The sequence below is a fragment of the Crotalus tigris genome, unplaced genomic scaffold, assembly GCF_016545835.1.
Source record: "Crotalus tigris isolate CLP2741 ecotype Arizona unplaced genomic scaffold, ASM1654583v1 scf7180000024508.2633422, whole genome shotgun sequence".
Taxonomy (NCBI): Eukaryota; Metazoa; Chordata; class Lepidosauria; order Squamata; family Viperidae; genus Crotalus; species Crotalus tigris.
The window spans coordinates 760238-832326 of NW_024100680.1; the positions used below are offsets into that span (position 1 = coordinate 760238).

General features: G+C 37.2%; 3 protein-coding genes across 6 annotated transcripts in view; 1 reads left to right on the forward strand and 2 right to left on the reverse strand.

The window, feature by feature from the left end:
- The window catches only part of ACP6 (acid phosphatase 6, lysophosphatidic), a 10457-nt gene extending 4086 nt beyond the window's left edge, over positions 1-6371 (reverse strand). Inside the window, exons 1-6 of the mRNA XM_039333802.1 lie at positions 5911-6371; positions 4240-4368; positions 4034-4164; positions 3679-3758; positions 2262-2349; positions 186-318 (exon numbers count right to left, since the gene is read on the reverse strand). Coding sequence (XP_039189736.1) covers positions 186-318; positions 2262-2349; positions 3679-3758; positions 4034-4164; positions 4240-4368; positions 5911-6108 — 759 coding nt within the window. The 5' untranslated portion in view covers positions 6109-6371. The remainder of the gene's footprint in view (positions 1-185; positions 319-2261; positions 2350-3678; positions 3759-4033; positions 4165-4239; positions 4369-5910) is intronic.
- Positions 6372-17760: 11389 nt separating this feature from the next.
- Positions 17761-34275, reverse strand: GJA5 (gap junction protein alpha 5). Of its 4 annotated transcripts, none has more exons than XM_039333800.1 (3): positions 34022-34275; positions 23054-23091; positions 17761-22102 (listed from the first exon to the last, which is right to left on the reverse strand). In XM_039333800.1, the coding sequence occupies exon 3, from the start codon at positions 22075-22077 to the stop codon at positions 20974-20976; it is 1104 nt and encodes a 367-aa protein (XP_039189734.1). In that variant the 5' UTR covers positions 22078-22102; positions 23054-23091; positions 34022-34275; the 3' UTR covers positions 17761-20973. The 4 variants fall into 4 exon arrangements, with proteins under 4 accessions (XP_039189734.1, XP_039189732.1, XP_039189733.1 ...); XM_039333798.1 differs by lacking the exon at positions 34022-34275 and adding an exon at positions 27025-28368; XM_039333799.1 differs by lacking the exon at positions 23054-23091 and having other exon boundaries at positions 34022-34274.
- Positions 34276-70793: 36518 nt separating this feature from the next.
- GJA8 (gap junction protein alpha 8) lies at positions 70794-72067 on the forward strand. The gene has a single exon (XM_039333788.1). It carries the CDS (start codon positions 70794-70796, stop codon positions 72030-72032), a length of 1239 nt encoding a protein of 412 aa, XP_039189722.1. The 3' UTR covers positions 72033-72067.
- Positions 72068-72089: the final 22 nt, after the last annotated feature.

Sequence of the window (72089 nt, forward strand, 5' to 3'; positions counted from 1 at the left end):
CAGACTTGAAAAAGAATGCATTTTGTGTTGTTTAAAGGAAGATGTGCAATTGCCTCACTATACTTACCCGTCTTCCTCCTTCAGCATTGAGGAATCTTGCATGCCTGATTACGATTTCTTGAGTGTGGCTTTTCCCACAGAACTGCATACATCACTTTAACAGTTGAAGAAAACAGGAAGTTTACCTGTTCTGCAAAAATGTTGTCAAGGAGGAGGAGGAAGTCTACTTTTTGCTCATTACTAATGCCCAACTTGTCTTTAATGTTTTTCAGATCTTCTAAGATGCCTTGGTGCAAATTCACACTAGCCCATCCATCTCTGTCAAGGAAAACAAAGTGCTTCAGGTGCTTCTTAAATGTTGCTTTGTAGGTCAGAAAAATCAATAGTAATGTAGTGGGTTTTTAGGCTTATACCTCTCAAAAATGAAGGCTATAGCAATGTGAAATTCACAGGCTGAAGGTATAGTTCTGCATGTTTCAGAATCTGTGTAAGTATAAACGTATTTATACTTCAGTGAGGGTTTTTTGTTTTTTGGGATTTTTTTTTTGTCTTTCTACAGTAGCCCTTAAAAGATGCAACTGCTTTAAAGCTTATCAGACAAGTTCTGAACCACTCTTTCTGCATCATTTTCAAAACATACAGTTATAGAAGATACTAAATTCAAAATCAATTTCAAATAGCAAGGGCTCATTTAAGCAGATGTTTAAAGTTCTACCTATATTCATTTAGAAGATTGAAATAAAAAAGTTTTTAAAAATGTTTGCAATATTTTAAGAAAATACCAGAATCTTCAAGGTCTATCCATACCACTATAGGTAGCCCTTGAATTACAAAGGCAATTGGGACTGGAATTTCCATTGCAAAGTGATGTAATTCTAAAGTGTGATATCACATGACAGCATCAATCAGTAATGGCAATTCCTACAGTCCTCATTGCCACTGTTAAGTGAGGATTGTTGAGCACCTCTTTGCAATTTCATGTTGGTTTCCAACAACCAAAGTCAATAGGGAAGTGGCAAGTCCCAGGTGACTGCTGTCAGTTGAAATGTGTGCGTGTGTAGGTGGTCAGTGAGACTTGGGATTAGCTGCTGCTACCTGTATATCGGCTACAATCACTATGTGGGCTTCATCCAGAATGGCAGAACTGAAGCCTACACTATACTCCTTTCCTTTTTACTGCAACCAGATCAGTAACTATCAGTTTTCTTAAGCATAGATTTTAAATGTAGATTATGGCACTCATAACAAAATGGCCATGGGATAAGAATACAACTGTTTTATTAGAAGATATATGGGTGAGACTTTTTACAGCTGTGCAAGATGCTCATTACCACCCTATTTCACTTTTGCTTTTATATAGGGACACTTTAAAATTTATCATTGGGCAGCAGCCTTCTGTATTTTGTTCTCCCCAAGAAATTCCCTGGGGTAAGTACAGAGGCCAGAGACATTCCTGAAATTAGGGTTGTATGCTAGTTCCCATTTGTTTTGAATTCTATGTACATGGAAAAAATAGATCTTGTGACACATGGAACCTAACAGCTACCATTGAAGGACTTAGGAACTAAACACCATTGGCTTTCTTTGAACATCAGGATAGCATATGATTGAGTAGGCATTGTTAGATACCATATTGTTACTTTTTTTTTTCATTTCAACTTCAGGAAACCTTCTGAAAGAATTTTATTCATTTTATAAACTGCAAATGGAATGTGTGTTAGATTATTTATAACAGTTTCCTGGGAGGTCTAGTTATTAATTCATGTAATACAACTGCGATCTAAACAGCTAATGAGCCTTTTTCTATTTTGCATTAGTATTTTGCAGTTGTTCTTACTACATTAGTCTGAGACTCTAGCAATAATGATTACAACCATTTGCTGAAGGCTTTTGTAGTTATCTACACTTATCTATAATGATAGTGAAAGAGGCAAGGTAGAACTTGCTCCATGCATAAACCTGGAACATGGCCACTCTTTGAAGATCAACTGTGCACAACAAGCTAAATTTAATTACCCATTCCTAAAAGCATAACCAATGAATTTAGGATAATGCATGTTGCTTTTGATAATGAAGCTGTCTTACATCAGTTGTCATCAACCTGGAGCCCTCTACATACATTAAAATTATTCTGTTCAGAAATCCAAATTAGAACCCATGGCTGCTTTGGGCAAGGCTAAGCTGCTTTTTGGGCCATCACAGGGTATTCTATACATATTAAATATTCAATAACATCAATCAAAAATATACTGGCAACTCACCTATACATACGTTTAAGTTGTTGGCAATTCCCTGTATTGGGATAAAGGATTTCAGATTCTGCATCATCTGTGACAATGGTAATAGCTCCTGGGTAATTAAGAAAAATTGCTCTTTCACAAATTGTAATATCAAAGATATAAAGGATTCATACTAAGATTTCTTGCATTCTGAAATAATATAAAACTATGTGAACTACATTTTGGATTTTAAATATTTGTGGTATCCTTTCCATTTTATTTCTATTTGATCAATAAAGAACTTTTTCTACTCTTGAAAGTCTACAAGCCTCTATTCCTAAGTACATTACTTTGCAAGTTAATGATATATCATGGCTGCAAACTAAAAGATAAAGTAAACAAGTAAAATGCAGTACTTGTTGACATATGTCATCAGATATTTGCCAGAGGTATATTTAACTCTTGCATTTAACAGCTCATACTGTAAGATTTTTGTAAATTAATTTACATCACATATGCTTTGATGTCTTAAATCAAAACCTTTAATAATTATAAATGCTGGGGATACCAAATCAAATCTAAGCTCAGAGGATACTATCTCTCCCTATAATTTCATGACTAACATCTTTCAAGCTTTAAGCCAAAATAACATCATTCTGGGTAACCTATAACTCCTCTAAATCTTGGATCCCAGAACTTTTATCTATTCCATCCAGAATCTGGAATTTATTGGGCTGCCTTTTTAGTGAGGTTTTGGATAATGGATTTTGGCACTTTTATACCTCATTTTATGGTAGAATTTTAACTATTTATGGGGTTATCCACCTAGACGAAGTGACAAAATGGGTGAGAATCCATGATGGCAGACATGATATGAAGCAGGACAGAAAACCTCCGGTGTTTCCCTGAAAGTAAGGCCTACCCTGAAAATAAGCCCTAGCTTGATTTTTGGCGTTGGGTCTGATATAAGCCCTACCCCAAAAATAAGCCCTAGTTTTGGGGCGAGGCACACATTTAAAAATCAAGCTAGGGTGGGGGTGGGGGTAGAGATGCCCCACACGCCCCACACCCACTTATTTTGCAGCTTGGCCTCTCCTCGCCAGCCCACTTCTTCTGCGGCATCTTCTGCAGCCAGGCCTGCATTTCTCAGTCACAGGCCTTTCCAGAAGGCCACTGCAGCTAAGAACTGAGCTACGGATTCAATCCATAGGTACTCGGCTACAGTGGCCTTCTGGAAAGGCCTGACTGTGAAATGCAGGCCGGAATGCAGCTGCAGAATGAAGCTGCTCCTTCAGCCGCAGAAGAAGTGGGCCGGCTAGGCAGGCTGTCGGTGCTGAGGTGAATATAAAAAACACCCCCAGAAAATAAGACCTGGTGCCTCCTTTGGAGGCAAAAAAAATTAAGACCCGGTCTTATTTTTGGGGAAATCTGGTAGTAGTGAAAAGTTTTCACTGCTAACCTTCTTTCTGTTGTTGGAACAGCCCAGCTAACAAACATCGTGTGGACTCCAGATTCCGATCAATATTAGTGGAGCGGACTCTGAAAGAAAGTAACCAATGAAATTAAGCAAAGGTGGCCACTGCTTCCAACACACTCCTACAAACATTGTAGATGAGTATTACAAGACTTGTGAAATTAAATGTGGTATAAAGGTTAAGATGCTGAATTATGAGGGAGAGAGATACAACCATGGAAACTCATTGGGTGGCTGAACTAGCCCACCTCACAGAGATATTTTTGGGAAAAATACGTTTTGCATTTTTCTTCAATATTAGTACATACTACATAAAATATACTACTGAATACTAACTTACAAGACCTCAGAAGGTTTGTAGGATGATGACAGGAAATTAGTCTCCTCAATGTAACATTTCCTTAGCCGTTCCCCCAGGGCAAACATTTGCTGCATGCCAACTTTTGTCAACTGTCCCACAATTACACCTCCCTAGAAAGAAAAAAACAAACACTTAAAGCTGCTCACCAGCAGACAGGAAAATACAATGCTTTGGAAACAAAATACCTTCAGCACTGTTTTTTTGTAATTTTCTTCATAAGGAGAAAATGGTCTTGGTCCACCGGTGAGATTAGTTACTATGTAGGGAAACTTTGTTTGAGCAGGGATCTCCAGAAGAGTAGGATCCCACTCTACCTGTTTCAAAAACATGTCAAAGGTTTGATTAAAAAAATCATGAGTTCTAAACCACTTACATAATACTTCAACTCAATCATCAATGATGGGATAATAGGAATTAGAACTAACTAGATTGGAAAAATTTCTACATCTAAGCAAAATTTAACAATCAGTGGAAACAATGTATTTATGGACCTTAAGACTGAATATATAATACAGTAAAGAATGTTAAATATCAGGTCTATCTATTACCCTTCAGATACCTCCAATCTTGGCTGTCCTCAACATATTAAAAGCTGCTGGTGGGAAGGGTTCCTTCAGAGCGTTATGTTGTACCCAAAATTAAGAATACAGATGTACCAGTCATTAGCATTCAATGTAAGCAAGTGCTTTTCCAAGAAATTTCCTTTGCTCACACAGCACCAGTGGTTCATGTCCCATGAAATAGATGCACTATACAATGCTCGTCTTTGAACCTATAAATACTGTAACATGTTTAACTGTCATTGTGGGTCAGGCCTTAGGATGCCATTTTTTTTCTTTCTCTCAGATTCAGCAGCAAAAATCATTACATCAGGAAATTTGAAAAAAATTGTTTCCAATTCTATAGGAAATAGAATTCTCTTTATATTTTATTAGACTTCCTTTGGAAGATGTGTTACTTTTCCTAACTTGATCTGTGAAACAGAAATACACTGTAAATTTGATCTTGTACAGTAAAAAATTCTGCTTAATCATAACTTGAGCTGTGCAAACATGTAAAATGCACGTTGCCACTTGAGTACAACAGCCCTCTGTCTTAATTGTGCTGCAATCAAGATTATGACTGGGCCGCTTCCAGAAAAGGCAACTCCTACTGTGGCTCAACTGAAAAAAAGGCAACATTCTTGAACGCAGCAGTTCCTTCTCTGTTTCTAAGAGGAAATCATCCAGGAATCCTCTGATGGATTCCAATGAACATGAATTTGGGCAAAGTCAGGGGGACAACGGAGGACGGGGGTGCTATGGTCCATGGAATCATGAAGAGTCAGACATGACTTAGTGACTGAACAACAACTACACACTGATCTCTAACCAACACCCAGGCTATATGTGCACCATATATCTAGCTAAACCGTCATTGACAACCAAAGTTCTGAAGAAGTGCATTAGGAAACACAATTACCAGTCTCTTTTATAGCAGTGTTTCCCAAACTTGACAATTTTAAGGCATGTGGACTTCAACTCCCAGAATTCCACAGCCAGCGTTGCTGGCTGTGGAATTCTGGGAGTTGAAGTCCTCATGCCTTAAAATTGTCAAGTTTGGCAAACACTGTTTTACAGGATGGTTACTACATTTAGATAAATTTAGAACTTTGGGTGTCAATCACGGTTTAATTAGCTAGATATGTAGTGCATACATAGAATTACTGGAGGTTTTTTTTTTTTTTTTAAATCGCTCCCACCCTCGATACCACCAGCGCTTTTTCTATCGACCGTATCAGCCGCTGATATTCCACTTGGGTGCGGGAGAAAGAAAGGCGACGCTTACTTCGCCGACTGCGGCGCTCTCCTGCTCACCTGGTCGACGCCCGGGATTGGCCGGAGGGGCGTACGAGCACCGTGCCGAAAGAGAACTTGCACCAATTTCAGCTCTGGCCGGCCGCGGTTGCTGCCGCTCTCTCCGTTGCTCTTTCCAGCTTCGGCCAGGACGCTCTTCTTGCGGTGCACGTAACAAGACAGAGCGCCAACCATGCCTGCCCGAGCCCACAGATCCATGCTAATGTAAAGTCTAAAAAATCCAGAGGAAGTAGAAGCTCAACTGAAAAGAAACCGCCTGCAGCTTTCCCTGCCTTTGCCTGGGAACGCACTGTGAATCATCGAATAGAAACACTTGCCCCCACTTTTCTCCTCTGATTTACAAATAACGCAACTGCTAAGACTTCCTGAAACAAATTCCCAACTCATTAAAGATGGAGGCGGGTCATAAGAAATGAGGTTTTCCTTTCTGTTCCTTCCTCCCTCTGCAAACAGCGGCTCAAAAACTACGACTCCCAGAGGACATCAGGACATTTAAATCTCAAGGCGGGAGCTGCGGGTCCTTTTTATTTGGCGATGGTGGCTGGTGCGGCGTTGGGAAAAGGAGTGGAAGTGGGATCTGGAAGAGTTTGACTTTGATTTTAACTTAGTTATAGCTTGGCATGTTGCAGGATAGTAAAAAAAAAATAACACAAGTCGGTTGTGTATTAATTGAATGGTATTAATCAGTGATAATGCAAAAAGTGCCAATTTAAAATATTCTAATAAGCTAAAATTCTGGTAGTGATTTGTGATTAGTATAGTATTCTCATTTTCATATTTTTATTTAATAAATAAAAAAATAAAATATTCTTACTTTATACTTGCACATATACTATACTATATGTGCAAGAACATATCCACAGGAATTACTTTCTTTCTGAAAGATAATCACAAACTTAATGCTCTTGCGATAATTCTCCAATAGTGAGAAAATCCATTATTCCCCATGGAATCTGTTCACACCTGGACTTATTAAATGATGGCAGTTGGGTAATTGCTTCAGCACTTGGAGTGTGTATCGCCTAAATCAGTGGTTCTCAACCTGTGGGTCGGGACCCCATTTGGGGTTGAACGACCATTTCACGGCGGTCGCCAAACAACGCAGTCCACCATTTTTTCCCCCTTTTCCTTAGCTGTGCTATTCCCTTTTATTCTATTGGCTTTTGAAAGCCAATAGAATAGACTCTCTTGAATAGAGTCTAATTCTATTGGCTTTCAAAAGCCAATAGGAATTGTCCAGGTTGTCTCTGCCCTGCTGAGCCCGCCAAAAGTCCCATTCTGCGAATGGTGCTGCACCAGTTGAGTAGTCCTTGACTTAACCACCGGTTGAGTAGTCCTCGACTTACGATCGGTTGGGGGTCACGTCATTAAAAAGGTTGAGAACCACTGGCCTAAATATTATTTATCAGTATTTTCTAAGTAATTTTTATTTCATGTCACTGAGTCAGTTAAAAATAATACTGGAACTTAATGAGCCTTTCAGGTTTCCCTCATGCTTTCAGTTAGTAGACTACTGACTTTCCAGTGGAGAAAAATCAATTATCAAAAAGTCCATTAATGTGAGATATTACAATGAAAGAATGGGGCGGCAGGGAGTGATGCTCAGATAGGCATGAAGCCTTGGATTTTTAAATAGGCCCTAGTTCACAATTCAGCTAAGTCACACACTAATTAAGACAGGAAAATATCAAGCAATTAATTTATACATGTGAATTGTCCCGGTAGTTAACAGCTGCTAGCTGATCATGGCTGATTTTGAAAAAGCCAGACAGGGCTGAATTTAGTTAGTATTTGGATGGAAGATCATTTGGAAAAATTGGGGCTGCAGGCTACACTAGGAAGTAACCACAAAATTCCAGAAAAAGGTAATATTTGTGGCATTTTGCTGCAGACCCCCCCCCACATATTTATGTCATCAATAACAGTTAAAGTGGACTTGAAAGACTTTAAAAATTTTTTAAAAAATTCCAACAAAAACTATCCAACTATCTAGTTTCAGCTATCAAAATTCAGAGTCTTTTTGGCTAATGGTGCAGTGGTGATGCTTCGTTAAAATATTATTTTCCCCAGGCAAGAATACCCAGAGGAGTCTTCTAGAATAGAGCCTGACATTAGGAATTCAGGGATTTGCATCCCAACCTGTCTGAAAGGTGGCAAGCTGAGGGAGAGCATCCCAGAACATTTTTAGAGTCTGTGTAAATCAGCGGTTCTCAACCTTTGTGTGATGGTGACCCCGTCACACGGACGTGGCGTGCATGCGGGCGTGCATGCGCGGCACCGCCCCATGCGCGGCACGCATGCGTGGTGTCGCCCCCTGAGGGGGAAAAATGGCAGATTGCGTTGTTTGGCGACCCCCGTAAAATGGTCGTTCGACCCCAAATGGGGTCGCGACCCATAGGTTGAGAACCGCTGGTGTAAATACTGATAAACCTGTGAGGTTCTGCTGAGTAATATGGAAAAATCACGCATATATGAAAGTTTGTTTGCTCTTGCCTTATGTGAAGATGTCAACACTATTCCTTTAAATTAAAGTTAAAAGATGCCATGCTTTACATCTGTTGAAAATGTGGCAAATAAGATGAAGCAAGCCTTTAATTCTTTGTTGTAGCTTTTCTCAGCACTTTCCAGATATGTTGACTACTGTCCCACCCCCCCTATACTTTGCTAGTCAGTAAGCAAATGAGTATACAGACCAGAAATATAGTTTTAACAATGTATAAACTGCAAAAGGCTCCTACTGCACAGTATACTGAAATGAGAAAATTAATGCATACTATAATGGGAATATGCTCCATCACTAATTTTTTTCATTTTGTAAATTATAACCTTTTAAAAGTCCTAAATGACAGAAATAGCCTTCTCGCATGGGATTTCTTATACAGATAATTAGCCTATGGGATTAATTATATGTGTAACAGTGCTTCAGTGGATATGGTTGGGCAAACATAATTTGGAAGGTAAAATTAAGGTCTGAGGATTTAGCTATGTCTCATGTTTCCTAATTACCCAAGCTTTTCCACACATCTTGGGGAAGGAGAGGGTCAGTCAATATATTGGACACAGAAATTTCATACTGATGTAGTGTTGTGGGAAATAAATGGGTAAGCTATTAGAGGTTTTTTAGGTACAGCATTCCAAAAAGGACTTTGCAGTAATGTGAAGAGGGGATATCCTGTCCTAAATTTTTATTTGAAGAATGGAGGTCCTATCAAGCTGGATTTTTCTATCAAGTTTATAAGACAGTTGCAGCCTGGTAGAAAAGATCACCCAGGGATACGTGTGTGTTATTCATGCTACTTCTGTATCTGTTGTCTCCTTTTTCTTAAGCAAAAATTAAGAGAAATTAGTGGCATGGACATTGATGAGAGATCCCTTTTGTGTTTTATTCCATTTATCAGATAATGATTGCCCATTAACATTTAACATGATTTCAAATTGTAAATTTTGATGAGAAGTTTGCATTAAATTTTATACACCACTAGAGGGCAATAGAAAGATTTACAAAGTCAGATAAATTTCCCTTCAGCTGAAAAAAGAAAAAAGGGCCCTAGTATATAGTGTACTATCTTGTATATGTCTAAGCTAAGATATTCATGAACAATATCCATGAGTTTAAGAAACTCATAAGGTTACATTGAGCACTCTAAAACCAGGGATAAGGTAAAGATGGAGAATCGCTTACAGAATATAGTTTTTCTCCCTGTCAACAAACAAGAAACAGATTTACAGTAATCTTTTTGTAATATAAAACAGAATTGCAGTATTTCTAAGTTCTTTTCAAAATTTTAGGAATAAGTATAATTTTTCCTCATGGAGATCTAAAAATCACATAAGCATTCCTCTTCACTAATCTTTTTTGCAATAATGGAAAATAAAACAAAACAACCCTTCCCCCTTTCATTTACTATCAGCCACTAAACTGAGAAAAAAAAATAAGCAGAAAAGACTTCATCGTTTTCATCCTTGATTGGATAAATACAAGATGAAACTGTACAAACAATTTATTTATCACAATCTCTATTTGCTCTTCAAGCAGGATCTGTGAGTCCAGGAAGACACAGATTTTGGGTAGAATTGTTCATTGTTAAACTGTCAAAGGTACATATGAAATGAAAAAAGCCTGTGTGTGTGAGAGAGAGGGGGGGGAGCACTCTATCATTTTAGAAGGGATATTTAATTTTATAACATTTAAGAAATTAAGATGGAAGCAAAAAATATTTTACAGTCTTGTACTATTATAAAAACAAGAGCTGGTTTCTCATCACATTAGGGTAAAATTTGTTTGGCTTATTTAGGTCTCAGAATATTGTGTGAACCCAGCTATTGTGATTAATTTGTTTTGAACATTTTGGGATGTGTCTTATAGATTTTTGGCTGCTAAACACAAAAATAGTCTGTAATTTAACCTATCATATACCATTTTATTGAAATCATTTGTTTTTGCATTGTATATCCTTCATACCATTTGGCTACATTGCACACATAAAAGCAAACAGAAATATGGAACTGTTATTAAAGCACACCCAGTACACCAAATACAGCTGGAATATCTGTGGAGATCAAAATGTAATGTTTCTGCTGCTTGAAATGCAGCGGGGATATACCAAGTACTGTTGTTACATATGTAAATGGGACAGCTGTGCAAGAAAGTCACATTATATTAAAAAGAAATGGCCACTCAGAAAGAATTTGTTTCCAGGACAGACACGGGTAGTACATGAATACCTGTTCATTTAGCAAAGATATTTTTGCCTCCGCTTCACATAAAACTCAAGACTGATGAAAAATTTTGTGAAAGCAATGATCAAGGAAGGCAAACTTAAGACAACAATTGAGTCCAAAATTTCCATTGCTAAGCGAGACAGTTGTTAAGTGAGGTTTGCCCCATCTCACAGCCTTTCTTGCCACCATTGTTAAGTGAATCACCGCAGTTGTTAAGTTAATAACATGATTGTAAAGTGAATCTGGCTTTCCTATTGACTTTGCTTATCAGAAGGCTGTAAAAGGTGATCACATAATCTTGGGACACTGCAACAGTCATAAAATATGAGCCAATTGCCAAGTGTCCAAATTTTGATCACATGACCATAAGATCATAAGTGTGAAAAACGCTCATAAGTCACTTTTTCAGTGCCATTTTAACTTTGAAGGGTTACTAAATGAAAGGTTATAAGTTGAGGACAACCTGTATTTGAGACAGATGTTTCCAAGAATAACTAATGCCAAGATTAAGGATGATGTTTTTATTGTCCCATAGATCAGATATATAATTGATGACAAGCAGTTTGAAGATCTGTTAGAGATCGAGAGGTCCAGAGAAAATTTCCTGGAATATATTCAAGTATGTTGTTGAGAATTTTCTTAGCAACTATAGAGGACAAAACTATATTCAGCTGATTGACAAACTTCTTTCAACATACAAGACATGAAGTGCAACATTTCACTGAAGATTCATTTTCTGCATTCACACTTAGACTCCCCCTAGGTGCAGTCAGTGATGAACATAGTAAAAGGTTTCTCCAGGACATTGCTATAACAGAAAAACGGTCTCAGAGCAACTGGAATCTATCATTGCTGGTTGATTATTGTTGGACACTGCAGCAAGAAGCATTTAATACCGAGTGTAAATGAAAATCAGCAGCAAAACACTTTGGCCCAGTTGAACTCATACAGGATGCAGGAAACATTAGGCAATTAAATACATTATAGTAATTAAAAGCTAATTTCATCTTTCTTAAGATTCCTATGTGGTATAGTCATTCTGAAACCATGTTTGTGTCTATCCTACTCACCAAAAACTTGAAAAAATTGTTTTATGCAATTAAATATGTTTTATAAACCAATGGTATCAGTTTAGTAAACCATAGTTCAATTTAGTAAACCATGATTAATGGCTAGCATTTTTGAGAAGCCAAGCTAATAATTTGTTATGGTTATACCAAGCATTTTCAATATTTGTATCACATCCCCAAATCTTATTTAATAAACTGCTGACCTGATAACATTCAGTTATCTTCAGGACAAATCTTAAGCAGGTGTATTATTTTAAAACTGATTTTATATGAAATTATTATTTAAAATTTCCTGCCTTTTTATGATTTTCCCACTCTAATTGATTTATATTTTAATTTCTTTTCCAAACAGTTGCTTGATATGGCAAGAGAATCCAGGAGACAAAAGGGTGGTGGGGATGAGCGAGCAGCTTTAGCCTGATCTTGGGAATCATGCTACATGCATTCAAGACATTCTTGGTCTGCCCAGCTGTTCCATGCATGTTATTTTCAGAAACATACTAATCCTGGGGGGGGGGAAGAGCGTTGGGGATGGGATTGTGTCAATATATTGGGTGAGATTAAAAAAAACTTTCAGGAGTCCCAAATTGAGGAACACTGGGAGAGATGATTTCAGTTGAAGTTTAGCACCCATTAGATAAAGATAGAACTTGGGATGAATGAGAGGAAATTTTATTAGCAAGGCTTTTCAAGGTACCATTTTTAAAAGGACTATAGAGAGGGTTATTTGCCTTGGGAGTGAACTCCATTGAATTTTAGGAAGTTTCTTCTGCCAGATGTATGTCACATAGCATTGTAAATATCTGTATCTATACTTCACAGCTACTTGGTATCTTATTTTTTTATTACTTTCCCAACAATGGGTTATTACCAGTTTGGCACTTTGAGGAGAGATTTTTCAGAAGTTATGAGAGAATACTTCAAAAGTAAAAAAGAGTGATATCAGTTGGGGCAGTGTTTATTAACCTTGGCAACTTTTAAGGGATGTGGACTTCTGGGAGTTCTGAGTCACTGACAATTCTGGCATTCAAAGTCCACATCTCTTAAATTTGCCAAGGCTGACAAACACCGAGTTATCGTTTCTCCCTACCTTCCCTCTCCACCAGCAGATTGTGGTCCTCATGGGCCATTTCTGTCTCAAATAATATTGTTAGATTGTGCTCCCTGACAAGATTACTAGGTTTCAGCTGATCACTTCCAAGAATTGGTGATAGATATAAATTGCAGAGATTTTGCAGTTCTACTGTCTATATACAGTTTCTAGAGACCCAATGATCTTTTGTTATAATAATTCTGCTGCCAGAAAAACAACAAAACATTTTGTGGTATCTTTGAAATTGACATACCCATTAATATTTATGATTGTGTGCCACAAATGCTTGCTTGGTCTTCAAGCCACCACACCTGTCACAGAATTAACATGTTAATCTTGGATCTCTGTTTATAAGCATTTATTAAGAGCTAGCTCAGCGGTTCTCAACCTGTGGGTCGGGACCCCATTTGGGGTCAAACGACCATTTCACGGGGGTCGCCAAACAACGCAGTCCGCCATTTTTTTCCCCTTTTCCTTAGCTGAGCTACTCCCTTTTATTCTATTGGCTTTTGAAAGCCAATAGAATAGACTCTTTTGAATAGAGTCTAATTCTATTGGCTTTCAAAAGCCAATAGGAATTGTCCAGGCTGTCTCTGCCCTGCTGAGCCCGCCAAAAGTCCCATTCTGCAAACGGTGCTGCACCAGTTGAATAGTCCTCGACTTACGACCGGTTGAGTAGTCCTCAACTTACGACCGGTTGGGGGTCGCGGCATTAAAAAGGTTGAGAACCACTGAGTGAGCTGGTCCCGTTTTTTAGCAGCTAGTGAATTGCACTTGTATGGAGAAATCCAAGTTTAAATCTTTGTTCAGCCATTGAACTTGTGAGATAGTATTGAGCCATTCTCTTTTAATTCAGTCTTTCATGCCGAATTTGCTGAAATAAATTTTGAGGAAATCCTGATATTTGCCATTTGTGCTTGCAGAAAAATGTGGCACATACATGTATGAATTTTAATACATAAATTGCATAAAATTTGGATGAAAGAAGAAGCAGACATAAGTGATAAGCCAGTATACCCAAACTTTTAGTTACTGGGACTTTGTTATGTTTCAGTATTTTGTTTTGTAAATCAACAGAAATGAAGATCCTGGGAAAATAATGAGGATTAGTAGCTAATGGAGACTGAGTATGAAAGAGAACACTCTGTTCAAACTTCTGGTGGCCAATAACTTTCAAATTCAGTATATAGAGGAAACCTTGTATCAAGTCATTTTCCTAGCAACCACATAGGTTTTTTCTATGGGGATCTGTCTCTTGCAGGCTTTTTCTGATCTTCTAATGATACATTCAACACCACTGCAACATTCCATTCTCTTTGTTGCTGGTTGTCCACTTCTAACCTTTCTTTGAAATGATATTGATAGAGCCTTTAAAGGATCTGAAGAGCCATTAAAAGTCTGAAGACAGAATATATATTTGAAATCCCCTCCATGCATATTATATCAATATGATTCTCCCCCCCCCCCAATGTAATACCTTGGTATTTTATTATATTTGACTAATTTTACTGCTTGGAGTGAAAAATATCAAACTATCTGATCATTTGAAATACGGAACTACATTTTGGGTGAGGTGCATGATAGCATCCCTTTCCCAAGGCACTGGTTAAGAATATTCATTTTTTCCTCAATGTACTTTCAGATATTTTTGATTTTAACTCTCCAATCATAGAGGAACTAGAGTTCACCTATGTCCTTGATTGTATCCAAAAAAAAACTGAGAAGAAATGCCTGGAGGATACTAGAGGAGAAAGTTTCCTTTACTTGTAGAAGCTTCAGGGCTAAGTCCTTTGTATTTTTCAGTCAACAAGTGGTTTCTCTTTTGATGAGGATGATACAGATGCATTATTAGATTCTTTTTTTTATTTTAAAAAAGGGATTCATAATTTCCAGGTGCAAGTTGTGAGAAGTCTCTTTTTCATTACTTTGTTGTCTCGTCCCTTGCTACTAATCATTAGAGGAATATGGAATTGCTGGGGGTTAAGGTCAGGGTTAAAGTCCCCTAATTTAATTGATTGTAAATTACTTTCAATTGCTCCCCACATTCAAATTGGAAATTGTTTAAAAATGGTTTACAATAATAAATAAATGGTTTTGAGCAACATATTTGATTTATAGGGAGAACCTGCATTCTCTGCTCCAAAACTTACTTTTGAAGAAAAAAAAATTCACGAGGAGTTCTGTTTACAGAACTTCAATATAAACTCTAATTCAATGGGGGGGGGGGCAGCTTGTTTCTGAATTCCTTGCTGATGCAGCTGAAACTCAGCAATGGCATTTGACTCTCAACAGCTGATCATAAACAGTTTTAGCATCAATGCTGCAAAATTGTTCTGACTGTGGTAACATTCCATGGTGTAAGGAATACAGGAATAGCCACAGCAAAATCACACAGTACAACAAAAATGGACATATTTTCCTCCTGTTCTCATATCATTATAATCACAAACTGCATTATATTTTTGTTACATGTTATATTCTTCCAAGGAGTATTAGTAGTATTATGTTTTTTTCCATACCTCCCTTATTATCTCCATAACAGTCCTATAATGTTGTAGATGAAGTGAAGAAAAATTGACTGGTCCAGGATTACCTAGTAAATTCATGGTGGGATTGAATGTCAATCTTTCCAGTCACATTCTAGAATTAACAATATTAATTTTCCCTAAAGGCAGGGAAAGGTAGGATAGGATCCCTATATAGCATAGAAGGGTATTTGTCAATTTGAGCAATTTTTAGATATGAATTTCCCAGCCAGCACATAATATCTTAAAGTTGTTGTAGTTAAGAAACACTGGGATAGAGTAAGGTGGTTCTCCTACATAGAAATCTATTATTATAAGATATTCCAGGAACTTTGCAGGAAATGTGCATGCATGGATAGATAACGCTAATTACTAAGTTATTTATTAAACAATTTGGGGGATTCTATGGCTCTCTAGTGCTGAACTTAACAAATATTCTTAACTAACATTCTTGCTAAATGAGATTTGTGTGTGTGTATTATAACTCTGAAACATTTGAAGCTAGTCAAGGAAGAGAAAGATAGTGTTATATCCACAAATATGTATCCACACACACACACCAATATTTATAGAGAGATGGCAGCTCCGATCACACTTTGCTCGCACAAGCATGAAGCTGAAGACCCCAGCCTGAGGATGATGAGTGTGACCTTGTCGAAACATCACCAAGATACTCTCAATCTTACACGGGAAAAGACCTGAATACGCCAAGACCTGCATACCTGTACCTGTGAAAATCACGCAAACAAATATACATACATACATACATACTGTACACACACACACACACACACACACACACACACACACATATCATAAAGGTAAAAAAGAATATATGCAGTGTTATCTTCATTTTAGATGTCAAAAGGGTCTCTCTATTCTCTCTCCCTCCCTCTCTCTCTTTCTACCCTTTGTCTGCCAGTCCTTTCCCCCCTTCTTCTTTCTCTCTCTCTCTTTCCTCTCTCTCTCCCTCCCTCCCTCCCTTCCTCTCTCTCTCTCTCTCTCTCTCTCTCTCTTTCTCCCCCCCCTGTCCAATCATCTGCTCACCTAGCAAGCTGGCTTCAAGCTGTTCTCCAACAAGCTCAGGGGTGGGCAACCTTGGCTCTTTTATGACTCATGGACTTCAACTCCCAGAATTCCTGAGTCAGCATAGCTGGGCTAGCTAGCTTTCTCCTGACCTTCCTGCTTCCTGCTTCCTGCAGAGACGCAGCAAAGGGAGGACCCCCACCCAAAAAGCTTTTCAGCTTGTTGGAGAACACCGTGAGTCCACTCTCTTTTACACACACACACACACACACACACACACACAGAGAGAGAGAGATAGAGAGAGAAGCAGGGAAGTGCAAGTGCCTCTCTCTGTCTCTCTCTGCAAATGGCAGAAGAGGCTGGGAGCCACAGGGGAAGGCTCAAAGAGCCACATGTGGCTCTGGAGCCGCAGGTTGCCGACCTGTGTTCTAGAGGATAAGTGTTATGACAAATAGATGGCCCAATGGATGATTTTGTTTAATTGAGAAATGTGGAGGATACAAACTTTGTCATTCTTCCCCAGATGGATAGAAACAATGGGAACTAGGCACTCCCTTAAATGACTTGGCTTTATATCATGTAGAACACAGATGTCAAATTGGCCATGTTACGTGACATGTTGAGACCTATCGCAAACTTTTTTTGTATTGCCAGCAATGGGGTAGGCAATACGACTTCAGTTTGATGAAACCAGCCCACAGGCCGGCAGTTTAACACCCCTGATGTAGAACTTTATATGTGATGACCAGAACCTTAAATTGTATCCATACCAGCAACTAACGCAGCTTGTGAAATAGTGTGGAGTGGTCCTAGTGAGGTATGCTTATCACTGTCTGCCACATATTCTAGACCAGATGAAACTTCTGAGTAGTCTTTAAGTTAGTCCTTGACTTACAACCACAGTTGAGACTGGATTTCTAGTTGTAAGTCATTAGGCTCATATGTTGAGGCACCCACATGATCAGACCTGATATTATGATGTTTGTGGTATTTATTAAGTAAATCCATGACTGGTAAGTGAATACTATGATTGTAAGTGCAAACCCATTCTTCCAAATGGGCAGCTTTGTGGGACATTGTCAAAAAATGCTGGAAACTGGCAAAAGGAACTTTCTTTTTTTCCCATCAGAAATATTTTTAAAAGAAAAAGAGGCCTGGTAATTTGGATCCTGGTTGTAAAAACAGATCTTGCTAAATTTGTCTTTATTATGCCTGGCGACAGAAACTGGGAGCCTCTGTTGAGTTTGTTGTAACAAAAACAAATGCAGTTACATTGTTAGGCTTTATTCATTCCAATGATGAAGCTGTTCTAATTTGTGATGGATTTTGAAGATCAGTTTTTGGGGTGACAGGGATCCAAATAGGGCTGCCATCTAGGCAGAATGTTACTCTCCATTTAAGAAGAGAAATGTGAATAAGACAAATTTTAACCCAAACTTTATTAAAACATAACAAGCACAGTACATGATCAAAGATAACATGCATCTTCCCAACTTGGGTTTACATTACAGAGGAAAATAGAACCACAAAGAAAGGAAGCTTAAAGACACAAACTTTTTCAGTCTTCTGTCAGGTACTTTAGCACAAAAACAAATACTTCCAATGTCCTTAGTTTCCTTCCCAGAAACAAGAGAAAATACTTATTTGCCTTGAAAACAGCGACAGCATTAATTTCCAATCTCTTCAATCATTTGTGCACCATATATAATACTGTGTAAAACAAATATTTTAGGAAATGAAGTAGAACATATTGTGACAATTGGAAAATGAAATGAATTTCCTTAACTTAGTTTATCAGATTGATGCTTACACTATTCTGGTTCAAATGCTCAAATTAAACTTTTCTTGTGTGATATTGGATAGAACATCTACTCTAAATTATAGGGTTCACAGGCTTGTTAAATGTAACAACCATACGATGTAATATCCCATAGTAAAAAACAATCCCAGTCAAAACAGTCATGTGTGAGTTGCTTAATGAGTAAATGTGACTCCAATATTAAAATCTTAGAAGAAGGATCAGAGCCTTTGGCTTCCTGTAAATAAATTCAAATATTTCTAGCCCCTCTTCAGCTTGAAGTTAAATATTTAAGGTCAGGAAAATATGTTTCTACTTCCCAAAGATGCAGAAATACTACTATTATATGGGAACTGTATTTCCTATAAATTTTGTATGAATTTAGATTGTGCTATAAAATTGCTTATCTTTCAGCCACCTCCCAATTCCTGAAGATGGATCTTCTGATTTGGTTGCTTAAGTATTATCTTTACTTCTTTAATTGCCTGATAATGCCTCCTGCTCTACCCCAATTCTCATGCCTACCAGTGTCTCCTATTAACCACAGCAATTATTCAGCAACAATCAGAACTGACTTTGATACTGTTAACTTCTTAAAGAGATCCAGCCAACTTTTTAGGCATTCTCTGACCTTAGCAGGATCATGCTCATAAAATTCCATCATTAACTGCTGAAAATTAATAGACATATCTATAGCTATTAGCTAAAACACTGCAGTGAAGTCTTCAGAATAGGCATAGCGGACTTCGGTTGGGAGAAAATGGTCCACACCTGAAACCATAAAGATAATTCTTTAAAGCTTCATGAAATTTAACCCCATTTTTCCAGTGGATGTTATAACATTATCAACAGCTGTCTTCCTATGATTCCCTTTCCCTTTATGAAAAAAAACTACTAACAAGAAACATTTTGTTTGGATGTGGTAAGATTGTCTGCCTCTGAGATTTTGGTTTTTGGTTGTTGGGGGGTTTTTTTTTGTTCCTCAATGTATTTTGGCCTAGTAATCATGTTCCAGCAGCAGTAACTTTAAAACGAATAGAGAATAACATATTTAAAAAGCCACAATTTATTAGTGTTCTGCAGAGTATTACTTTGTTTCATATGGGAGTATTAATTTCAATGGGAAACTTTTTATCTCAATATTTTTGTTGAAATAACTCAAAAAAGTATTTTCCATTGCTATCCTCCTGAGATGGTGCACATTTAATACTATGAGACCAAACAGAATTCAAGGTTTATTATAGACAAACACATCAAAAATTCAAGTAGAATTCATTGCATTTTAATTGGTATTAGCATGGTTTTCTATATAGTTTTGAGAAGAGAAGAAAAAGCAAAATTTTACTTTTCCAGGAGAAGAGAATTAGCTTGTTGGTATGCTATGTTCCCAAATGGTCCAATGATTGTAAGAGAGGTGGATAAATCTTGGCCCTATGTTTGCACTGTAAATGAGAATTTGAAATTACACTGAGATTCAGCAAGCCAGTGCTTAAGCTTCATCTTGGAGGAGAGAAAAAATAGTGCTATATATCCCAATTCCTTTGTACACATCTCACAACATGATACTGGCTGCAAATTTAGTTTGCAAATTCCACGTCAGTAACATTCCCACATAGTCCTCCCCCAAATCCCCCACAAAGCCTTTTCAATCTTTGTCTTCACATTGGTTGTCTTTGAAACTTGGAAAATGGAGGAACCCCCATGAGTCAGTCAATGCTCATCCTTTAGTTTATCAAAAAAGAGAATATCAAATGTAATTCAAGTGCTCCATTACCTGAATTATTGTCAGTTATAGACTAACGGAATCCCCTCACCTCACTCCACACAAAGATAAAATCTCAGAAATCTTTTTATCCCTGTGTTTTTAGTATAGGGGTTTATGTGCATTTGATGGCTGGCAAAACAATCTGAAAACAGCAATGGTGGAAGCTGAAGCAGGAAAGTTCAATTAAAAGAAAAGAAAGTAAGCAAATCTCAAAGACTTCTTATCTATTCTGCCACTGTTCCATTTTTGTATTTTAATGCCCCCATCACTTGTAAAGTCTGTTCTGACTTTTTCCAATAACTATCCATGCTTGCAACAGGACCATCGTGGCTGGATTTGATGAGGAAAAGGCATATTGTAAATAACACATAGAGAAAAGTCAAGGTCCATGAAGGTTGAACTTCTATGAAGTTTGGTAATAATAGCTAACCTGAGCTATTACTGAACTGAGAGGAAAGTTAAGACAATAGTTACCACAAGTGAGAAAACAGACCTCTGTGATCTAAAAGGAAAAAACAACAACAAAAGTTTTAAATTAACCTGAGAAGTGTCAGAAATAATCTGACTCAGTTCACAAAAAGAGATTACAGCATGAATCCATTTCACCTGGAGCCAATCCCACAAAGGATTGTGGAAATGCCCTGAGTTTTTCTCCAGAATTATAATTTACTCCTTTCCTTTGTCCAATCAAGGATTCTTAAGAATTGTAATTCTGTGCAAGGGCTTGGAACAGAGACTCCTCAGCATTGTTCCCAAACTATAATTTCCAAGGTTCTTGAGGAAAGTTGCAATGATTATACTGTTTTAACAGTGCAGGATTATGAGACAATTACTTGAAGTATAAGAACACCATGTAACACCTAAAGTAACTTTGCTGTTTTGAAATGCAACAGTTCTTATTTTGGAACAGCAATGGATTCAGAGCATCCTTTTGGAAAATGTCAGCTAAACGTGAATTAATAGGCTAATTAATCCAGAGTTTAGACTGACAGGATTTCAAAAACTTAACTGCAGGCATTTGCTATAACAGCTTCTTCCGTTCTTCTAGCTCCAGGAGAAGCACTTCACACTGACAAGTCATCAGACCTTGCCTTACTGCTTGTGTGGCTAGTTTTGCTAAGTCTGCGTTTGTTCTGAAAGTATCCATTTGGTGTCAGATTTGATGCAGAATTTACATTGGCTTCTGAATTTTGCATATAGTTTACTTGGATAAAAGGGACTTCTCCACCTGAATCATCTGGATTGTGAACCCTCTCTGTTGCAAAGTTCACTGTATTTTGCTGAGAGGCCATTTTGTTACTGAAGGGGCTGATATATTTCCCAGTAGGATTGGCTAAACACTGATTAAAATCTGGAGGAGGGGTGCAGCTTTCATCTATCTTCACTTGACAGTCTTCCTCCAGTTTGCCAATTGCTGGTGTAGGATTGATTTTTTGAGACAAGGTGTGCTTAGCTTTCTTCCATCCTAGGTGATACAGTTCAGCCAGGCTTAGGAAGAGAGAGAAGGCTGCTACCACAAGCATGAAAACGATAAAGATGTTCTTTTCCGTTGGCCGAGAGATATAACAGTTGACTGGATTAGGACAAGGCTGCCGGCTGCAGACATAGAGGGTCTCCAGAAAGATTCCATAGAGCATATATTGCCCAACGATGAAAGCAATCTCCATAGTGGTACGGATTAAAATACTGCAGACATAAGTGTTCAGCAAAGTGCCCTGAAGAATTATTCTCCCACTGGGTTCATCCCAGCAGGACAGCTCTGTCTTCTCGGGTGCTGGGTAATCCTGCTGGGAAAAAGAGTCACAGTTGTTCTGGATTGTCCTTGCTCCTTCCTTGGCCTCCTTAAGTTTTCTCTTCTCCTGCATACGCACTGTATGCATTGCATGACCCATGTATAACAGGGATGGTGTGGAGACAAAGATAATCTGAAGGACCCAATACCTGATGTGGGAGATTGGAAAAGCTTTGTCATAGCAAACATTCTCGCAACCGGGTTGTTGGGTGTCGCATTTGAAATCAGACTGTTCATCTCCCCAGGAAGATTCTGCAGCTGTGCCCAGGACAAGCATCCGGAAGATAAAAAGGACAGTCAACCAGACTTTTCCCACTACTGTTGAATGTTTATGGACTTCTTCAAGGAATTCTCCTAGGAAGCTCCAGTCACCCATGTTTATTCAATTGGGAGACTGGCGTCTGAGGGCAAAAGAAAAAAAGGGAGTTATGGTGAACAATGTGTAGGGCATAGAAATGTCTTCCCCAAATTAATGACCTCCAGATATATTGGATTCTAATGCTTTTACAGATGACCAGTCCTTCACATCTGGATTATATATTGGGCAAGACTGTCAAAGTCATTCACATCTGGATGACATATTGGGCAAAGCTGCCACGCCTTTGTAAGTGGCTTTAAAAGACATTAAAGGCATGAAAATATCACCTTAAAATGCAGATTATCATAAAAATAATAAGGGAAGCATGTTATTTGTTTGCAATGTTTTAACTTTAAATCAGTGCAGCATAGGAAAATAGGTTCAAAATATTTTTAGGGAGTAATACATCCTTTCATTTTAACCTTATTTGTTCATATTCCCAAGACTTAGACAGTGTTTCTCAACCTTGGCAACTTTAAGATGTGTAGACTTTTAACTCCAAGAATTCACCAGTCATCCATTCTGATAAACACTGCTTTAGACTATCCCATATGCATCATCATCCCAACTGCCTTTTCTGGTGGCCACAACATACCTGGAGAGTATGGGAAGTTAGAAAAATGCCTGCCCTCTTTCACTACAGCAGGTTTTCTCAACTTTGGTAACTTTGGTAACCCCCAGCAAACATGGCTGGGGAATTCTGGGAATCAAAGTCCTCACATCTTGCAAAGGTTGAGATCTCTGAACTACAGTAAGGTCTGGATTCCACTGTGAAACACTAGTCAAGAAAGACTCAAGGGGATTCTTAGCACTGTCAGTTATCAGCCCTTTTCAGGCTGTCCATCTCTGACTGATTAATATATTTGTCTTTTTTTAGTTAAAAGAAAAATAATAGTTGAATAGGAAAACATGAGGTAATGTTTCCAACTGAGTTTTTATTATACAGTTTTTTCTTGTCTTATTTAAGGGGTTAGATGTTACAGTCTTCTCTTACCCTGCATCCCTTTTCCATTGCTTCTGCCGTCATTACCTCTTTAAAATGAAAAGAGAATTAAAAAAGATACAATAGCTGCAGAACATCATTTGCCTGATAGCACTGTACACTCTCCATCCAGAGGAACAGCTTATTGTTTTTAATTGACTGATTTGTCAGCTGCACTGGAATTAGAATGCTTGACAGATATTCTGTTTCCAGATTTATTTAAAGCATTTGTAGCTTTAAATAAATTCCAACCCTGAATTCCAATGAATGCTGCCGAATACTTGAGAAACTAGCTTCAGACTCCAACCAAAGGATAATGCTAAGTGGAGATAATGACCTTGGGTGTGAGTGTACAGAAGGCTGCTGCCCAGATGGGTGTTAGATCTAGTTTTGCTTGTTCGTTATCAGTGACTTCAGTGTCAAGTTAACCAGTATATGACTAAGCGTGAAAATCATAGGGCCGGTACTAAATTGGGAGGTGTTGGGTATGCGAGGACAGCCAAATAATTTTGATCAACCTAGGGAGATTAGAACATATTGACATAGTTTTAAGGCAGTTGAAACAAAAAGTTACAGCTAATGCTGCTGAATTTCTCTAAGTTTTTACTAGTTTGCAGGCAGTAACAGGGACTTTGACTCTTTTTAAGAATACATTTTTTTTAAATGGAGGATCATTAAAGGCAGTAAATAGCAAAAATGCAGTGTAATCTTTAGCCTCAGAAGAAATACTTGTGTTATGTACTTATATGCTTATGCTTTGCAGACAAGTATCACAGAGTGCATGTCTTCTGTCTTTCATGTGATTCTGTTTGGATAATTAAAGAAACAACTCACAGCTTAAGATAAACAGTAACTGCAACTTAAACTAGATTTTTCCAGAGCAGTAAAAAAGTCCCCACTCTCTTTGTATCTCTAATAATAATCTGCATTCCTAACTTTTAGGATCCCTTTATCTCTCATTGCTCCTACAGATTCTTCCTTCTTGATTTTACTACTAAATTCTATTGTGGTCTATAATATCGTCATCCTTCATTTTCTCTCTTTCCTCTGACCAAGGTATCCCAACTGTGAATAATATCTCATGCATAAAATAAAGTGGGTTCTGGTCCAGAGCCATTTAACCAACTCCAGAGAACAAGAAACACAGGGCTGCAGTTGATGCACACACAGTCAAGAGTGAGATATATCCACATTTGTAATAGTTTTTTTTATGCTTGCATTATTGTGTAAAGGATTGGGGATACATCCAAGAACTAAGGAAGAAAAATGTCAGACTCTTTCTGTCCAATCTCGAATGTGAATTTGCAAAAGAGTGATGAGAACAATATTTTTGGAGCTTTATTCTAATTCATTTTCTAAATTCAAGGGTCCCAAATTTATACCAGATATGCTCTGATTTATGGCATAAATTGGGAATTGGAAGTATTGAGGAAGCAAGGGAAAGGGTAGTGCAGCTGATGCTTGAGGAAGCCCTATGAGTGGAAATTGTGCATGTGCTCTTTAGCAGTGGCAGCATTCATTCTGTATAACCAACTACATTATAAATAAAATTATGATCACTCCATTAAACACCTGGTATGTTACATATCTGGGTAGGTGTATGTAACAATAATTCCATATTTAAATTCAACTGCAACTTTGCTAGGTTAATTAAACTTCCTAACATCTTTATTATTTAATTTGCTGCTAAATGTTGGAGCAACATGATCCTGCTATAAAATAGCACCTGCAACTTACACATTCTGCAGAGCATTATGGATCTCCAAAAATCACTTTTGCTTTGAACTTTTCTTTCTTAAGGAGATAAACAAATTTACTGGTTATAATTTGTTAATATAAAAAGAATGAAGCACAATTGATTCTTCTTTAGGACATATAAACTGTTCATTGTTTCTATTTTTTTTTAGTGCCATGTGACAAAAAAGACAAGGACAGTGGAGACGGATGTGTGAAATCTGCCTTCAAGCCAAACAGAGAAAGAAAATAGCACATTCTCTCATGTTTCCAAATCCTTCTAGCTTTAGCATTCCAAGGGCAAAATAGAGGAATAAAAAAAGAATGCAATATTTGTAATTGGCATAATTCCCAAGTGATCATGAATCGTATCATTCTGAATTTCTCATACCACAATTTAGACAAAAGCTGTGAGAAATAAGTTTGCCTAACTGGTTATTGTTTCTTTTATAGAAATAAGAGGTGATCACATTTTTCAATCATTGTTTCATAATATATATTTCAATCAGTGCTACGGTAAATGCTGTATTTAAAAATCTTTTCAGAAGAATTCATATATGCTAGTAGCAACTGACTAACTATGTATAGTCTCTGAAGCTGAGGTTAATCTCGGAAACAAACAAACAAAAAACCCCCAGAAGATGTACTGTTTCCCCCCACCCCATTATATGCAGCTGTATTTGATACAGAGAAGAATCTTTATCTTTTAACAAGTTTTTGCCTGATTAACACTTCAAAGCAGCCTAGTAATTGGAGAAGCCTTGATGCTAGAGAAGTTGTTAGAGAAATCCTTACTATTTCATGAACTTAATCAATCCTGCTGTCCTTAAGCCACACTTTCTTCAATTCTCCTTCTTCTTTGTTAGATTAATTTAGATAATCCGATATTTAAAACAAAAAATATCCTGGAAATTCCAAAAATTCTATTGTTATTTATTTATTTTTACTATTTATTTATTAAATTTATATGCAACCCATCATTTTGAAGCGACTCAAAATATCTGTTATTTGTCATTTGTATTCTTTTGATCTGCTTTTTTCATGAATTGCAGGCAATACTAATTCAATGGAACTTCTGATTCTGATGAAGCAAACTCTAGCACTGTAGAAATACAAAGGGAAAAGAATACTTTCACTTCCCAAGTTTTTTATTAATTTTCCAATATTACATTTACATATTTGAAAAGTAGCGTTGCGTCTGAGACAGTAGATATTATGGGGGAAAGAGAGGGAATTAGTTGTTGTAATACTTTGAGATTTGTACTGATGATATTCAAATGAAAGAATACTTTCAACCACAGCACATAATAGCAGTGTGCATGCATTAATAGCAAATCTTCATTTTCTATGTACATTTTACTATAAATCTGATGTAAGTAATTATTGTATTCTACAAGATAAGGGTTGTCTCTAGCTTGCAGTTAATCAAATGTTATGCTTCTAAATCATAGATGGATGTGGTTTGTGATTTTCTAAAATTAAAAGTGTATGGGAAAAATCAGCACGCAAATAGACTATTTAATACTATACCTCTCTATTTTATTAACAGATGTAAGCTTCAAATCAGGAGGTAGAAAGCTGTAGTCCTATTTAATCTCCTGAGCAAAAATGTATAGAACTGCACTTATATTGTAAGCAACATTCTATAAAATTATTCCTTGTGAAAATAAATCCCTCCTCCAGTATAATTCATTCGCAACAAGAATCCATTTCTACAACTGCAAAGGGTGGATCAGTTGTATATTTCTGTGGTTATGAAATATCAATAAGAGAATATATTCAAACTTCATAGGCTGTTGTGTCCCCCAATGTTCTAAAAGTATAATTCTGAAAATATCTTGAAGGCTAGCACTGAGTAACAAAGAGAACATAGAAATGAGACAAAAAATGATGTTAAAGCATATTAAGTTACAGCACTGCTCTTGCTCATTTTTGAATTATCCCAAAGTTGCATCCCAATTTAGAAAGTGGGTTCCTCTAGTCATTCTGATATAAGCTTAAATCTACACAGTGAAAGAGAACCTGGTATATATCTCTAGATTAATCCTGGTTGCTACTGTACTTTAAAATATTCTAAACGTAATATAAAAATGTCAAATTGTTATACTCTAAAAAGCTACCAGTTTACCCTCTTAATTGTGTTTTAGAATTACAGCTTTCTTTTTCAAGATAGACGTGACTAATTTTTACCATCTCATTGCAATCCAGCTTTCTGTTTGTAATGATTTTCAAAGAACACGTTTACTTACCTAACTTCTTTTTTCTTGAAATTAGCTGTTCTTTTTATCCGGTATAGAGCCTTAGGTGTTTGTGTTCAATATTTCTACATTTATTCATTTTTTTCTCTCCATCTGCAGCTTACCAGATACTTACTGTCTTCTGTCTTTATATGTTACTTACTTCTCCATCATGTGTTTTGCTCACCCCTTTCCTAGACACGTTTTGGGCAAAATTAGTAATTTTATAGGTTTCTTTCTTCCTCCATGGTCTACATTTGCAGTTGTTTCTACATAAATATTGCTGTATTGCAGATTTTCAGTTGAGCTGCTTTTGGTGGTCAGGAGAGCAAGTACTGCTAGTCAAGTGTTCTTTGAAACTGAGGAACAGTGTGAATCCTTTTGCAGTTGCAGCTCTATGAAAAAGTTTTCACCACTCATAAAGAAAAGGAATAGTTGATGTTAATGGGTGGGGCAGAAATAGGTTGTCCCTAGTTATTTCTGAAAAACTCAACCAATGAAAGAACAATCCTTTATTCAGCAAGTCCCTGATTTATCAAAGATGTGTTCTTAAGGACAGAGACAGACATAAATTGTACTGCATTGCTGGACAGTTAAAAACAGAACCAGAAATTTGTGGACTTTGCTGGCAAAGCAACCAGCTTAACAACAATGGTGGTTTTGAGGCACCATTCATATTGAGTCTTATCACACCGTGATCTATATAATTTCAATACATTTCCAATTGCCTGAAATTCAACATAGCTTGCTTTTGCCTTATCCTCACTATCTGAAGTTTGCGAATGCTTTCAGGAGCTTGTTATCAACACCTGAGTGAATGTGAAATGTACCTATTTGGCCAGATAACTTCAGCCAAGTCCTTTAAGATCACCTGGGACCTTGTGGAAATTGAAGAAGCAGAAGAACCCTCTGGGGCATGAACTGTATTATTGATAGACTTGATACATGGTCTATGTGGCTTGTTTGTATGTCTGGGCAGTCATAATTGACTGGATTTAGGAGTGGATCAATCTTCTTTAAGGGAGGGGTTAGTGCAGGCTGCCCTTTAAAGAGGAGATGGTATAGTATGTCTCTTCTAAAGAGTTCACCTCTCAGTCCACCTATTTCTGACAACTATCAGCCAATAGCCAATTTATTTTTGGAGGAGAAGATGCTTCAGTGTCAACTATAAAGGGTTCCAGAGGAAATGGATTTTATGGATTTTCAGACCTGGGCATGAGACGGATACATTCCCAGATATCCTTGTATTAAGTGACCTGCATTATGATCTAAATCAGGGGTGTCAAACTGCTGGCCCATGGGCTGGATGTGACACATGGAAGCTGCGCCCACCCCATTGCCGGCATTTGAAATTCTGAAAAATGCTATTATAAAAGCCCAATACCACTGAAAAAGAAAAACAAGAAAGTCAAGAAGAAACCAGCATGGCTGCAGAAAGATCTCTCTGACAAACTGAAAGACAAAAAGGACAAGTACAAAAAATGGAAAGAGGGACACATAACTAAAACTGATTCTCAGCAGACAGCCAGAATATGCAAAGATGAAATCAGGAAAGCAAAGGCTCAGAATGAACAAAGACTTGCAACAGAAGTCAGGGACAATAAAAAAAAAGTTTATTTCAACATATTAATAACAAGCAAAAAAGTCAAGGAGAGAAGAGAGAAGATGGCAAGGAAGTAACAGGCAATAGGGAGAAAGCAGAGCTACTTAACTCATTCTTTGCATCAGTTTTCACACAAAAAGAAATTATAGCCCAATGTACAAAAAAACCTACTGTAAAAGACAAACTAGTAATAAAAATTAAAATAAGCAAGAAAATGGTAAGAGAGCACCTATCTGACCTTGACAAATATAAATCACCTGTATGCGCAGGCGGCAAATGGCCGCGGCCGGAGGCAAACAGCCACATCGTCATGCTGAAACTGAGGGGCTGGCAGACTGTGGCTGCTAATGGACACAGTTGGCTGCCATGTGCTCGCTATGTGCGGGGGCCGATGGTATCAGGCGGCAGCTGCCCTGGCCTCTGCCTTGCCTTGCCTTGCCCTGCAGCAATGGCACCCCTGCCCTGCCCTCTGCCTCACCTTGTCTCATCCCACAGGATGAGCCTCCTGCCCACCGTCCTACCCACCAGAGATTCCCTGGATCTCCTCCAACCCTGCATGGCCCCCACAGGCATCCCTCCCCACGAGCAACATTGATGTGGCCCTGCCCACCCTGACCACGCCCACCCAGTTTGCCATGACCACCGCAGCCATGCCCACCCAATGGGCTGCACCCACCCAATAGGCCATGCTCACCCAGCACTCGATGATACATAAATGGGTTTGGAGTTGCAGTTTGGGCACTCGGTCTCTAAAAGGTTCTCCATCACTGGTCTAGTTTAATGAGGAGAAGGATGAGGGGGGACATGATAGCAGTGTTCCAATATCTCAGGGGCTGCCACAAAGAAGAGGGAGTTCAAGCTATTCTCCAAAGCACCTGAAGGCAGGACAAGAAGCAATGGATGGAAACTAATCAAGGAGTGAAGCAGCCTAGAACTAAGGAGAAACTTCCTGACAGTTAGAACAATTAACCAATGGAACAACCTGCCTCCAGAAGTGGTGAATGCTCCAACACTGGAAGTTTTTAAGAAAAGACTGAACAGCTATTTGTCTGAAATGGTATAGGGTTTCTTGCCTGAGCAGGGGGTTGGACTAGTTGACCTCCAAGGTCCCTTCCAACTTTATTATTATTATTATTATTAGTAGTACCACTTTATAAAACCCTAGTAGGACCACACCTGGAATGCTGCAACCAATTTTGGTCACCATACTACAGATGTAGAGACTTTGGAAAAAGTTCAGAGAAGAGCAACTAAGATAATCAAAGTCCTGGAGACTAAAACATATGAAGAACAGCTTCAGGACTTGGGTTTAGGTAGTCTAAAGAAAAGAAGAAATAGGGGTGACATGATAGTAGTATCATTTGTCATTTGAGGACAGAGGGTCAAATTATTCTCCAAAGCACCAGAGGGCAGGACAAGAAACAATGGATGAAAACTGATCAAGGAGAGAAGCAACCTGGAATTAAGGAGAAACTTCCTAACAGTGAGGGCAATTAACCAGAAAACTGATCAAGGAGAGAAACAACCTGGAATTAAGGAGAAACTTCCTAACAGTGAGGACAATTAACCAGTGGAACAGCTTGCCTTCAGAAATCATGGGCGCTCCATCACTGGAGGTTTTTAAGAAGAAGCTTGACAGTCACTTATCTGAAATGGTATAGGTTCTCCGACTAGAAGACCTCCAAGATCCCTTCCAGCTTTATTCTATTCCATATATTGTTATGTAATGAAGCTACATGAAGCTGCTGGGGGAAATAATCCATCAAGTTGACTGAAGTAACATTAGGCTAGGCTAGAGTTGTCATTCAAGTCCTATCTTGGTCCTTTGAGGCTGTAAGGGACTTGAACCCATAACAAGCTTAGACTAAATCCCTTGAGGATGAAGTTATTACATTTCAGTAGTCCTTCTGGCTCAACATTGGTTTCAACTTTGAAGGTGAAGGGATTGCAGCCTTCCTAATGCAGCAAAGTCTATAACTTTTGGAGAGATCCTGCATTCACAGAGCAGCAAATGGAACTGGTAGTCATTTGGGGGCCTTTTTCAACTGGGAAGTTGATAATAGAGATTGTGTCAAATGCAGGACTTGATTCTTGCAGGGAGCATTTAGGCCAACAGTTTTAGAGGTGTAGGTGGCTTACTCATGATCTGCAGTGGAGGGGATAATCAGAAAAGCAAGTGTGAAAAGGCATAGTAAGACATGAATACAGGAAGAAATGTATACTGCTCAAAATAATAAAGGGAACACATCCTATAAGAAATCCTATAGGATGTGTTCCCTTTATTTTTTTGAGCAGTATATAATGCTAATAATAGGGAAGAGGGAAAACAAAGGAAAGGAGGATTAATATACTGGTCCGTTAATATATTGAATGAATATTGATTTTTTAAAAACGAATATCATTTGTTTTTTAAATATCTTATATTCTAATTAAAAAGAAAAAAAACCTCTGAAGCTTTGGCATGTAAACAGATATAAAATTGGAATATCAGTTTGCGCAAAAATGAAATTTAGAGCTAATACGGATATTTTAAAGGAAGGAGATGGTAAGGGATTCATGGAGCCAGGTAATAGATTCTAATATTCAGGCACATTATTGCCAGGCAAACTTTGATAGAGGAGATTGTTGGTAAAATGACCTAAGAAAAATAGGTCACATCACACTTTTTCTTGAGCCAGTTAGAAGCAAAATGTGAGAAAAGACCAAGGCCTTTGTTTTCAGGCTATGTTTTTGAGGAAACTCGGCAAAGATTGGAAGGTGGGTAAGTATTTTCTTTCTTTGCAGATTCAGTGCAGGGCAATTGATTTTGCTGTTCAATCTTTATATTGTTAAATATTACAAAAAGTGAAGATCGTCCTTTTGAAGATGCAAGATTTTGATATCCAGGAACTGCATTCTCACTACTTGAAAGAAGGTCTGAAAGAGCCTACAATTTAAAAATGTATCAATAAAAAATAATGTTACAAATGTATTTATTTGGTTACACCTTTCCCCCAAACCCAAGCCTATATACATGGTTATCCCCATGTTTGTTTGTCACTTGTGACAGCCATTCAAGTCAATCAGACTGAGAGATAAGAATGGGCCAAGGACACCTCGTAAGTGGGGTTATTCTATCCACTACACGAAATTGCCTTTCCTGGCATCTTTTTTATTACTTACAATAAATATGCAGTATGATCCTACACAAGTTGCTAGAAAGTATGTTCCTTATTTTAATGGGAGTGGTCCCTGATTATGTATAGCATTAATTGGTAAATTGTGCCAAAGTCTGAAAAAGAGACAAAGAACAAATTTTATTTAAAGAAGAGAATATATTTATACTAATGTGTAAAAGCAAAAAGTTGAGGCTGCAATATTTTTACCTTGCACTGTGCTAAAAAGAGTCAGAAGTCAACACCTTTTCTCTCTTTTTTCCCTTCTCTCTCAATTTCCCCCCCTTTCCTCCTCTCTTTTTTTTCCTTCCCCTAATTTCTTATTTCTATTTTTCTTTGTATTTTATATATTAAATAAATAACATATAAAAAAGGAAACAATGTTGTATAATACAAAAAAGAAGAAGAAAAAGAACCTTTGGGACAAGGGGTATGGCAATAGCTAATTTGTGGATTCTCCTGTTTCTTGGCCTCTCCCTTGGAAAGTGAGAAAGCAAGTGCTATTTGCTTTCTTTTCTCTGGGAAGGTCTTTGTAGCAATGTGGTTTCCATCCACATGGGCAAAGAACATCCAGTGGTCAAAGAATCATGCAATGGAAGGAACTTTAGAAATCTTCTTGTCCAATCTTTGCTCAGTATAGCAGTTGCTTGCTTGTATTTCACTGGTCCACTGATGGATTGGTAGGGAAAAACCAGTATCGTCATTTCATTATTCTTTCAGTCATTTGAGCTACAAGAGGAAACTGGAACTTGCAGTTTCACAAACTTGTCATGAATCTTGACTTCAAAACTGAATCAACATTCAAAATTGGATTGATTTGACATCTTTATTTATTTAAATTTATTGGCTCCCCAGCTTCAGTGAACTTTGGGTAGCATACAAAACGAGAAAAAAAAAACACTTCCCAATGCTATACCAATTTGTGAATATATTTATCTGCTTTTGATTTCTGTTATGTGCTTTTCAGTATCAAGTGATTGCTCTTCCTGCTAATCAACCATCAATTTGTTAATCTAATGCTTCAGATCCATAAAAGTTGTAATCTACTCAGTCCTAACAACCCTATCCCTATCCGTGGCCCCTGTACTTAGCGTTCTGACTTGTTAATAGATTTGTAGTCTAAACATATTGCATACACATGCACCCTATTAAAACCATTGGCCATTACGTGTATTACTTTTCATACAGTATTATAGGTTTTCGGTAATTAAAGTTTTGGACACTGAAGGAGATGAAAGAAACATTGCTTGATATGAAAATTACTTGTTGGTGTTAAATCCAGACCATTATCTTTCTTCTATTTTCAGTCTACATGCTTCACTAGTCAGTCACTTTGCACAGTAACAGAAAAGCAGACAGAAAGTCCAAGTAAGAGTTCAGGAGGTTCTGAAACAATTCAGATGATATATTTTACATTATGAGTTAAAATCAAGGACTTTTTTTAAAAAAAAAATATCAGGGTACTTAAGTAAAAGAAAACATATTTCTAAACATGCTGTAATGGTTTTTATAATAGCTACTGAACAGAAATTCATTATCTAGAGCTACTCTTCCTCAGCCTTTTTTAATCATGCCAATCTCGTGAATATTTGTCTAGGGTCGGCAATGTCCCTGCACAGTTATTTGAGTATAAATCCCACTTACTATTCTAGGACATGGATTGCTTCCAGAAAAGGCATTCATCATCTAGGTACTCCAGTTATTATCATAGTTTTAAGGGATCTTGCATTGTCATTAATTATGTTTTCCTATAATATATCTATATCTATCTCATCTATCTATCTATCTATCTATCTATCTATCTATCTATCTATCTATCTATCTATCTATCATCTACAAAAAAAACCAGAGAAAAAGTTTTTGGAATGGCATGGTTAGGAGCCCCCCATCTGGAAGCCCCCCCATCTGCAAGACTGCAATGACATCTAATTTATCAGATTATTTTGCAGACTATATATTTGCGATACAACATTATTGGCCAAGAATCATGTAGCAATGTCATTTTTAAAAAGTATAGAAATCCCTATTTCTATTCAACAATATCTGCCAATTCTTGGATTAAATGTAAGTATGAAACTGTAGAATGAAATGGAATCATGGACACATATACAAATACATTTTTAAAATATGTTTTTAAGATTTGGATGAGACAGAAGAAAACCATGACCATCAAATTAAAAATATTGCTAATAATACAATTACTAATAATACATTAACTTTCAGATCTCTTTTAGAGTTTGCAGGACTGTACCTTTTCTCTTTATATCCAGTATGGTGGTTTCTGGAGCTCCAAGCCTTCTTGTCTGGGATCAGCCAGCTGGCTGGAGGATCCCAAAAAACCTGAAAGAAGCAGAGTGGGTCTTCCAGCTTCTGCGTGATGTATGACATGCCCCAGCAGCTGTCAGCCTCCTATAGAGTCATTGCCATGAATCGGGATATAAATGTGGTCCCAAGAAAGCTTTATTGTAAGCAGTGACTTGGCTCCAGTGAAGCACTTCCTCTGGCTCTCAGCCTCTCTATTTTTAATGAAGGAATTCAAGGTTATCGCAAAGGAAGTCAAATTGTTTTCGGAAAACAATAGCAAAGTAACTAAATGTTTATTAGTTCCTCCCCTGAGGGCTGGAATAGACTTGTCAATTAGACTAATGTGATGGATGGGTTATTTATTTAAAAAAAACAAAAACAAATTCTTAGGGCTCGCATGCCCAATCTTGTTTATACTTAAAAAAAAAAACCCACAACAGAAACTAAGCCATGCAGCAATTTAGCACTTCAAGTAAAATGTTAGTGGCAATATAGTTGCAGTATCTGTTAGACTGCATGGTTGCAGTATGATTTTCTCTAAGGCTAAATGTTTACGTGCCCATAATACTCATCATTCGACGGTGTTTTCCCAGTTAAGCAATTCCGTTTTGAATTGAAAGTGTTTTAGAAGTGAAAGAAAGTCTTCCCAGACAAAACACTAGTCTCCTGCTCTGCCTCACTGAGCACAATCCACTGGGAATCTGCTTACACAGACTTCATTGAAATTTACGATAACTATTTACAAGGATGTTCATAAGTTGTTTTTAAACTGTAAGTAGAAAATGTTGAGAAGAATGTCCCAGGGTCTGGGTTCTTGATATACATTTTTTCTCATTATTTCTTAATAATATAATAGAATAACAGAGTTGGAAGGGACCTTGTAGGTGATCTAGTCCAACCACCGGCCCAAGCAGGAGTCCCTGCACCATTTTTGACAGATGGCAGTCCAGTCTCTTCTTGAAAGCTTCCAGTGATTAAGCTGCCACAACATCTGAAGGCAAACTGTTCTATTGGTTGATTGTTCTCACTGTCAGAAAATTTCTCCTTATTTCTAGGTTGAATCTTTCTTTGATCAGTTTCCATCCGTTATTCCTTGTCTGGCCTTCGGGTGCTTTGGAAAATAGGTTGTTCGCTTCCTCTCTGTGACAGCTTCCCAAATATCGGAACACTTGTTATCATGTCTCCCTTGGTCCTTTTCTTCACTGGACTAGCCATGGCCAGTTCCTGAAACCGTTCTTCATATGCTTTAGCCTCCAGTCCCCTAATCATCTTTGTTGCTCTTCCCTGCACTAAAATAAAAGTTCACTACTTTTTAATTTAAAACTTATTCAGCATTTTTCCATATAGCACAAGTTGTTTAAATTCTAACAAATAACATGACGTAAAATATTATGATGGCTGAACATGATCTCTTCTATTTAATCATCCATAGCTGGAAATGCAGTGTTGAAAGGGTTAGAACAGAGAGGTCTTTTCCTATGATGTGTTGAGCTGCTCTGCTACCATTTCCAGTAATTGGATTTTTGCAAGTTTCTAATATTGTCTGAAAAGCCTGATACAGTAATGGGTAAAAGAAAAGGTTATGTATGCATAAGAGCAAACAATGATACCTCTCACTTTTCACTTTCAGCTGTCAAAAAGAAAACAAAGAAAAAAATATTCAGCTAAGACTTAATTGTAGGTTTGAAACCTGATATTTTGAGTTTCCACCCAGTGTTCAAAAGCTTATTGAAACCGTTTCCTATTGTCCCACCAGATGTCATAGGAACAGTAGCCTTCCACTTATGCATCCCAGCAACTGGTTTTGAGTTATATTCCTTCTAACAGTAGAGGCAGTTTGTTTACAATCAGAACAGTTGTGCAATGATTGAGAAGAGATAAAAGCAACCAATATGATCTGTTTATTGGAAGATGAATGAGTCACTTTCTTGATTGGTCAGTTTCAATCAGGTTCTTCTATTTTTGCAAATAAGATTTGGTGATCAAACTGGAGAACTTTTCTATTCATTTCACAGAAACCTTTAGTTCCCAGATTTGTAGATTATTGTCTCCAGTTTTGGCCCAAGTCATGTTTTTTGCAGAATATTCATTTTAACCTTATTTTAATTAATTTATTATTTTCCCTCAGACTTTTCTGTATATATATAATGTGAAGAATATTGCAACATTTGGAAAAAAATCAAATGTTGAAGCCTTCACAACTGGTTTATGTAAAATAAATGATTGCTCCCTTATGAGTATCAGACAGTCACAGAATCACACTCATGCAAAATAAATAATTAAACATTTTCCTAATATCATTGTGACCTTCACTTTCAAACATCTCTGGCAAGAAATTTTAAACTTTTAAAAAATATTTTGCAGCAGAGAATAATAATAATAATAATAATAATAATAATAATAATAATAATAATAATAATACTAGTTGGAAAGGACCTTGGAGGTCATCTAGTCCAACACCCTGGTCATGCAGGAAACCCTATACCATTTCGGATAAATGGCTGTCCAGTCTCTTCTTAAAAACTTCCAGGGTTGTGGCATTCACCGCTCCTGGAGGCAGGTTGTTCCACTGGTTAATTGTTCTAACTGTCAGGAAGTTTCTCTTTAGTTCTATAGGTACAGGTAGTCATTGACTTACGACCATAACTGAGCCCCAAATTTCCCTTGTGAAGTGAGAGATTTTTAAAAGTGAATTTTGCCCCATTTCACAACCTTTCTTGCTCCAGTTGTTAAGTGAATCACTGCAGTTATTAAATTAGTGACACGGCTGTTAAGTGAATCCGGTTTCCCCATTGACTTTGCTTGTCAGAAGGTTATAAAAGGGGATCACATGACCCTGGGACACTGCGACTGTCATAAATATGAGTCATTTGCCAAGCTCCTGAATTTTGATCACGTGACCATGGGGGATGCTGCAATGGTGTGAAAAATGGTAATAGTCATTTTTTTCAGTGCTGTTGTAACTTTGAATGGTCACTAAACAAACTGTTATAAGTCGAGGATTACTTTATGTACTTACTTTGTTAAAGACCCTCCCCAAAGTTGGTGCACCAGATTTGTAAGCCATGCATCCAATCTTAACATTCCTTAATGTTATACACAATATAACATTCCCATAATGTTATATAGGCAAGGATGATGTGGATTATCTGAAGGGTCCAGATTGTAGTTAGCTATAAATTCTGTAATGATTGATGCAAGAAAATTACAAATAAATTAAAGAACCCGTCTGAATTTGAGGGGATAATGTCCATCATGGCAGATATATACTTTATTACTCTAAATTTTGGATTGCCCTCCCTGATACAGCTGACAAAGTGAGAAAGAGCCTGTGGCTTAGAGGTCAACACAGCTGCCTAATTTGCAAGCAGCCCAGGTTCCAATCTCAGAAGGGTATGGCTGGCTGATGAGAGCTAACTCTTTGTTAGCAATCCAAAATTTAACATAAAAATGATATTGCAGTAGCGACTGCTGCCTGAGGATAGCTCTAGAGTGGGCTGATACAGGCATAAGATTTCTTCTTCCCATATTTGGGCCAACAGGGTGCATCAAAAAAACACTCCAGACACTTTATTATTCATATTTTAATACAGTCAGAAGGGGCTTATTAATTTATAAAAATAATATGTTAAATCTTTCAAACACAAAGCAAAAAATAAGACAAAAAGCTACAAAAAGTAGGCAAAAAAAATGTACATTGTCTGCAGAATGAACACCTTCCTAAATAGGAAGATCTTAACCACTTGGGTAGATCCTAGAAGTTAACTCAGCTTCTCAAAGCAGATATTTCTGTAGCATAGATATAGCCATTAAAATATGTGTCTAATATTCTTTTTTTTTAGATTACTATATTAAACTTGATTGGAAAACTTCTTTTGTATAAGGAGATGTTGCACTTTTATTTCTAGAGAAGGAAATTGTTTTTTTTTTTTTAAAAGAACTATCAAATATGGATTTATGGATGACAGTGGCTTTTCACTAGCAAGTCTCCAGTTTGTTTTAAAGTGTCCTCTGTAAGCAACCTGGTGTGAATTGTAACAGCAGGATGGCTGTGCAAAAATGTTTTGTTTCCACTTTTTTTTCTTTTACTAATGAATAAAATTATTCCCAATCAGAGTAAATTAGGAGAGGCATGAAAACTACTATTTTAGTATAGCTGCTTGCTGAGAAACTGGCTGCATTTTGGAAGACTAAACATTACAGTGCTGGCATCTGGAGAATTTTGTGTTGGAGTCTTCTTTGAGAGTCCACATTCCTGCCTGTGTTATTTTGCTGCACAAAGTAATTCCATTCTCTTCTCTCTCACAGAAGGGCCAGAAGCATTAAAGACCCTATTAGCTTATAGAAGTCAGGTTAATGACTGGAGAACATTAGAACGAAATAGTGAGGAGCTAACTTTCTGCCTCTATAAAGTCATTCTTGGTGCCATTTTATTTACATGTAAATTGTCTCATGGAAGCTGGTAATGGTTTTTTTCAGCTCAGACAGCTTTCTCCTGACTGCCCCTTCTCATAATTTTTATTCCTGGTCCAATACTAAACAACTGAATCTCCTTTCATCTTAGTTCCCATAATACCTTTGAAGAGCATCATTTTGAAGCATTGTAGCAATAGCAACAGCACTTAGATTTATATACCACTTCATAGTGCTTTACAGCAGTGCTTTTCAACCTTGTCACAGATTGTACCACTTTTAGGAAATGGCAATATTTGTGAACCACCTATCGCCTAGCAAGGTGTCAAAACTTGATGACCAAAAAAAAAAAAAAAAAAGGAAAAAAGTGATAATGTGCGGGGAGTCCTGAACTTACAACAGTTTGCTTAATGACTGTTCAAAGTTACAGTGGCACTGAAAAAAGTGACTTATGACCATTTTTCACACTTATGACTGTTGCAGCATCCCCAGGGTCACAAGATTTACATTTGGATGCTTGGCAACTGATTCATATTTATGATGGTCACAATGATTCAGCATCATGTGATCCCCTTTTGCAATCTTCTGAAAAGCAAAGTCAATGGGGAAACCAGATTCACTTAACAACCGTGTTACTAATTTAACAACTGCAGTGATTCACTTAACAAATGTGGCAAGAAAAGTTGCAAAATGGGGCAAAACTCATTTAACAAATTTCTCACTTAGCAGCATACATTTTGGGGTCAATTGTGGTCGTAGGTTGAGAACAATCTGTACACCCGCTTACCACACTTTTATTGGGAAACCTGTGCCTGTTTCTCTGACATTAATCTTTGCATTGTTCTATCCCCTTCTCTCTCTCTGCTTGTCTCAAAAAGCCTCTCTTCTTCTCTGCCTCTCTTTCTCTGTCCCCTTCTCTTTCCCTGTCATCTTTTTTTCTCTCCCTTTCCCACCAAAACCTCTTCCTTTTATATCCTCTCCTCTCCCCCCCTCCTTCTCCTTTTCTCTTCCGGGTGTGCCGGAAGTGCCGATCAACTTGTAGCTGTGTGCACCGATCCTGGGGCCTCTGTCTTGCCCCTGCAGCCCTGCAGAAGCGCTGATCAGCTTGTAGCCATGCGCACCAATCCTGGGACTTCTGTCGAGTCCCAACAGCCCTGCAGCTCCAGCTGAATGTCCTTCAGGCTTGTGTGGCATTGCCACTGCTTCAGCTCATGACCCTCCCCTGCTACACTTGTCTAGGACAGTCACATACCATCTGCAAGGTGCCAAAGTTACCACCACTGGTACACCTACCACCAGTTGAAAAGCCCTGCTTTACAGCACGCTCTAAGTGGTTTACAGAGTTGGCATTTTACCCCCAATAATCCGGGTCCTCATTTTACCAGAATTGGAAGAATGGAAGGCTGAATGAACCTGGAGCCAATGAGGATTGAACTCCTGATAGTAAACTGAATTAGCCTGAAATACTGCATTCTAACCGTTGCTCCATCATGACTCCTTATGGGAAATTAAAATGGTCTGCTGCTGCTGCTGCCACTTTAAATTCACTGTTCTATCACTAATACATTTCTCCAACTAGGGCTTAGCTGATTTCAGTTGAGGCTTGATTGCAACTCTGCCAGTCAGGTTTTAAACAGGTTTTGGAGGCTGTCTGTGTGTGTCCAAATTATTTTGACAAATAGATACCAGTTTCCTTAGAAGAAACAAATAATGGATGATCTGACCCTTGGTGGGCTCATGTCCAATCTGTATTGGTACTTGCCTGAATAAAACCTGGTGAGAGCTTAACAAAGAATTTTACAAAGAAAGAGAACCCACACTTTACCTCTCTGCTATTTGGAGCTTGTGTACTCTCCCTTCACTATTCTCTAATATTTGTATCATTTATTAGTTGCATCTCATAGGAAAGACTTCACATTGGAATATCTGGATACACTTCCCTCAGTGGTTTGTTGGATAGATTCAGCGATATTCCTCTTCAAGAGTATTTGTGCTCTGCTCTGATTCTGAAATTGAAATAGTAGCATATGTACTTCTGAATTGCCGAAGTGTTCATCCTTGGAGGGTAGGATTAACTTAGGTGAGACAGTAGATTATAACCTACAAACAGAGCATCAAAGATTTAATATGTAATATTTAAGACTTCCTGATCTGCAAGTAATGTTGAACTTCATGTCAGGATAAATTCAAAGAACATTCCTTTTGATAATGACTGTAAGTTAGCCTCTTTGATTGTGACCCTATAATACTGGTTGCAAGTGAAAGAAATCAGAAATACTCCAATATTCTATGCTACCAAAAGTGTTGGGTTTTGTTTTTTTCATCTTTTGTAATGTATGTGCACTGTGAGGAGGAGAGAAGAGATGATCAATCAGATAATTGATCAGTGCTTAATGTTGCTGTTGGGATCAAGGAAAGACTTTAGTGTAGTAGCTAAACAGGTACCGCAGTTGCCTTTAATTCACGGGTGTCAAACTGATGGCCTGCGGGCCGGTTTCATCATACTGAAACCAGGCTCACCCCATTGCCAGCAATGCAAAAAGAGTCACGGTACATCGCGATACGCCACATGATGTGACAAGTTTGACACCTGTGCTTTAATTCCTATAGCAGTCCCAATGCAAAAGAAACTGGAATATTCCAATTGTTAGGGTGTGTTTATAAACATGTGTATGTAAAAGCACCCTGGCCACTGAGACTAGTTTTCCCGAGCTTTATTAAATTAACAGCAGTCAAGTTTGTCTTTCAACTAGCGTTCCAAAGGATATTTTCTTAACATAAGTATTGTGAGAATGCACATTATGTGCACTTTTAAGAAGGAAAAGCAGCTATAGAGCTAATTGACTATTTCATTTTATCTACATCTTTCAGTCCTGCAATCTGAAATTGTTTGTATGACAGGAAATGCCACAAAAAACCTGCCATCTGCCAGCCAGAAAATTGGGGAGGGGGGGGGAGGGGAGAAAAAGAAAAAAAGATGTGTGCATGCTGGAAAATGGGTGGCAGATTAAGATGACCAGATGAAGCTCTGGGCCTGTCTTTAAAAATGATTTAAGTGTCTAACTGTCTAAGAAAGAATGGAACATCAGTGCCACATGTGATCCTCATGTGGGCTTCTGGAAGCCTTTCAGAAAGTTATTCTGTGTCCCTATAAAGCCAATCATTTAACTGGCTTTTTAAAGTTCAAAAGAAATTTAAATGGTTTAACACAATGCACTCACTATTTGAAAGTTTGGCAACAAATGAAACATATCATGGGATGTTCCGGATCATTATTTTATTAATAGAACATTAGAAATGATTTAAGAGTCAGGCAAATTATTTTTGCAGAGCTGCGAAAATGACATTTCAAACTATATTCATAAGTACACCCTAATGAAAGGGAAAATTTGCGTAGTCTTGGCAAGAAACAGGGCAGATATAAAAAATATAAATATTAAAGCATTTATATGCTTAAAAAGACAAAGAAATGCAGTAATATAGTTTAGTGAAAATTTCTTAAATACTTTCATACCAATAATACTGGGAGGTTTGGGTTTTGTATATAAGAACAGATGAGTAATGTCTAGTTTATTGAGCCAAAGCAAAATCCTTTTAAAACTCATGGACTACTGTGAAAGAGATGGTTTTCTTATGAGATAGTTATTTGTTTATTTATTGAAAGCATTATATAACTGCCCATCTTTGCATGGCTTATAGCCTAACCATATAAACTCTATATGCAGCAAAAATAAAAACTCAGCAAACCAAAAAGGAAGAAAGATAAGTGAAAAAGACATGAGTCTGAGAACCAACAAGGTGACAATGTTTAAGAGAAGGGACATGGAGCATGCCTATCCAATCTATTCTGGACAGGTACCCTTGGGGAGAAGTGGTTACTCAGACAATCTGGTCCTATGCCTTTTTATTATACCACTGCTCTTGCTTACTTGTAGATGATTAGGGTGTGGTGGCTTGCTAGTGTCCCATGCTGAAATTGGCTGGAAATGGATTCATAAGAAATTGTGATCAAAATGTTAATACTTCTTTAGCTTTGGCTGTGTTGCTGTCCTGTTTCAATAGTGGTCACCCTGGTTCCTGATTAATGCATTCCTTCCTTCTTTAAACCTCTCATCCATACTGGGAAAGCAAGCCCCGATTTTCTTCCTTTCTATAGGTTGCTGTTTAAAGTGTCTCTCTGAGAGCCAGTATTGAGAGGGGTGGTGGTCTAGTGGTGAAGACACTCATTTCCCACTTGGAAAGTTGAGAGTTCAATCCTAAATAGGATTCTTTCTTTCTTTCTTTCTTTCTTTCTTTCTTTCTTTCTTTCTTTCTTTCTTTCTTTCTTTCTTTCTTTCCTTCCTTCCTTCCTTCCTTCCTTCTTTCCTTCCTTCCTTCCTTCCTTCCCTCCCTCTCCCCTCCCAGGTTTAGGCCCAGTGCCAACCAAGGACATTCAGTGATTACCTTTTTGCCAGTCAGGCATTCTCTCCAGTCATGACACTGGTTAGACAACCACAGACAAATGAAATCTACTATGAATAGAGAAGCACTGGTTTAAGTAGCTTGATATGTCTTTTGGGTACAATGTGATTCTCTAGAATGGAGCCTTCACACACACTAGACTGTTTCTGTGTGAGTGGACACTATATAACTTCTGGCTGTAGACAGTTGTGCTGTATTTCTGAAGGGCTTGCTGTTCATTGATATCACTATGCTAGTTAGAATTTTAAACAGCTATTTCCCATTCCTCTCATTCAAAGGTATCAGTTGAACTGAGCCAGCAGCTCTATCATCTTCAGCTGTAGACTAATATGCTATATTAATCAAGCCAATTTTCTAAAATAATTTTTCTGATAAATTCTTCAAGTTAATTCTAATATTTTTGTTTTACAGTTGTTTGATGGTTTGGGTATGGAGAGTATAATGTCAATTTCCATGGCTGGGGAATACTACACTCCCCAACTATTATGATGACTGCTACTGGCCTTTGGTCACTCAAATAATAAGTATCACGGCTGGTTTGTTGACTGAAGGGTATCCACTTACAATGCAGTAAGTCTGATTGCAATGGTAATGCCCCCTCTTTATGCAAGAATAACTTGCATAAAAGAACCAGCTTGGTCTAGTGGTTTAAGCACCAGGCTAGAAACCAGGATATTGTGAGTTCTAGTTTCACCTAAGGCATGAGGAGCAGCTGGGTAACTTTGAGCCAGTCCCTGTTTTAGCCCAAAACACCCCATAGAGTTATTGGGAAAATAGGATAGTAATAATAATAGTAATAATAATAATAATAATAATAATAATGATGATGATGATGATGATGATGATGATGATGATGACAAAAAAGTCCGGATAGTGGATGTGGCAGTGTCTGGAGACAGCAAAATAGATGACAAAGAATTGGAGAAGATAACAAAATGCAAAGACCTACAAACAGAAATAGAAAGACTGTGGCAAAAGCAAGCAAGGATAGTACCAATAGTAATAGGCGCCTTGGGTGCAATCCCAAAACAACTGGAGTACCACTTGAACACCATTGGCATTGACAAATTCGCATTAAGTCAATTGCAAAAAGCAGCCTTACTAGGAACCGCTTCCATCAATCATCCACAACTGTCTATCCCAGGTCCTTGGTAAGGTTGTTCCACTGATTAATTGTTCTGTCAGAAAATTTCTCCTTAGTTCTAGGTTGCTTCTCTCTTTGTTTAGTTTCCATCTGTTGCTTCTTGTCCTGCCTTCAGGTGCTTTGGAAGATAGCTTGATTCCTTCTTCTATGTGGCAGCCTCTGAGATATTGGAACACTGCTATCATGTCACCCCTCGTCCTTCTCTTCATTAAACTAGACATACCCAATTCCAGCAACCATTCTTTATATGTTTTAGCCTCTAGTCCTCTAATCATTTTTGACTTTCTAGAGTCCCAACATCTTTTTTACATTGTGGTAACCGAAACTGGATGCATATTCCAAGTGTGGCCTTACCAAGGCATTGTAAAGTGGTATTAATACTTCCTGTGATCTTGATTCTATCCCTCTGTTAATGCAGCCTAGCACTGTGTTGGCTGTTTTGGCAGCTGCAGCACACAGCTGGCTCATATTTAAGCAATTGTCCATTAGGATGCCAAGATCCCTCTCACAGTTGCTACTATTAAGTAAGGTACCACCTATACTATACCTGTGCATTTTGTTTTTCTTGCCTAAATGTAGAACCTTACTTTTTTCACCATTGAATTTCATTTTTTTAGATTGCACCCAGTGTTCAAGTCTGTCCAGATCCTCCTGTATCTTAAGCCTGTCTTCTGGAGTGTCGGCTATTCCTGCCAGCATGGTGTCATCTGCAAATTTGATGAGTTCCCCATCTATCCCCTCGTCCAAATCATTGATGAAGAGGTTGAAGAGCACTGGGCCCAGAACAGTGCCCTGGGGCACCCCACTACACACTTCCCTCACATGTCTAACTCACATTTTTCTATCTTATCAAATAGTAGGTTGTGGTCTACTTTATCAAATACCTTACTGAAGTCCAAGTAAATTATATCCACAGAATTCCTCTGGTCCACTAATTTTGTCACCTGATCAAAGAATGCAATAAGATTTGTCTTGCATTATCTGTTTTTGACAACCCATGTTGGCTTTTGGTAATGACTTTGTTTGCCTCTAGGTGTTTGCTGATTTGTTACTTGATTATCTTTTCCAAGATCTTCCCAGGTGTTGAGGTCAGGCTGATAGATCTGTAGTTTCCTGGGTCCATGTTTTCTCTTTTTTGAAGATGGGAACTACATCAGCTCTTTTCCAGTCCTCTGGTAGTTTCCCAGTGCTCCAGGATCTTTGAAAAATATAGTTTAGTGGTTCTGAGATCACATCTGCCAGTTCCTTCACAACCTTGGGGTATAGTCCATCTGGTTCTGGTGATTTGAACTCATCTAGGATGGACAGATGCTCACTGAAAAAGTATTAGGTATCTTCTCCACCTTGAGTAATTTATTAAAATAATAAAAGCAGAATAAAAATCTAATACATTATTTTGTGACTCTTTTAATTTTCTTTCCTAGCTTGTTATTTTAAAATGATATTTGTTTTTTGCTGTGTAATTATATCTAGGGGAAAAGCTCATAATATTGTCTTGGAACTGATAGGCATAATTTTTAATATCTAACATGCTAGAAGATGCAAGATATGCTGGCATAATGTTTTAGCAGTTCCAACCTACTTTGTATAATCCTGTTGACTAGGCATAATGGAATTTGTAAACCTAAATCTCTGGAAGCTGTCATTGGGGAGGTAGTCCTAGCATTTTGTCAAGTTCTAATCAATATATAATCTTGCCTGCTTTAATTACTTTTTAAAAAATGAATGACATAAATATTGTACAATATTTTGCTTTGGAAAGGCCTAGACAGATGTCAATGAGTATTATTTTATTTTATTGTAGGTATGCATGTGTAGATGTGTGGATGTGTATATATGTATGTATATATGCTGATCTATGACTGTAATAAAGATTTAAATAGATTTGATGTGTAGTTATATATGCTTACGCACACACACACATATATATACATAGATTTACAAGCATACATTTAATGTACTGAAGGGCTGTGTTTTTCTTTTCTTTTAAATTACTTTATTTTTCCACTTTTTCTTATCCGGTGAGAGACGGAACTGGCAAAAAGGCCTGGGCTATATTTACAAGATATATGGCATAATATTTCAGGAAAACAACTTACTGTAAGTACTGCCTATCTCCCATTCCACATGGAGCAGAGAGCTTTTACGTTTGCCTTGTGGATAATAGAATATTTAACATAGATTCAATCTGCTAGGTTCCCACGACAGGACAGGGTGAATGCCAAACAATAGCAGAACAATAAAGAATGGCCCTTCTGATCAATATCCTGCCTAGACGCTGAGTCAAGTGGTAGTTTAGATCTATCTAAAGCCTCTTTTGTCTGTTTATTTTTCATTTGACTAGTGATCGTGTCGATCTTTGAGACAATGCAACAGGAACTATCAGTCAGCCTCTGCACATTCCCATCCTTTGGCCAGCTTATTTGAGCAGAACCCCAATAAAAGCTCATACACTGAAAGATATTTGTAATTTATGTGGCAGCACCTTGAGCTGGTAGCAGTTACAGAGTTACAGATATTCTTAATTGATTCTTATTGAAGGACCACAGTATATTATTTATGGAATCTAAGGAAGGGGTATCTAGCTGATATTACTTTTGTTTTGTAACTTGATTTTTTGTCACCTCTTGTTTCATTATGTTTCTTTTCAGAGAATATCTGTTAAAGAAGAAAAAAAAAAGTAGAATAGCTGAACAGTGCTCTCCAATCAATGGCCCCAGAAGCAGCATGAATTACACCTTGATAGCAGTCGGAACTGGTTTAAGCACTGTTGCCCAGAGCTGCAGCTATTTTCATGTTTATTCTTGAAATCTTTAGTTACGATAGTTTTTTTGATGTTGATTTATGGTTGTAGCAATTCATAGGGCATTACCAAATTCTGCTTTTTTATCCATATAAGAAGAGAATTGATTCCCCTTATAGACAATCAGTGACCTGGGCTGGCTGTAGAATCATTTTGGTATCCTAGGCAAATTCATATGCTGGCGCCTTTTAAGGTTGGGCTCATCTTCCAATGTTATTAGGAATGTTACACCCTCTTCTTGTTTTTTCTTTCTTTGAGTTTTTAGACTTAACAGTTATAATTTTCAACCTTGTATTTTGTTTTCCTTTTCTCAGACATTTTCCGCCTATTTACATAGTGGGTAATTTTAATTACACCAGCTCCCATTGTTGTCATATGACAACAATTCTGTGAAATTATATTTAACTCCCGAGTTGGCATAGTGGCTCACAGGATGCCTTGCTCTGCATTCTTTTTAATTGTGTTTGTTGGAAGTTTTTTTCAATTTTGGTACTGACTAAAATTTGCACTCAGATCTATGCTTATTTGGCCTTAGTTTAGAGCCAGTCATCTCACTGATATTCATGGGCACTCACCATTAGGTCTTCTCCTGCTTTCTTTTTACTGTTGGAAATCAACCAAATGGGGAAAGACCCAGTTTGCTTCTTGAGAAGATTTGAATGTATGTTTACAATACCCATAAACATGTAAAATTTGATGAAAGGCAGCACATTTAAGTAGCATTTAAAAAAAAATTCTATGTAATCATATGCCAAAGCTTTGATCCAGAGTAAATCATGTTTGATTTTGGAGTATTGTTCAACCATTTCATCATGAATTATTGTATTGGTTATCAACAGAACTGCTAAAAAAACATGAGAGGCACTGGCTGAGACTATCATGAAAATAGTCCCATTTTTTTCTAGCCCTGATGTACAGTAGATATTTGGCTCCCAAATGCCACCATTCTGATGCATATCATTGTTGCTACAAAATTATCTAGTGCTAAAAACAAGGGCAAGGAATGCAGGCATGAAATATTTAATGAATTTTTCCATTTCAAAAATATTTCCACGAGACTTTTAGAGGTCAAGTAGGGCAATTCAAGTCATTTGATTTTCAACAGACACATGGAAACCTGGCAAAAATAGCACTCATTTACATAGCTTGATAAAATACTGCTCTTCCATTTGAAAAAAAAAAATCCTGTTCACACTGACTGAAAGAAAAGACAAACATGATCTTTTCTGAATGGTGGAATTTAAGGAGCAGAAGCTGTTCTAGCAGCTATTCAAGCTTTCTTTGCAGCAGCATGTCATCCAGTACAACTAGCATAACCATTTCAACCCTGTGTCGGATTACTACTCTCATCTTCTTTGGCCATGATGAGGTTGACTGGAGCTATATTCCAATACACACGGGACCACAAAATTAGAGAAGTGTGTCCTTAGATTAAAATATGTATTGCATTGTCCTTTGAATAATTATTATTTGCCACTTTAGTCTCTAAATTGACATATATTTCAAAAGTATTGATTTTATCCACATTCTGTTGGACCCACTACCATACTTCTTAAAGTCTATGTTTGGTTTGTCTTTCCATATAATTTGTAGAATAGATTTCATTCTATTGGAAGGGAATATTTATATATGTAGAAACAACTCTTACAAATTGGAAATTACATTTTAAAAATAGTTTAAATCTATAGAACTATGTTCTGTATGTCTTTAAAATCTACTTCTTTACAACTAATTCTGTGAAGATTCTGCAGCGTTTCATTCTGCTGCTTAAAGTTTATCAACTAAGCTGGCATATGTCATTTTTTTCTAAGTTAAACAGGCAAAAGTTGAGTTAGGAGATATGGAGAGAAGTGGACTGATGGCCCAAATAGATTTTTGTAATGGTAGCTATTTAGTTGTTAGGATATTTTAACAAAACGTTACTTACACTGGTAGAACCTAACTTAATACCATTTTAGGTTGCCTTGTATAAACCATCTCCTATCTGGCAACCTTTTAATGTTCTGGACTGCAATCTCAGTCATTTTTAACACAGAGATCTAATAATTAGGCTGGTTTTAGGTGTAGATTGGAGTTTATGTTGCAAACATGTGAAGACCACCTACTTAGGGAGAAATGGTTATGAATTAATTCCTCAGATTAATTCTTCAGATTAAAAAAAAGGTTTTTAATAATTTTAAATGATGTCAAAACATACATCAATGCCATAGAGCTGGGCTTTCAGGTTACTAAACTGCTTTTCCTAGATGCTGAGAAAGGAAATGTCATTTTCCCTTGAACCCTGCTCTCTACATACAAAATATACTTCATTCCTAATTCATCCTTTGGATTTAGAATCATAACGTTATAGATTTGCATGGGACAATTTAAATCATCAATTCTATTCTCTACTCTGGATTTTTTAAATTCTTACTAACATAGACAAAATGGTAGATGGGGTTGAAGTTGCAGGAACTTTGGGGCTGAGTGACTGTGTTATGTTGGAATTCAAAATAATGTAGACACAAGCTATAGAGCAAAATCAAACTAGTGTCTTAGATTTTAAGACAGAGCTGATTTAAGAGAACTGATTGCAACAAACTTAGAGAATGCTTGAGAAAGATTCAATGAATGAAAATCTTAAAGGGGAAAACAACTCAAGAAGCTTGGGAAAATCTGAAAAATGAAATTATAAAATCCCAGTCCAGCATAATAACACTGAAAAGAAAAATAAACCAACATTTTTGCATATATAACTCTCTGATAAATTGAAAGACAGAAAGGACGTATCAAAAAAAGGAAAGAAGGACACAGAACTAAGGTAGAATACCAACATATAGGATGAATCTGCAAAGATGAAGTCAGGAAAGCTAAGGCACAGAATGAACTAAAACTTGAAACAACTGTCAAAAAAATAATAAAAGTTCAATATGTAAAAGAAAAAGAAAAAAATAAAGGAAATGATTGGTCCACTAATGACAAGAAAGTGATGGGCAGCAGGGAGGAAGCAGAACTGTATAATTAATTTTTTGCATCTGTCTTCACGCAAAAGGAAAAAACAGCCCAACCTACTGAAAAAACAGACTAGGAGTACAAGTCAAAATAGGAAAACAGTAATGCGAAACTTGTCCACCCGAGATGAATTCAAATCACCAGGATCAGATGGATTACTTCCCAGAGTTCTGAAAGAGCTGACATGGTTTTGGAACCACTGAACCATATCCCAAAGATGCTTTTCCATGAGGTAACTGGACTTTCTTATTTTTCTTTGAAGACATTTTGTTTCTCATTCAAGAAGCTGAAGAAGCTTCTTGGATGAGAAGTGAAACGTCTTCAAAGAAAAACAAGAAAGTCCAGTTGTCTCGTGGAAAAGCAACTTTGGGATAACTCTGACCTGGATGACTGAAACTGAACCATATCTTCCAAAGATCCTGGAACACCAAGAAATTACCAGAGGACAAAAAAAGAGTCACTGAGGTGGTTTCCATCTTCAAAAATGGAAAAAATGGATCTGATGTTCCCATTTAAAAAAAAAAAAAAAAGCACCAGAAATGGATCTAAAACTACAGACCAATCAGCCTGACATCAATACCTGGAAAAGATAAGTAGTGGATCCGCAAAAACCTAAAAGCAAACAAAGCTATTAGTAGAAGCCAACATGGGTTTGTCAGACACAGATCATGCCAAACAAATCTTATTGCATTTTTTGACAAAGAGACTAAATTAGTAGACCAGCTAAATGCTGTGGGCATTTGGATTTCAGAAAGGCATTTAACAAAGTAGATCACAGCCTATTTCTTGGTAAGATAGAAAAATGTGGGATAGACAACATCACCACTAGATGGATTTGTGACTGGCTAACCAGCTGCATTCAATGTGTAGCTTTCAAAGTAATTACATCTACATGGAGGAAAGTATGCAGTGGGGTGCCCCAAGTTTCTTTCTTAGGCTAACATCTTCATAAATAAATTAAATGAGAGAATAGAAGGGGAATTCGTCAAAATTACAGCTGACATCAAGTTAGAGGAAATAGTTAAGATCTTGACAGACATGAACACTGGGCCTTATCCAACAAAATGCAATTCAGTATTGAGAAAAGTAAGGTTTTACACTTAGGAAAGAAAAACCAAATGGACAGGTATAGAATAGGTGGTATCTGGCTCAATAGCTGTAATCAGTGCTTTTTTTCTAAAAAAAAAAAAAAAGGTGCCAGAACTCACACATGTCATACAACCCGCCTTGCCTACCCTACAAGGTTCCATCCAAAAAAGGTGTCGGAACTCCGTTCTGGGCGTTCTATGAGAAAAAAAAGCCCTGGCTGTAACTATAAGAGGAATCTAGGTGTCTTAATGGACAATCACTTAGGTATGAGCTAATATGGTATGCTACAGATACCAAAAAAGCCAATGCAGTTTTAGACTGCATCAACAGAGGAATAGTATCAAGATCATATGAACTATTATACTACTATAATATTTGGTAAGGCCACACTTGGAATACTGCATCTAGTTCTGGTCACCATGGTACAAAAAAGATGTTGAGAAGTGCAGAGAAAACCAACAAAAATGATTGGGAGTCTGGAGGCTAAAATATATGATAAAAGGTTGCAGGAACTGGGTTTAGTCTAATGAACAGAAAGACTAGAGATGACATGATAGCAGTCTTCCAATATTTGAGGGGCTTTCACAAAGAAGAGGGGGACTACCTGTTTTCCAAAGCACCTGATGGTAAGACAAGAAGTAATGGACTGAAATTTATCAAAGAAAGAAGAACTAAGGAGAAATTTTCCGATAGCGAGAACAATTAATCAGTGGAATGGTGTGCCTTCAAAATTATGGATGCTCCATCACTGGAGGTTTTTAAGAAAAAGTTGGACAGCCATTGGTCTGAAGTGGTATAGAGTCTCCTATTTGGGCAAGGGGTTGAACTAGAATAGGGGTCCCCAACCCCTGGTCCGTGGACCACTACTGGTCCACGGCATGTCAGCAACCGGGCTGCACAAACAAGCAAAGCCCCATCCGCGTGATGCAGGCAGCACACAAAACAAAGCACCCTCTGGTCCACAGAAAAACCTTTCCATGGAACTGGTCCCTGGTGCCCAAAAGGTTGGGGACCTCTGAACTAGAAGACCTCCAAGGTCCCTTCCACTCTTTTATTCTGTATTCTGAGAGATTCTGCTTTAGAATCTTGCCATGTACCAATTATGTACTCATAATTCTTTCTAGTTAGAAGATATTTGTTTGAAAATTAAGTCAGATTTTGACCTTGTCCATTCATTTGCTAATTTATAATTTCTCCACTTTTTTCTTAAATATAATATGTAAGAATATAGGCTGACCATACCTTCAAAAACTCAGGAAGCAATTTATCTGAACCTGAAGATTTAAACTAATCCAAATAAAGCAATTTTCTTAGGCTGTATTTCCTTCTCAAGCTAGTCATTATTACAAAATATTAGTCAACTATGATTTGTGGAATTATTCTAGTTGTCCCAAAGTGTAAAAATAATCTGAAATTATCACCTGTAATGCTAATACAAATCTTAATTTAAGTCTCTTAAATATAAATTTGCATAACCATTCATAACTATCCCTAACTATAACTTTGATCAGAAAATCAGAAAATGTAATTTGTCACATGTATTAAGTGTCAAAGACCATATGGAGGCAGGATACATTGGTAATGAAAAAGTATATCAGTTGAGTTTGTATATCAATTATCTATAGTATGAACAATTTCACCGTAATATATTGTGACACGCCAAAAATTGATGGATTTCAAAATACATGATGTGTAAAACCCACTGACCTTATTTAAGTTCTAATTGTTGACAGTGATGCATTTGAAGCTTGTATTTGGCATTAATGACAGGAATTTAAGCATAAGTAGAGAAATTACTTTGTGCCTAATAAAACCACTGATCCTTTTAATTCAGCATTGGCTACTGACAGGCTGTAACTCTCTTTCCAGGAAATGACATGGACCAAAGATCGGTTCTACAGCATGCAGAACTTGCCTATAATATAGTTTATGTACAGAAATGCTAAAGGTTTCCCTCTTGACATCTTCATTAAATAGGCATTAATTCTGCCATAATCTTTCCATGGTAATAATGCTATTAAAGCCTGGGGACATTAAAAAGAGGAGAACAATACTAGGGACATTGCTTGTACAAGGCTGCAGAATGTATGCCTGGCAGGACATAATCTTCTTCAACAGCACCTTCTTATTAACTTTTAACACTTGCTTATCACTTGTTGGTTTACCTCCTTCTAGTTCTGATAAAATACCATCTCCAGTGAAGTCTTCGGACCAGACTTGCTGAGAATGCAACAGTTTTAGCAGTGGAACTAACAGTGAAACTCAAAACATTGAGAAACTTGTGTTTTGTATGTGGCCAATTTTCAACTTATTTCAAACTGTTCTATCTCTGTTCTGACTTCTAACCGTATATTTTATATATGTAGTAGCACCAGACGCGGAACTTTTAATGCCTTCAAGAATATGAACTCATTAGCAATGTCTGTTTACCATCTTGCCATTTACAATAGTCACCCATTATTATCTCACTCTAAGAAGTGCTTAGAATAAAGCTTTATGGTGGCCACGTGGTTCTCTAGAAGTATTGCCTTTTCTAAAGCAACTGAACCTTATTCAAGATCCCTCAAAAGTATATATATAATCTCTAGAAGTACTGTAATCAGGAAGAGAAACTAAAACAGAATTTATTTTCTTTTGCACCCCAGGTTCTCTATATTACATTATTACCTTAAATATCTACAAAACATCAGGTAGCCATAAAAGTAATTCTAATCCCTTTTGTCAGGTACTTTTAAGAATTGTTATTTGAATAAACTATAACAGTCAATGTATTAAAAATTACCTGATTAAATGATTTCCCATTAACTTAGCAGTAGTTAGTAAGAGATTTATTTATGTATTTATTTATTTATTTAGCCCTCCATCTCAACAAGTGACTCTGAACAATGCACAATGAACTCTATGGCATCCCACATAGCAGAGGCCAAGAACAGGAGTCAAATCATCATCAACTGGAATCAATCCCGAAGGAAGGAGGTGAACCAGCATAACACCATACCCCCACTCCAATCCTCTGAGCTGATCCAAAAGGATACCATAGTCAATAGTGCGGAACCTGCTGAGATGTCAACTAGGGAAAGGATGGATGCCCTACCCTATTCCAAATAAGCATATTAAGTGCATATTTAATATTTAATACATCTTTTATAAAAGCATTTTCTTAGAATAAAAGCCAGGTGGATTTTTCTACATTATTTTGTCTATTCTCAAGCAACCCAATGTTAGTCCTCAAAGATTTTCACTTATTTCTATTTCCATCAGTACACACTTTAAATTGCAACATCAGAATAAAATGTGCAAAAATTAATCCTGTAACAAAAAATCTTGCAAAGATTATCTCTAGCTTCAGATCAAATGTGAGCCATCTCTCTCTCTCTCTCTCTCTCTCTCTCTCTCTCTCTCTCTCTCTCTCTCTCTCCCCCTCCCTCCCTCCCTCCCTCCCTCCCCATCCATCCATAAACACAGACACACATTTGGGGGGGAGCACAAAGTTAATTTGGAAAGAGGACTGGATTAATATAGGGAGTCTGAGAGATGTTTTCCCAGTGACCAAAGGGCTTTGTAAGGCTCTGTGCATTGCCTGCCATTCCAAAAATGCACTGGGGCTGTCAAAAAGGATAGCTCTAAATAAACTTGGTTATTAATCATTCTCCTTGATATAGATGACATCTCAGATTGCATGGATCCAGCCAGATATATGATACCACATTTGCTGGTGGTCTAAAGGTAGTGCTGGTTTCAGGAGGTATGAAAAATATAGAGCAGATAATTTGTAGGGGTGACAGAATTCTTGGTTCCCTTCAGCTGTTTGGCAGGAACATGCAAGGCAAAAAATTCCTGAAATATTTTTGCTAAAGGACCGCATACTTTGCAAGTGCTACTTTCCACATTAACATTTTCCTGAGCAACAAGTATCTGGTGGAAATTAGGAGAATGACATTTTGTCTACAGAAATTTAGAAGAATAGTACTGTTGAGATAAGTGAATCATGGGATGAATATAAATAGAAACCTGTGTACATGAAAGGTTGCACTAATGCAAGAATGCCCTGTGCTGATGGCTCCTGAAGACTGTGAGGGTTTCCTAGATTTCCTGCAGCTGTCCTAATTAATTTAATGTTGTACTTATTGTCTTACTGTTTTTTATAGTATTGTTGTATCAGATTGTAAACCACTCAGAATCATATGACTAGAGGGGCAAGCAAGAGAGGCATCATATAAACTAATTAAGTAAATGAATAAATAAATAATTTCAATGCTGCTGCTGTCCCATCAGAAATGCTCCAAATATAGCTTTGCAGCATTTCTCATGGAGCTGCAGGACGAGTGGTTTTCCATGGGCAAGAATTTCCTGTATATCTTACTTTGTACTTATGGGATTCTCTCTTTTTATCCTTGATGCCTTTCCTTGGCCTCCTACTTGATCTTGAGCAGTTGCCACCACTCCACAGAGCACCTGTTTGAGCCGGTCCTCATGAAACAAATGGACGGAGACTAAGAGAAGGATAGGGCTAAAGGGGGAATGTTCCGCAGGTGGGGGAACATCAACCAATCTGTGAGGAAGAAGAGATAATTTAGAAAAGAAGGTAGCAGAGCACCCCTATTAAAGATAATAAATAAAATTAAGTAAACAAATGGAGACAAAAAGCAGAACACCTAGAAGTGATGGAAGAATAAAATAAATAATGACAGTTAACAGGGGGGAAAAAAGAAAAAATATGTGAAAACAAAAAGTATTGATGAAAGATATAAAATGATGAAGGACAAAGAGTTAGTGGCCAGACAGAATGAAATCTTTATTTAACAGTTTAAAGGCTTTTGTATACTATTAACTCCAGTTCAATGTGTATCACATTCAGCATTTAATTCCAAAAAAGAGGTCATGCACTTTAAGATACGTTTTGTGAAAACTCCAAACTTTGTCTGCATTTCTGGATATCTGCTACTATCTTTTGTCCTGGCTGCCCTAAAGATATGGAAGGCATTGCTGCTAGTCACTTATTTTATAGAACTCAAATTAATTTTTGCTGGGCGGAACAAAGTTTTAAAAATCCACATTTGCTGCCACAGATGTGTTCCAAATATACTGTAGCCCTTTGACTGGAATCAGAGATTGCCACAATAGAAGGAGTATAATTTGATCTGTTAAAGAGATTGTGCTGCCCGGCAGATCACATTAGTGTGTTATAATATTAAGGGGTTGGACTAGAATGGGAAAGTCCAAATTCAAAACCATCCTCAGACACAGAAATTCAATGTGTGAATTTAGCCCACCTCTGAGGTTGTTGTTCAAGGCATAAAATGAAACAAACTTTTCTTAAAAGCTACCATAAGCTCCTAGAAAACAATAGAATATGTATCTAACAATAAATACATAAACTGTATGCATAATTTTATGGGAAATAATGCTTTTAAAAATGTATATTTAAGAATGTAAAAATATATAGTAAGTATTATTACAAGTAAAATAAAACAACACAAATTAGCAACTAAATAATAGTTTTCTGAAAATTATTAGCTTGGAAGCAACCTAGATCTCTGGAGAGATGTCATTCCAAAGACAATCACTGCCATTGAGAAGGTATGCCATCTGGTTCCTGAGAATAGGCATTGTTTTATCATTGTTTTATTTAGGCTTAAAAAAGACTGCTCTCTTAGTACCTCGTACCTTAGTACCTTCATTTTACCTGCAGTTATCTTCTTTGATGGGCTTAGTCCCTCTTAAGTTTCAAAAGACAGAAGGTGTGTGGAAGAATGTGTATTAGATATATAGAGAAAACAAGTTGTTTCCATCTGATTCTGATATTGTAGCTGGTATAGTTAAGATAGGTCAGCCCTGGAACAGGTTAATGAATAAGAAAAAGCAAAACTAGCGGTGCAATAAATATCATGGGTGTGGTTAAGACAATTCTACAGGGACACAGAAGAACTAAGTTGTTTGAAAAATGGAATTTCATGGCCTAGTTGGCCTCTGTGAAAATCAAGATACTGCATGCTGGTTTCCATACACAATGTTATCAATGTGACCCAGCACACGGCCTGGCCTGCTGCATTCACACAGTTCACCCACTAGGGAATGAACCAGCTATTCTGCCAAAATCTCATTTATTCTGACGTGGGCTTTTTTTTTTTTTTTTTTTGCTTTCTTGTTAATAAAGGCCCAGAGTCCATTGTTCATTGGTAACACTTGGGCATTTAATTCTTCTTTCTGGGTATTAAAAAAAATTGCATGTTAGTAGATTGTGATATGTGTTTAGATTTCAGCTTTCCCCTTTGAGAGCCTGGATTTACTGTAGTTGACCACTGTTTAGTTGCTTTCAGGCAGAGGCTTACTGGACATATTCCTATATCCATATTCAGAACAAAAATCTATCTTTTACTAATTAGAGAAATGCATTAATAGGCATAAATAATCTGGATAGATCATATATTTTTTAAAAAATGTATTTACTGAGTAAATAGTCATATTTTTCTGGTTGCATTATATTTTGACTTTTTTTTAAAAAAATGATTGCTATCTTTACTCCCACTTTTTGCCTTTGGCCATGAGTATCTACTACTTGGTGGGAAAATTTTGTTTTCTTAAATATTATCTCTATTTATAATTTTACAATAAAGCAACCTCCTTTTTTCAGTTTTTTTATGTGTATCTGTTGTGCCTACTTTAAAAGAACCTGATCCATTACCGTGTTTCCCTGAAAATAAGACCCAACCCTAGCATGATTTTTCAGGATGTTCGTAATATAAGCCCCACCCTAAAAATAAGCCCCAGTTAAGATCATCAGCCAGACTGATGCATTTAGTACCGTATTTTCCCCAAAATAAGCCCTAGTGTGTCTTTTGGAGTAAAAACTAATATAAGGCCTGGTCTTATTTTTGGGCACACAAAGTAATATGCTTCTGAAATGCTGCAGCAACATTTTCCATCAGTGCTTGGGAAAGAGACACTATTTTATGGAATGGCAGAGATGTTTTACTGATGCAAGTTCCAAAACAATAATTCTGAATTATTTTAAAAGCCTACACAATTTTAATATGTAGTCTCAACTGTCAGTATCTATCCTTCCATCTCCCCACCATTAGAACTGATGAAGCTTCTTGGATGAGAAGCAAAATACTTTGTTCTTCTTCCTCAAGGAAAAAACAGTCCAGTTGTCTTTTGAAAAAGCACCTTTGAGACAACTATGACCTAGATGATTGAGAATCTGCACAGACATTTACACAATTTTAATATTTTTATTATCTACTTATTTTTAATGTAGATATACATATGGTTATTTTATAATTGTTGCACCTGAGTGAGATATGTGGTTGAGAAATACAAAATAAAATAAGCAACTATGTAGGCTATTTTGCCCTTAAAAATCTTTTTGGGTATGAATGAGGGACTATAAATGTGTTACTGTTGTTATAATTTAATAATATGAAGTTAGTTAACCTTAATTCTAGGACAAAGAGGACTAACAGCTAGTAATCTTTTAAAAATATGGCAATAATGGAAGAAATGGAGGAGGAGGAAAGAAACATGTTGTGTAAAAGAGGTAAGAGTTATTTTAATGCATTTCTCTGCTCTTTAATCCAGCACCCGAGAAGTAACTGGTGCTCTGAGAACTGGAATGAGAATTTTAATGATAACAGTAACTGAAGTGCAAGGCGTTGATCTCTTAGGATTAGTAGCTCACAGAAATATCTTCAAACTATTGTAGTTTTGTAACTTGCAAGCCGTTGCCTCCTTAAATGCACCTTTAATTTCGGCCATTTTTCCTGCACCCTTCTGCAGCTTACATTTAGCATGCAATTTTGTAGAGCTTATAAGGAGCCATTCAGTTATTACAGCTAATTACCAATTGCCTATTCCCCACCAAAACTATCTAATTATTTCATTTAAAATTTTTTAAGCCCCACCTATCAAAGAATTGCCTAAATTGGATCATGCAATTACTAGGGTGAGTGTAGCTGCAGAGATGCAGAAAAATCCTTGTTTGGTAGCCCTCTACATGAAACAATACTATCAGACTTCATGCTTGAAAAAGTTGTACACCAGATAATAATAATAATAATAATAATAATAATAATAATAATAATAATAATAATAATAATAATAATAATAGTAGTAGTAGTAGTAAAGTTGGAAGGGACCTTGGAGGTCATCTAGTCCAACACCCTGCTCAGGCAGAAACCCTATACCATTTCGGACAAATGGCTGTCCAGTCTCTTCTTAAAAACTTCCAGTGTTGGAGCATTCACCGCTTCTGGAGGAAGGTTGTTCCACTGGTTAATTGTTCTAACTGTCAGGAAGTTTCTCCTTAGTTCTAGGTTGCTCCTCTCTTTGGTTAGTTTCCACCCATTGCATTGGAAGTCTTTCAGAATCATATCACAGACATTTTCCCCTATCAAATCATAGCACAATTAATACTCACTTTGCCCTATTTCTCATGTCTTACACACCAACTGGATCTACTAAAACCCCACTGTATGATTAGTTTCCCCACTCCTCAATCTGGGAATTTAGAAAAAGGGGTGAAAAATCTTAACTGATATGAATGGATAGTTTATAGTTGTTTCTATAAATCAAGAATCAAGTGTTAAATGGAGGAATTTTCCAATCTAAGTGTGGTCATTAAATCATGATCTGAATTAACACCATAAACTTACTATAGAATAAACAATAAAAAAGAGGGTCAACTGCTTGCTGGATAATCGAAACAACATGTAATTTGCTTCGCATATTTATTTTAACTGTTATCTGAGTCATTATTAAATCTGTTTTTATGAGAATGGGTCTCCTAGAATTAAGTATGGCTATTACCCAAACTAAGCTAATGATAGCACTTCAAATTTCTGTTCAACCAAGTTGTTACAATAGTCAACATCTCCATGTATGGGCAAAATGAATCTGTTCTTCCAGCCTTGCTCACGGTCTTGCTCACAGTCTTGGTTCACAGTTTGCAATATTCCCACAAACATGCCTTTTTCAATGAATCAGGGGGTGTCTGGCCACAGTTCTGGTGAGAGATTAATGATCTGAGAACGGCCTGGATCCCATGTCAGGAAAAGAAACTGCTCCTATGCCCATGAAGCTTTTCTTTTTTGGTAAATTGCTGAAGTATGAGAGGCTTCCGTTCCTTGCTGGCATATTTTGCATTCTGCCCAGAGAAACAATCATATCAGGTTCAGGAAGGCAAGTAGTGGGAAGGGCAAGGAAACAGGAACTGTCTCTACGGATGTCCTCCTGAGAGGGAAGTCAACCACCTTCTGGAACAAACAGAAAGGCTGAAAACAAGCGGGGCCAATTTCAATTAAGGTTCACAGCCAAGTATCTACTTTATCAGTTAGGACTGGGAAAACAGTGATGGTTTCAAAGCCAGGACCCTACTGCATGCTCTTTTCTTTTGGAAACCAAGTGGGGATGTCAGACAGGCCAACATACAGTAGCTATGGTTTATGTCATCATAAAATTAAGGTTTGTTTTTAATTGGTGATGCCATAATAGTTTCAAAATGCAAAACATATGCTTTACCATTCATTTATTTAGTTTAAACCTATTCTTTTTATGCCCTTTGCATTACTGGGGAGTGCTATTTGTGTGTTTTGAAGAGTAGGTTATCCCAAAAGAGTGGGTACTTAAGAGACAAAGGATTGTAGAGAAAATGCCTAGTGTGACATACTGTTTGTCCTTTAAGGTAATTCAGACAAGAAGCATCAACCATAAGTATTAACACTACCTTTCTTGTAAGGTTGCAGTAACAGAATCTTGTAAGACTGAAAGTATGTCTCTCCCTTCTCAGTTTACCATCCAAGAAGCTGGGGAGGGTCCCGCCTTAGATATTTGGCATGCTGCCATTTCTTCTGAGGACCATCAGGTAGCGTATAAATAATAATAATAACTCAGTTAAGGAAACACAATCAAGACAATTAACACCTGTGCAATTCCAGTCATTAGAACCATTCATCAGTATTGACAAAATCACCATCAGTCAACTGAGAAATACCACTTTACTTGGGACAATTTATACCCTGTGATGACACCTTTAACACCATTTAACAAACAAAATCTGCCTATCCCAGGTCCTTGGGAAGGACTTGATAAATGGATTAAAAAATGCCAAAACCATTTTAGACATCTATATGACTGTGCAACTATGTAAAAATAATACTTTTCAACTGTCCCTTGTGGTCACTAGGTTTTGAAGTGCTAACAATCCATGCCATTACACTTGTACATTCTACAAGTACAACACTGGTTTCCACAAAAATGAATAATGTGCTAGATATGTACTGTATGTCTGTAAGTATATTTACCTTGAACCTAAGTCCCTTTCTAAAATCCCTTTCTAAAATAGTCGATGACTATTTCTGGAGACAATAATGATAGAAATCTAGAATACTCAAGTTTTAAGAAAGTCAATAATTGTTGAAGGAAAATTATGAATAAATATAAACAACTGATGTAGTGGTTTAAGATGTTGGACTAGAAGTGGGTAGACTAAAGTTCTACTCTACCTACAGACATAGAAGCTCACTGGATAATTTGGGCCACTAGTTCTCTTTTAACTCACTGGGTTAATATGAGGGAAAATAGAAAGAGGGAATACTCTACATGCTGTATGTGCTGAATAAAACGTGGAATAAAGCTAATAAATAATAGCACAGAGCAGCCCCCAAATACTGAGCTTGAATTCCTACATTCAAGATATTTGTGAACATGTAGCTTTTATCATTGGAAGAATGGGTAATTATGCTTTATTTTCATACAAGAATGCATGTACAATATAATGAAATTATGAGATTAGCTGTGCATCCAGATAATAGCTCCTAATTCCACTCAAAAGCCACTGCAGAGTTTATATGTTTATTAAATGTGTTTGCCGCCATCTTATCACAAGGTGTCCCCAATGGATTTTTCCTGATAAGAAAAAGAAATAGGAATAGTGGCTGGAAAAAGGATACTGCAATTAGTCCCCCCCTTAAAATTCTGTGAATGAAGTGTGACAGTTGCACAATAAAGGCTCAATCTAAAATATATTATATGCTTTTCCATTATATGTTTGTTGATATTAAGCATTGTTCCTAAATGATAGATTCAGGTCCTGGCCAGCCCCATCTCTACCTGTGTCTTATACCTTTATATTTGGATATTAAAATAAATAAGATCCAGGCATGTTATTCTCTTGAGGTGATCATTCTGTTCACTACTTATTCTTAGCTGCCTTTCTCATTCTCTCTATATCAGTTGTCGCTCTCCAGTTCATTTTTATTTTTACAGTTCTCTTGGCATTTCCTTTTTTATTCCTTTCATCATTTTTTCTTTTGGTCCCTTAATTTTCCTTTTCTCTTAAGCTATAATACCAAGGGTTCTGAGCAGACTCTTGCTCTGCTTCCAGGAGCTCTGGGCAAAATTCCTCTCTGGTGGGTATGTCTTCCTATGGGGGCAGTCATGATCTCAGATGAGAGGGCACTTTCTGACAGTAGGCATTTTCTTATTCCTCAGTTTTGAAGTATATCTGCAGGAACATGACTTTACTATTCTGAGAAGAGATGGCCTTGGCAGCTTTTGGAAAGATCCAAGCAGTACTTTTGGTTTACAAAGCTTCATTTAGGACTGGGAAAGCAGCCAACAAGAGCAGAAATAACACAGAAGTCGAAATCATTTGGTTTCCCCCCCCCCTTCTTACTATGATACTTGGGATTATCTGTACACATCCAGACAGGTAAAAAGATGGAACAGCTAGAAATCATCTTCATACTCTCCTTTAGAACATGTGGCTCTTTATATTGTTAGAGACTACCTCCCAAAAGTCCCAGTCAACATAATAAAAGATGAGAGCTAAATGCTAAAAACATATGGATAGTCACAAGCAATTAAGTTTTCAGAAGTTTGAAAATGGTATGCAACTTCTCCTATGCCTCATTTGCGCTGATATAGCCAATGGGTGAGCATTGGACATCATGAAATCATTGCTGTTGAAGCCAGTGTTGAAGAGACATGCAGTGCAACACATTTGAGATTCAAGTATCGCCCATCCCTGTGTATTATGATCTTGTATTTTTTAAACATGTCTCTACACAAGCTTAGGCAGCAATAGTGAACAACATTTTTAATATTTGGACAAGGTTGCTGTTGGATGGGATAGTGATATAATGATATCACCTGAATAAATGTGGGGGAGCAAGATTTTAAGCATGTTCTTCCCCTTCGGGTGGGTTAATTTTCATAGAAGTTGGAAAGGGAAAGCTAACAAATGTTATTAAAAGTATAATATTTTATGAATTCCATGCATATTATTAAGAGAATTGTAGTTCATAAAAGAGTATACTTTTTAATAACATTTGTTAGGCTGAAAAGGTGCTACTGGACTGTTTAATTTTTATAGTGAGTTAAGCCTAACACATTTTACATACCGACGGAAAATTGGAGACCTTATTTGGTACTTCGATGTCAAGTATTAGCAGCCTAACTTGTCACAAAAAATAATTGGTGGGGTTACCTGCTGTCTACAGGCCATATAGTGCACACTGTTATCTTAAAGAAAATGTCATCATTTCCCCCATTACAATTAGATGAGAAAGTCAATCTAAATAATGGAGGGGGGAGGGAGGGAGGGAGGGAGGGAGGGAGGAAGGAAGGAAGGAAGGAAAGAAGGAAGGAAGGAGATTGTGTTTAGGTTCAATCCAATTGCCTTTTTACTGAGGTAGAATGGAGCATTTAGCACCCCATATAAATTTGAATTCACAGAGAGAGAGATTTACATAGTTTCATATATACATACAAGCAGTGTAGGATCATTATATTAAGAATCATGCCATCTAGAGTAAGTGGAACAGGGAAAACAGATTCAAAGTACAATTTAAAATTTCTGTGTTGATCTTAGGCAGGCATACTAATGTAGCAATACAACACCCTCTTGTGGAATGATTATATACCAGAGGCTTAAAAGTCAATAAAACTACCTTTGAATCACACCTGATCCCCAGTGACTACATAAACATCACTCCATGGATGCTTTTAGCTATGTGATTTCTTATTGCAACTGCCTATTCTCCAGTCTGCCCCTCCCCCCACAAACACATATTCTCCACCTTTTCTTAAGCTATTCTGCTTCCACCACCATGCTGGTTCGCTATCATTCTCTTTTCATTTTATTCCTTCTCTGGTCCTAATCAGATGACTTGTCTTCCTCTAAGAGCAGAGTAATTTATCCATTTACAAGCAACAACCCACTTTGACATTATGATAAGTGGATAAATGATGATCTTAGAGTTCAGCCCCATTAAGTTCTCCACGAAACCCTTAGTGATTTACAATACAGATAATTAGCAAAGAGTCTCTGTTCTTAGCTCAAGCCTAAAAGAGTGGGAAATGATTTTACGGTATATATAGACCATATTTTATTAGAATGACCAGCTTTTTTTTAGAAACTTCAAAAGTTTGTAAAGCTTGCAAAGTTCTTTAAGGTTACAAGTCCATGGTTAAAATAAAATAAGATAGGTCATTATGTAAATTCATTTCATAAACAAGATTTATTGATAAGACAGACAGTTAATCAAATTAATTTTCATTTATTAAGACATGTAATAAATATTTCAAGCTCTGGGGGAACACAATCCAATAAAGTTATAGAAATTCTCTAAAGTTTTGCCATCTTAACAGGAGAAGCTTTCTACCAAGTCTCTCATTAGTGCTATAGTGATCTAATTATATACTGATTTCATGTTTCCAAAGAACGAGAAGTCTCATATAAATATTCTGCATTGCTTCCATCCTATATTTCTATTGATAATTCATTTCTGTATCTGAATTAATAGCTGGTAAGTCTTTAGTCAAACAGCCTTTAAAATGTTAGTGAATTAAAGGCAATAAGTGTAAGGAGTAAGGAACAGGAATATAAATTGACATTGTCTAATAGGAATTTTTAAAATGTATTTTAACATATTTATTAGATTTTTGTCATATTTTTCCTTTAAGAAACTAAAGTGGCAAACATAACATTTCTTTAAATGTACATGTGTAACAACAGCAATGTTACATTGAGTGTGAATGAGCAAATGAGAATACACTTTCATGTCTGCGGTCTTGAACTAAGGTTTCTCCTTCCTAGTCCAACATGCTAACCCCTACATCACCCTGGCTTTGATCTAACAGACATACAACCTCTTCAACAAATGGAGTGAGGTTCCTTCAAAACTTGGCAAAGCTGACCCAAAGACATTTTGCTACCTAAAGGAAAGAACAAAAAAGTGCTTTGATACTTAAAGGAAAGAAAAAGAAGCTGTTGGGACTTTCTTTAATGTTGGTTACACAAAAATACTAATAGGGCAACGTCCCTCAATGTAATTGAGCAGAGCTAATTTGCTTCAAGGCTGCTGCACAAACTGTGTAACATGTAATTTTGGCTTCTTTCAGTGCTCCACGTGGCGCCTCCTGTTACATAGCACCTTTGCCAATATGGATCATAGGAACAGAATAATGTATGTATATGAAGGATCATTTTGGAGTGCATAGCCTCTCAGGCTGCTCTTTTTTAAATATAGATGTAGATGTAGATAGACAGAGATATAGACAGTGCTTTTTTCTAAAAAAAAAAAAAAAAAGGTGCCGGAACTCACACACATCATACAACCCTACAAGGTTCCATCCAAAAAAGGTGCCGGAACTCCGTTCTGGGCGTTCTATGAGAAAAAAAAGCCCTGGATATAGAGATATAGATAGCTATATCAATATATATGGCTACTATCTCATTCAAAGTGATTCTGGGTGTCACACAGTAAAATCAGCAATCAAAACATTTTACAAACCCATAAAACAATACATCTAGCTAAAACAAGATTATAAGAGGGAAGATGTAACATACAATATAACCAGCTTGCAGGCTTCCTATTCCCAGGGGATTCCTATGCTTGCTGGAAAACAAAAAATGTTTTGTGAGCTTTCCAGAAGGTCACCTTACCTAAGGAGGGATGATGTGCCAGAGAGTGGATGCCATGCAGAAAATGCTCATCTCTTAGATGGAACCCTTTCATACAAGGGACCCACAGCATGTGTCTCCTGCTGGACCTGATAGGTTGGGTAGATGTAATGGGGAAGAGGTGGCCCTTTAGATAACCTGAGCCATTTACTCAAAAATCTTTCCCAGTATTACTCTGTAACATGTTGGGGAAAAAAGGATAAGATAAAAAAAGTCACCCAGTCTTTCCATAACAATAATAATCCAGCCTGTTGTTGAAAGACTGGCTCAAGAGAAAGAATGCCACTTAGAAAAAAAACATGTACATGTTTATGTATGTGGTATGGCTGTTAGCACTGACCTTAGCCTGTTGCCTGAGGAAGTCAACTTAATTTGCTTAATAATGAGGCTGGCTCTACATGCCTTTCCATTAGTGTGAAGATGAGCAGCCTAGTGTGGTCCAGCTGTTTTGAACTTCAATTTCCATGGGCTTGAATCAGTTTAGTCAATAATAAGATACGATCAAAAACATAGGTAAGATACGATCAAAAGGTAAAGTTTTGCCCTGTCCAGTCGTGTCTGACTCTAGAGAGCAGTGCTTATCTCTGTTTCTTAGCCAAGAGAGCCAGGGTTATCCAAAGATACTTACATGGTCATAGGACCAGCATGACTGTACACTGAGGCACACAGAAAACTATTACCCCCCCTGAAATGATACCTGTTTATCTGCTCATATTTGCATGCTTTCAAACTGCTAGGGGGATGGGTGCTGGGGCAAGTAATGGCAGTTTACCCTGTCACATGGAGCTAGGATTCAGTAGCTTTCCAACTGACAAACTCAGTGTCTCTTATCTGGAGCATATTAAGTGGCTTGACTCTGCACTCAGTAATTGTAATTGCATCCACACTTGATATAAGATATAGGTTCCATGCGAATTTTAACAGGGTAAACCAGTTTTAGAGATAAGTTTGTAACTATTCTTGGATGGAAGTGAGATATGAAGAAGGCAAGGGGCATTACCAGCAAAAAAAAAAAAATTTGTTTCAGAAAACATCATTATAGCATGAAGAAACAAGGATCTGTCCAATTGAAAGCAATGAATGTTGCCATTGACTGAAGAATAGGGATTTTGTTTACTTCCTGAATGGATTCACAAACATATTTGGCACTGCCATAGAGAGTGGCCAAACTAAGACTGCAGATGGAAAGAGTAAATGGCAGGGATAAAGGAAAACGAAAAGGAGCAAAAGGTGGCACTTTTCCTTTGTGTGTCCCCCAACCCTCTTGTGTTATAGGGTACTTATACCTAGCAATCTAATGGCCTTGATGTTATTCTTTCCTCTCTTGTTCTCAAAATCTTTAGTTTCCTAAACATTGTACCAGTAGCTTTATTGTTTCTTCTGTGTTTTCTGTCAACACCCTTTTTGCTTTGTTCTTATAATGGAATGACACTATATGATGCTCTTGTCCATATTCTTTGTACTGCTTTCAAATTATGTGTGCTCACTTAGTGTAGGAATTTGCAACTTAAATGTAAAAATACCCTATAATCTATTTATACTGAACATAATTGAAGTTAAATAAGTATCCTGAAAAATTTCCACTATGTGTCATCTTGCTAAATGTAGAGAAATATACACTTAAGTATTATCTGAAGTTGTTCTAAGATTTATGAAAGAAAGTTTGGTCAAACTTTGTCTAAGACTAGAGGAAAGTATCTGTGAACTACAAGTCTCAACCATCTCACTATTGTCCAGACTGAATCAGGCTGCTGGGAATTTCAATTCAGCAACATCTGAACACCCATAAGTTCCTTGTGATCATCTTTCCTCAATTCCCCATACGTTGATACAATTGTTAAATATGTTTTTAATTTTCTTGATTTGCCCCAAACAACAGAAGTTAGGCAGTATTAAGTTGCTATGATTATAAGAATAATATGCCAGTGGAATATCCTCTATAGCCCCAGCATTCAAACCGTGTTCTCTAGCAGTTTCTGCTTACATTGAACGAAATGTGTTGTTGAAAGAATAATTGTAACGTTGTTCAAATTAAATGTATTTATAGTACACAAAATTTATTTATTAATGGGTCCATTAATTTTTCATATGGATACAGGTTCCTTGGGGATCTCAACTTTGAAGATCATTGCTCTAAAGGATGACATTGGCCTCTGAAAATAGCATGTTTGCTTGCACTATATTGTTAGTGTCTAATGCCCAGAGCCTGTTACCAATTCATTTTAGTTCTATTCAACAGGCAGAATCTTTTTCTTTTTTCTTTTTCATTACTGTATGGGCCTCTTTTTATTTGCCTTTTTTCTCTATTGTTCTTTCTGTCACCAAATGTCATTCATTTTGTAAAGATGTCTGGCTTAGAGCTTATATACTACGGTGCAAGTAAAGCCTACCTGTCAATGCTGATCCAGTCACTTTTGCTCACTCATGTGACAAAGTTGGGGACTTTTAGAGGAGGGAAAAGTTAAAACTTTTTTCTTTTTTTGCTGCAGAGTACCCAGCAACAACGGGAGCACATATCTTCAGCGGATCCTTCCACTGTGGCAAGTTTGCTGCTTCATAAATTCATAACAATATTGTTTTCTTCCTAGGTGGCTGAAAAAAAAATCAGTTCCTGGAATCTGAAGATGTCAGCACCTAGAGGCCAACTGTTAGGTTCCTCCTTTTTTAAATTTAAGTCTTGGTGTTCTAAAGAAACACCTGAATGCATGGTAATATCAGGCTGTTTTACAAGCACACAACTAACATGGTGGTAGAAACATGTTAGTGAAACCATCTATAATATCCTGTTTTCTTCTTTCTAAACTTCTGCGCTTGGGGAATCATACATTCAGCTTGAATATGGAAAGGAGTCTTGTTCGATAGGAGGCTTGGAGATAAGAATTTTCTTGCATTTATGCCTAAATGCTGTTTGCTTTTGGGTCTTAGGATGAACTGTGGGTTATTTTAACTAAAGGACAAGTTGCTTGGATGCTTCTTTAAATATAGATCAATATTAAATTAATGTCTTCTCAGAATATGTTTTTTTCTCAAAACACTTTGAAGTTGCCCAAGATTTTGCAATTTTTGAAAAGAATTTTCAAAGTAATTTACCACAACCTTGGCATCCTATCATTGTTGCGGGAATTGCTCATGAAAAGTTAAAGTATTTATGACTATTGTGATCCTATTACTGAAATAAACTATAGTAGATTATTTCTAAATATGTTCAAAGGAACTGTACAATGTGTTGGTCTTTTTCTTTCCTTGACTTGCAGGCATAAACTATAAGGGTATAATTGGTAGTGTGTGATTATTGCTCTGGATTATATTAATGAAAGCGTATGCTACTGATGTTATTATAAGTAATTATATTTGGTTTATATTATTAATTTTAATAATTTTGAACTGGTAACTGAATTGCACTGTGGATAAATACCCTGAGAAATGAATAATTGTTAAGAATAATGCAATTTACAAATGCTACATGTAGAATAATATGTGGAATGCCTTACTGATAATACTTAGAGAAGCAGGGCGCTTGTACAGTTGAACAGAACATAAACATTTCCAGAATCTTCAGATCTCTGCAATGATAGCTTACATATTTCCCATTTGATTTCTATATTCAATATGGAAAGTGCTTGTACATCTCAAACCTTTACATATTGTAACAAGCCAACTTTATTTATATTTTCTTAGCAGATTTCTATCCCACACAACTCCCAGTCTAGCCAGCTCATAGCATTTCTCAGACGATGGTTGGTTTCATAGTGCTAAACCATATGGTAGATTATTTGGTTTTGGCTTAGTAATATTATGTGACATTCATAATTTGTACTAAGTTTACAACTTAGTAATGCATAAACTCAACCATAATGAACAAACCATGGCTTAGCACAAGGTATGCACCCAAACCACTGAGTTTGATAAAGTGCTAAATGTCCACAAGGCATCTGCTTTTATGAACATTGTAATTATAGACAGATAGATAACAATACCTATCTAATAATTAACAATGTAATATCTAACATGTAAAGATTATCTAATCTTTTCTGGAGATACTGACCACCCTACCGATAATCAAATAGAAGCTTCTAGGACCAGATGTTGGATTTCAATTTATGGGTAATGAAAATAATTTTTCTTTGATAATATGCCTCACTGGCATTGCCATCCTCATGCTTTCAACAAAATCCAGCACACTGCAGAAGTAATCTGCAAAAAGATTCCCTTCAGGAAAAGTGATGGCTAGAACCATCTGCATTTTAATCTTCCCCAGCCTAGCATCCTTCTTGCTTCTGGAACCATCTGCATTTTAATCTTCCCCAGCCTAGCATCCTTCTTGCTTCTGGAACCATCTGCATGTTAATCTTCCCCAGCCTAGCATCCTTCTTGCTTCTGGAACCAGAATTCTTCAGAGGAGCATGCAGAGTTCCAAGAACTGCCTTCCAAAAATATCTGGATCGTGAGATTTTGGAGAAGGCAGTGGCAACTTATAGCATGAAATGGCTTCTAATTTCAGGATAGTTGGAGTATTAATATATATATATATATATATATATATATATATATATATATATATATATATATATATATATATATAGAGAGAGAGAGAGAGAGAGAGAGAGAGAGAGAGAGAGAGAGAAGAGAGCATGGCTTTGCACCCTTTGCTATGCTGTTTGCCTGCAGCAACCTCTTTGGATTAAAATATGCAGTTCAGAATGCAATAGGCTTTTGATTTCGTTGGCGTATGGAACATGAAAATGTGAAGTATGTTAAAACTAATGAGCAATCAATAAGACATGTAGAGAATATATTTGAACTGTTAAAATATAACACAATGTAATCCTTGTCTTTCTTTTAAACAGCCAGCAATGGGTGATTGGAGTTTCTTAGGGAACATCTTAGAAGAGGTGAATGAACACTCCACTGTCATTGGGAGAGTGTGGCTCACAGTCCTCTTCATTTTCCGAATCCTCATCTTAGGAACTGCTGCAGAATTTGTATGGGGTGATGAACAGTCAGACTTTGTTTGCAACACTCAGCAACCAGGTTGTGAGAATGTATGTTATGATGAAGCCTTCCCTATCTCTCATATCCGTCTGTGGGTCCTCCAAATCATCTTCGTCTCCACTCCTTCACTGGTATATTTGGGCCACGCTGCCCACTATGTAAAGGTGCAACAGAAAAGGAAAGAGCGGAAAGACGCAGAAAGAGCTCAGCAGAGAAAAGCAGAGGAAGAAAACTCACCTCTTGACCAAGATGATGGCAACTCTGTTTCTGTGAAGGACACAAGCCACAGAGGGATCAAAAAGTTCCATCTTGAGGGAACCATTCTGAGAACTTATATCTGTCACATCTTTTTTAAGACCCTCTTTGAGGTTGGGTTTATAGTGGGTCAATACTTTTTGTATGGCTTCCGAATCTATCCTCTTTACCGCTGTGGCAGATGGCCTTGCCCCAACATTGTAGACTGTTTTACATCCAGGCCTACGGAGAAGACTGTTTTTATCATGTTCATGTTGGCTGTGGCATCGGTATCCCTCTTCCTTAATCTTGTAGAGATCAGTCACTTGGGTCTGAAGAAAATCTTGAATGCTTTCAAAAAACCAGTAGAACAACAACCAGTGGAAATGGCAGAGACTTGTCTTCATTCTATTGCTGTTTCATCTATCCAAAAAGCCAAAGGGTATAAATTGCTAGAGGAGGAAGGGAAGCAAGAATTCCATTACTTTCCTTTGACAGAAGCAGGAGTAGAAACCTCATTGCATGACATAGACGAGAAGGTTAGCATGGAACACCTTAAAGACTTCTCCAGGACATTTAATGAACAATTGCATTCCTACACACACATAGACCAACAGGATAATGAGAAAGAAGAAGCAGGGGAGGTATCAAAAGAGAAGGAAGCTGAGGAAGCTGAACCACAAAGGTTAGAACTGTTAACAGAGAAAACAGAAAAACAAGTAGAAGAAAAGCCCATGGAGAATGAATTAGAACCATCACAGCAGAACTTGCCACTATCATCTGCTGATGTGACAACTGACACAAGACCCCTTAGCAGGTTAAGCAAAGGTAGCAGTCGGGCTCGGTCTGATGATCTGACTGTATGAGTAGCGAGCCTAAGAACCCACCCCCTACACTTACATATATACACACACCTCATATGT

Excerpts from the sequence above, each read along its gene's own strand:
- GJA8 (XM_039333788.1), top strand. The coding sequence starts at position 70,794 with ATGGGTGATTGGAGTTTCTTAGGGAACATCTTAGAAGAGGTGAATGAA.
- GJA5 (XM_039333800.1), bottom strand. The coding sequence starts at position 22,077 with ATGGGTGACTGGAGCTTCCTAGGAGAATTCCTTGAAGAAGTCCATAAA.